General features: G+C 39.7%; 3 protein-coding genes across 4 annotated transcripts in view; 2 read left to right on the top strand and 1 right to left on the bottom strand.

Moving 5' to 3' along the window:
* Positions 1-25,533: 25,533 nt before the first annotated feature.
* Positions 25,534-54,899, bottom strand: abcc12 (ATP-binding cassette, sub-family C (CFTR/MRP), member 12). The gene is made up of 33 exons (XM_082161114.1): positions 54,498-54,899; positions 54,123-54,180; positions 42,248-42,477; positions 42,052-42,119; positions 41,731-41,897; positions 41,351-41,497; positions 40,980-41,127; positions 40,591-40,827; positions 40,211-40,384; positions 39,951-40,098; positions 39,693-39,841; positions 38,909-39,016; positions 37,925-38,131; positions 37,745-37,816; positions 37,537-37,661; positions 36,318-36,390; positions 35,907-36,110; positions 34,207-34,341; positions 33,968-34,064; positions 33,101-33,166; positions 32,896-32,985; positions 32,698-32,801; positions 32,302-32,490; positions 31,282-31,508; positions 31,012-31,149; positions 30,167-30,356; positions 29,999-30,088; positions 29,685-29,874; positions 29,248-29,407; positions 28,844-28,922; positions 28,109-28,222; positions 27,863-28,027; positions 25,534-27,478 (listed from the first exon to the last, which is right to left on the bottom strand). Exons 3-33 carry the CDS (start codon positions 42,303-42,305, stop codon positions 27,386-27,388), a joined length of 4,212 nt encoding a protein of 1,403 aa, XP_082017240.1. The 5' UTR covers positions 42,306-42,477; positions 54,123-54,180; positions 54,498-54,899; the 3' UTR covers positions 25,534-27,385.
* Positions 54,900-66,262: 11,363 nt separating this feature from the next.
* On the top strand, positions 66,263-68,256 carry LOC309488748 (arylamine N-acetyltransferase, pineal gland isozyme NAT-10). The gene is made up of 2 exons (XM_082157082.1): positions 66,263-66,505; positions 67,151-68,256. Exon 2 carries the CDS (start codon positions 67,158-67,160, stop codon positions 68,022-68,024), a length of 867 nt encoding a protein of 288 aa, XP_082013208.1. The 5' UTR covers positions 66,263-66,505; positions 67,151-67,157; the 3' UTR covers positions 68,025-68,256.
* Positions 68,257-70,042: 1,786 nt separating this feature from the next.
* Positions 70,043-72,089, top strand: part of cnep1r1 (CTD nuclear envelope phosphatase 1 regulatory subunit 1) — a 2,623-nt gene continuing 576 nt past the window's right edge. The window contains exons 1-7 of one of the 2 annotated variants that reach the window (XM_082161788.1): positions 70,106-70,175; positions 70,811-70,889; positions 71,162-71,233; positions 71,427-71,500; positions 71,595-71,704; positions 71,832-71,886; positions 72,007-72,089. The exon at positions 72,007-72,089 is cut by the window's right edge and continues 576 nt beyond it. In XM_082161788.1, the coding sequence (XP_082017914.1) occupies positions 70,838-70,889; positions 71,162-71,233; positions 71,427-71,500; positions 71,595-71,704; positions 71,832-71,886; positions 72,007-72,048 (405 nt within the window). In that variant the 5' untranslated portion in view covers positions 70,106-70,175; positions 70,811-70,837 and the 3' untranslated portion in view covers positions 72,049-72,089. Of the gene's footprint in view, positions 70,176-70,810; positions 70,890-71,161; positions 71,234-71,426; positions 71,501-71,594; positions 71,705-71,831; positions 71,887-72,006 lie in introns of both variants that reach the window. The other variant, XM_082161789.1, reaches the window with a different exon arrangement.

Below are 72,089 nucleotides of genomic sequence, written 5' to 3'. Positions count from 1 at the left end.
GATCGTCAGTTGGGGAGAGAGCTGTTTTTCCGACTGCCTGTCTACGGTCCAGCCGCTTACTCTACGAAGCATTCAAGAACACCCTGATGAAACCGTGTTGAAATGCCTGCCCTCCATGTACCATGACTTGGCAGAAGCCTTCAGCAAAGCAAAAGCCACGAAGTTACCACCTCATCGCTCTTACGACTGCGCCATCGACTTCTTACCTGATGCCACACCGCCTAAGGGGCGTGTCTTTCCCCTGTCCCAGCCTGAGACTGAAGCCATGCGGAAATATATCGAGGAAGAACTCGCCAAAGGTTTCATCCGTCCTTCCACGTCTCCTGCATCCGCCGGCTTCTTTTTCGTCCAGAAGAAGGATGGAGGACTCCGTCCATGCATTGACTACAGAGCGCTCAACGATTGTACCGTCAAGTTTCGCTATCCACTACCCCTGGTACCAGCTGCCCTGGAACTGCTCCGCAAAGCCAGATATTACACCAAGCTGGATCTGCGAAGTGCGTACAATCTGGTCCGTATCCGCAAAGGGGATGAGTGGAAGACTGCCTTTCCTACGTGTACTGGGCACTACGAATATCTGGTCATGCCCTTCGGGCTTTCCAACAGTCCAGCAGTGTTTCAGTCATTCATTAATGATGTGTTCCGTGACATGCTCCATCGCCACGTCATCGTTTACATTGACGACATCCTGATCTACTCTGATACCCTAGAAGACCATGTCCAGCACGTCCGAGCGGTGCTCCAGAGGCTCCTCCAATACCAGCTCTACGCAAAGATCGAGAAGTGTGACTTTCACCAGACCTCTACCTCGTTCTTGGGCTACCTCATTAGTCCGGGAGGCGTGACTATGGATGAGGGCAAGGTAAAGGCAGTGGTGGAGTGGTCCAGACCTACTACGCTGAAAGAACTGCAGCGCTTCCTTGGGTTCGCGAACTTTTACCGCCGCTTCATCAGAGGATTCAGTACGGTGGCGGCACCCCTGACGGCTCTGGTTCGCAAAGGCACATCTCGTCTTCCCTGGAGTGAAGAGGCCACTAAAGCCTTCAGCCGTCTCAAGCAGGCTTTTACTTCAGCTCCCATCTTGCGTCATCCAGATCCAGAGTTACCTTTTGTCGTCGAAGTGGATGCTTCTAGTACCGGCCTGGGTGCAGTACTGTCTCAACGCCAAGGATCACCTCCCAAGTTGTACCCCTGAGCGTATTATTCTAGGAAGCTCAGTTCTGCGGAGAGGAATTATGATGTGGGTGATCGTGAATTACTGGCCATGAAGGCAGCTTTCGAGGAATGGAGGCATTGGCTAGAAGGTTCCACACATCCTTTCATCGTCCTTACAGATCACAAGAACTTAGAGTACCTTCGCACGGCAAAGAGACTGAACCCCCGTCAGGCCAGGTGGTCCTTGTTCTTCTCACGCTTCCAGTTCACAATTACCTTTCGCCCAGGCTCCAAGAATACCAAGGCGGATTCCTTGTCTCGTCAGTTTGATTCAGAAGATACCATCAATAATCCAGAAACCATCCTCAGCCCAGATTTAGTCATCGGGCCCGTACAGTGGGATATTGAAACCGAACTCGAACTGACCAACGTTGACACAGAGGTCCCTCTGGAATGTCCCCCTGGAAAACTCTATGTACCTGAGGCCCTCCGTGAAAAGGTGCTACAGCATGTTCATACCCTGCCCAGCTCTGGACATCCAGGTATTACTGCTACTATCCATTATCTTCAGAATCGCTTCTGGTGGTCCACTCTGTCCCAGGATGCCAGCCGGTTCGTTCAGCAGTGCCAAACCTGCAATATTCAGAAACCTTCCCGTCTCTTGCCCGCCGGTTTGCTTCAGCCACTGCCCTTGCCACAGCGACCCTGGTCTCATATCGCCATTGATTTTATTACAGATCTGCCACCATCAGACGGACACACTACTATCCTCACTGTCATCGACCGCTTCTCCAAGGCCTGCCGCCTCATACCCCTCAGTAAACTTCCCACGGCCCTACAGACCGCTGAACATCTTTGTAATCTTGTGTTCCGATTTTATGGTTTGCCCGAAGACATCGTCTCGGACAGAGGTCCTCAGTTCACGTCCCGTGTCTGGACTGCCTTCTTTCAGATGCTCCAAGTCAACGTGAGTCTCACCTCCGGCTACCATCCTCAGGCCAATGGACAGGTTGAACGTCTCAACCAGGAGATTTCCTGTTTCCTCCGGTCCTATTGTCAACTCCATCAGAAGGACTGGAGTCGGTACCTGATGTGGGCTGAATACGCACAAAATTCCATCCGGAAGCAATCCACGGGCTTGACTCCATTCCAGTGTGTCCTCGGTTTTCAGCCACCCCTGTTTCCTTGGTCCGGTGAGCATACCAACGTCCCCGCCGTGAATGATTGGCTTAATCGAAGCGAGGCGACTTGGAATCTAGCACACACACACCTCCAACGAGCTGTTAATCGTGGCAAAAGGTTGGCTGACCGTTATCGCCGTCCCAACCCAGAATATCAGCCAGGCCAATGGGTATGGTTATCCACTCGCAATCTCCGTCTCCACCTCCCTTGCAAAAAACTCAGTCCAAGATTCATGGGTCCCTACAAGATCTTACGTCAGATAACTCCTGTGTCCTTCCGTCTTGCGCTGCCCAGGCATCTACGCATATCTCCCACGTTCCACGTCTCGCTGCTCAAGCCTGCCGTGCCGCCCTCTGAGGAGAGGAGGGGAAATTCTTCTGAATCTTCATCTCAAGCCATCATTGTGGAGGGTGAAGAAGCCTACCGTGTTCATCAACTGCTGGATTCAAGACGCCGAAGGGGTCAACTGCAGTATCTGGTTGACTGGGAGGGTTTCAGTGCAGAGGAACGGTCTTGGGTCAACTCTAGGGACATTCTAGATCCTCTGCTCACTCAAGAGTTTCACTGTAATCACCCTGACAAGCCTGCACCCCGTGCTCGTGGCAGACCACGCCGCCGTCAGCATCCTCGCGCCGGGAGTCGCTCGCAGGGGGGGGGCTCTGTTATGGAGTCCAGTCTCCCTGGTTTCCCCATCCCTCAGTCACGAGCGCCCTCTCCCGAGTTCTAGCGCAGTGCATACTTCCCCATTAGTATGCATCATTTGTGCAGTTATTGCCTTCACCTGTTCTGCATCAGTGCTCATTGGCTCAGCCTTTATATGCCTTGTTCATGGAGTGTTCCTTGCGAAGTATTGCCTCTAATCGTGTGCATGTCCGAGCAGTTTGAGTTCCTTGTCTTCCTGTGTTACTGACCCTCGCTAATACCCCTTTATCTGATTGTCTGCAGCCTGCCTCTCGACCCAGTGCCTGATCCTGACCTCGGTTCTCAGCCGCCTGCCTCGACCTCTTGCCTGTCCCTGGATTCTGTTTGCTTGCTGCCTGCCCTCGACTTCCAGCCTGTTCTCACTTTCCTCTCGGCGTGTCCCACTCAAGAATTCCTAGAGTTTCTCTTTACCTGCCCTTGTAATAAAGTTGTTGCATATGGATCTGCCTACTGACTCGTCACAGATGCGACTTTAATCTAGTTTTAAACTGGGAGAGCGAGTCTGAGCAACGAACAGTATCAGGAAGACTATTCCAGAGTTTTGGAGCCAAATGTGAAAATGCTCTCCCTCCTTTGGTGGTTCTGGATATCCTAGGTATGACCAAAATCCTTGAATTTAGTGATCTTAAAGAGCGCGATGGATTATAGGGCGATAGAAGATCCGTTAAATAGACTGGAGCTAAGCCGTTTAGGGCTTTATAAGTCAGTAGCAATACCTTGTAATTAATACGGAACTTTATAGGTAACCAATGCAGTGAAGATAAAATCGGTGTTATATGATCATATTTTCTTGATCTCGTAAGAACTCTAGCGGCGGCATTTTGGACTAACTGTAGCTTGTTTATTGAGGATGCAGGACAACCAGCTAATAAGGCATTACAGTAATCCAGTCTCGAGGTCATGAATGCATGAACTAACTTTTCTGCATCAGAAACTGATAGCATATTACGTAGCTTAGCAATGTTTCTAAGGTGGAAAAAGGCTGTTTTTATAACATATGAAATATGATTTTCAAAAGACAGGTTGCAATCGAGTATAACACCCAGGTCTTTTACTGTAGAGGATAAAGTAACAGGACATCCTATGATGTTAAAGTTGTATTGTGCGAGGTTTTGTGGGCGGTTTTTTTGAACCGATAAGTATTACCTCTGTCTTGTCTGGATTTAATAAAAGAAAATTACGCGTCATCCAATCTTTTATATCTTTAACACACTTTAACACACGTTTTCATCCGGCCTTGATGAAATATATATTTGAGTGTCATCAGCATAACAATGGAAACTAATTCCATGTTTCCTTATAATATTTCCAAGTGGCATCATATATATTATATATATATATTAAAGTAATATATAAAAGTTAAATTAATTTCCCAGAACTCTTTACTGCCAAGTTGCCAACTCAGGCTCTTCTTCACTGTGGTGGACACCTCCAGAAAAACACGCAGACAGACATAAATGACAATAAAATACAAAGTCTAGTAACTTTAAAATCAACTTTCTCATCACAGTCTTTCTTTTCACTCTTACATCCACTATTTCATCAGATTAGAAGAGGTATTAGATATTGCAGCATTCTTGCAATATCTTACTCTCAAGCTTTATGCTGTAGAATATGCTCCATACTCCAGTCTTTCATGTTCTTGTGAACTCTTTCTATACTATTAATCCATGACACACAGGCCAGAAGAAAAATGAAAGACACAATTGACTTCCGCACATCCCACAAACTCTCCTCAGTGTTACATAATAAAATAAAATAAAAACTCCATCGTCAGTGTAGCACAGGAATGCAAAGGTGGGAAGGCAAAGTAAAAATAGAAAAGAGAGATAAAAAGAGTCAAGGGAGGAATAGTAAAGATAGGATTAAAACTGAATGAGGAATCAAAAAATAATTGGAGAGGGCAGTAAAAAAAAAGTCAAAAAGCGAGAAAGGGAGTCAACGAGAAATGAAAACATTTCAGTTCTCCTACAGGAAGACAGAAAAATTGTTCATGGATTTGTGCTTCCAGGAGATGACTAAACGCAGACAGTGGGATATAATCCAAACAAGCCTTTTCCCCTGCTCTGGGCCATCTCTCCGAGAGCACACAGAGCAGGAGGGTGCTGTAATGTGCCACAGAAACTCCAGAAACTAAACAAATCCTGTCACTGTATGCATAACACACCATTTACACCCACAGTAAGAGCATTATATGTTGATCTTTTCTTTCAAGGCTCGATGATAGGGTTTGAGGCACTGTTAGGGTCAATTTGAGGCAGGGTTAACCCTTGAGTCAGGCTTAGGGATGGAGACAGTGGGAAGATTAAGGTTAGGGAGGAGTCTGAGGTTATGTTAGGGTTAAAGATAAAGGGTTTAAAAGGAGAAACATAAAGTTGCATTTGCAGCAACATGCAGCATTGCATCAAGCATTAGCTTTAAACTTAGTTTTAAAGTTGCGTTTGGTCGGAAATAAAAGATAATATATTTTTTTAAGACAATATCTCTGTGCCTGTTATTGTGGTTTGTCTAAGATTTAACATTCTGTCATGATCAACTCTTTAGCACAGAATGGTCATAAAAATACACCACACACAGGTCTTGCATATATCTGGTAACATAGCCAAGGTTGAATTGTCTTTGTCTGTGAGGACAGTTTTTCAGCAGGAACAGAACATTTCACTCGTTCTTCCATTCTTGAAGGGATAGTTTGTTCAAATTGATAATTTGCCCACCCTTGTGTTGCTTCAAGCCCATGATTCATCTGCTGTGAAACAAAAAAGGAGACATTTTCAAACTGGTGACTAATGCATTATATATAAGCCATATGATAAGTTAGTGTGAGGAACAAACCATGCTGTTATTAACTAAAACTCAGAATCAGAATTAAAAAATATATTAATTGAAACAAAGCTGAAATAAAATGTATACATAAGAGATGAAAAACTTAAACTTAAAAAGTGAAAAAAAATAGTTTAAGCTGAAGTATTAAAATTACTAAAACTAAAACTGATATAAAATTTCAGTTAGTCCATATCTGACCCAAACATGCACTGTAAAATAATTATATGAGTATATTATATTATAAATTATGACAACATATGTTTTAACTCATCAAAAGCTATTTTCAATTTTTTTCATAAGTTAAGATCTTACCAGATTCAACTCCTTATTTTTAAGTCAGTTAAATGTAATTTAAGTTGAAATGACTTAAACATTCAAGTTGATTGTACTTAACATTTAAGGCAGCAACTTTTTTTTTACAGTGTGGGTTGAAACAATCCAGCATTTTTTAGAGTGTGGGTGAACTTAGTTAAAAAAAAAAAAAGATATATATATATATATATATATATATATATATATATATATATATATATTCACATTTGATATATGAATCAAAAATTGCAGCATTTTATTAAGTTTTGGACTGAAACAGAGTATTAATGTAACAAGTTGTCCTGCATGCGTGATCTGCACATCTCATCTCTAGCCAACTGTATTTCAGTTTACTTGCACACTTCTCTGAAACTGTCCTTTGTGAGTGTTTCCATAGCAAGAGTCCCAGAGTGAGCAAACTTTATTCTGAATTATTTTCCACCAGAGCCTCGTTTAGGATAATTTAGCACAGAAATCAAGACATTTAGAGAATTCCCTCAGTCTGAACTCACCAACAAGATTAAAATTAGACATCTTTTTTCACTTTAACACTGAATTGCACACACAGTTGCATTAGAAAAAAAACCCGCAACCAACTTGTTCAGATGATTTAGAATGATATTTAGTGCTTAACTGGAAGGTGTTTAAATATGAGATAATATAATATTGTGAAATTTAGAACAGCATTCCCAAACTTCCAAACATCTCATAATTTAAGAGGGCTAACTACTTCAGGGTGAAGCATTCACACAGTGGAATATGCATGGCCTTAAACACACTGGAAACTTTTAACACTTTCTGTCTTGTCTTTTTTTTCTTTCTTTTTTTTTACAGACTACTGAGCTACTGGAGTTTTTAATACTCAAAGCTGGACATCATCTCTTAGTCAAAACTTTATCAAAAGTAGCTTACTTTGGGGCTTTCCGCTGACTTAAATAATTGTTCTTTTCAGCTAAAAAGAGATATTAAAATGACTTATAGCCACTCAGACTGAGCCATTCAACCACATTTTGACAGAGATGTCCTCGCCCTACATCTTCTGAAGATTTAAGATGCCAGGAAGCTAAATTCACGCTGCAGCATTGCTGTCATATCTGATTGCTTACATAATTTAGGAGTTGCCTTTCTAACAAAGCAAGTTATTTTACAGAGAGTTCCTACAGAGCATCCTGGGGTTAAGTGCCTTGTTTGATGGCACTAGTGATAGCGTTCTTGCCACTTAACTTAACATTAACACAATCCAGACAGAAACAACCAGCACTGAATGAAGGATTGCAGTGGTTAAGTGAACATGGAAAAAGAGGGTGAACATACATTAAGATGTGAACACCTCAGTCCTGACCTATTACTCTCAGTTTTTTTCTTTATTGGACATGATGTTAAACAGCTACAGTTTATTCACCACATCTGTAAAAATTGTGATTTATAATGTTTCAGTCCACAAATCAATTTAAACAATGACAAATGCTCTCATTCGCTTTTATAGTGCCACTGTTGTTTATTATATTTAATTAATACTTGTGAGATTGTCTAATCAGGATTTTTTTTCATTTCCAAAACTTTGGAGTCAGTCAGGTTTTAAAAAAAATATATTTTGAAAGAAGTCATTGCCTTTATTTGATTTAAAATTCAGTAAAAACAGTAATATTGTGAAATATTAGTACAATTCAAAGTAATTGTTTTCTTTTTGAATATATTTTAAAATGTCATTTTTACCTGTGATGCGAATCTGTATTTTCAGCATCATTACTCCAGTCTCCTTCAGAAATCATATGCTGATTTGCTGCTCAAGAAACATTTCTTATTATTATCAATGTTGAAAAATGTTCTGCTGCTTAATATTTTTGTGAAAACTGTGATCCATTTTCCCACATTCTTTGATGAATATAGAAAGTACATAAGAATGGAAATAGAAATCTTTTGAAACAGTAAAATCTTGTAATGTAAGAAAAATTCTTACTGACCCCCACCGCTCCCACTTTATATTAGGTGTCTTGAACTACTATGAACTAACATTTAAATGAATTATTTGATACAATGCACTTATTTTGTACATATAGTACATGTTTTTTATTTTGTACTTTTATTTTTTTATATATAAAAAATGCAAGTATTTGTATATTATTATAAATACTTGTGTGTAATTACATCTGGAATTAATTTCTGGAATTACATCTTTAATTACACTGTTGACCCTTCCCTCAACCCTTAACTCACCCTTAAACCTACCCATTCCACCAAACCTGTACCTAACCTTATCCGTATCCCACCGCAATAGCAGCACAAGTGTTTTGCAATAAAATATGAACACAATAAGTACATTGTACCTATTTTTTATGTAAGTACATAAGGGCACCTAATACAAGGTGTTTTATTTAGTGTGATATCTCAAATATTCTGGTATGTGGGTCCCCAGGACTGTAGTTGAGAACGCCTCAGTTACGACTGTACCCTCGGTTCCCTGAAGAGGGAACGAGACGCTGCGTCGAGATTGGCGCTATGGGGACGCAATCACATTCCCATATAGCGTCAATCTCGACACAGCGCGAGTTACCTTGAAAGGGAAACACTGTTCTAGAGGACAGTCACTAGCATGGATAAGGAAAAAAATAGATGCAGCGCAGATCCCTGAGGGAAGTTTCCAAGGCATTGCACAGTAGAGAGTATGTGAGCCCAGGATTTACAGTGTCTGGCACTCAATCTGTGGCCTTTACAGCTGCCTTATCTGTCTCCAGCACTGAGAGACTGCTGGGGTTAGTTCAGGACAGACACAGGCACTCGTGCACGCATATGACAGAACACACTTTCACATACGTACATACATACGCACTTGGTATAATGACAACACATTCATTCCAAAAGTCTGGAACTGCTAATAATGACAATCCATCTGTTTTGCTTTTTTCTCATTTAATAGATTTATTTATATACCTACATGAACTTCAGAATGTCTTTACTGTACGTTCACACCGCCGCCGACTTGAGCTGCAAAGAAGCTCTGGCCGCCCTGTCAAGGACGCTTGTCAAAAAAGTACGGGGAAGCTTGTTGACGCTTTGGCCGCTCTGAAGTCTGTGTCACACCATGAAATGTAAACAGAAAAAAAAAACAAGCAATACATTGACACTAGGAACCTTTTATAATGACAGCATTTTTATAACCGTTTTGGTCACATTTGGTCGTGAAAAAAAATATTTTGATTAATATGCGCGAGGGAGAGAGAGCAAGACGTATTGTTTGAAGACGGTGAAGGTGAGTGCGCGTGCGCGGCCGGGGCTCTCTCTCTTTTGTAACTGGTCCCTATATGAAAATAACGTCATATCATAAATGATAGGAAACCCAGCAACAGCGATGATCAGTTTCTCCTCCATTTTCTCGGAACTAATGTTTTGGTAGGAACGAAAGTTTACATCGTATGTTTCTCCGGAATCAGCCAGCGCGAAGGACGTCTATATTCCGATTGGTTGCTGGCGTTTGCCGCTGCTTGCCGCTGAACCGCGTCATAGCTCATTACCATAAATTTGAGATACTTTCAACTTTCTGATTGACGCTCAAAACGCCCAAAAAGCGACGCCGATGGATTTGACGCTCCTTGCAGCTGAGAGAAGCCAGCTTCCATTGAAAATGAATGACTTCCGGTAACTTTGGAAGCTCAAGTCGGCGGCGGTGTGAACGTACAGTTAGTTTATTTCTCTTTAATGACAGCAGCACACAAGCTGCATAAACCTAATGATCATGTGATTCGGCATGATCTGAGATCAGCGAAAGTGCAACTTGTGTCCTTCAGTGAAGGCAACTGACCTTTTGTACAAACATTTAACATGGTCAATGACACAGATTTGCTTATTAGATTACTGTTCTAAAAATAGTATGTTTTACGTCAAAAACGTTCCTGTTTTAAAAATGTCAAATTCTAAAGTATTGGTATAATATTTCTGTTTTGTTTATACTGTGAAAAGTTTTAGGCACTTGTGTAAAAATGCTGTAAAGTGAGGATGCTTTCAAAAATAATGTCATAAATAGATTTTATTTATCAATTAACTTCTATTAACTAAATCACATCAATATTTGGTGTGGCGACCCTTTGTGTTAAAACAGCCGTTTTCCTGGAACACTAGCGCATAGTTTTTCATGTAGCTTTCCAGGAAGGTTTCTTCAAGCGTCTTGGAGATGTTGCCAGTTCTTCTGAATTTAGTACCAGAGGTGTCAAAAGTATTCACATTCTTTACTCAGGTAGAAGTATAGATAGGGTTTAAAATAAGTAACGAGGCTATTTTTAAATTGTAAGGAGTAGAAAGTACAGATAATTGCTTGAAAATGTAAGGAGTAGAAGTAAAAAGTCGGCTGAAAAAGAATTCCTCCAGTAAAGTATAGATACCCAACATTTCTTCGTAGGCTAAGTACAAAGTATTTACTTCGTTTCTTGACACCTTTGGGGGGCACTAACATAGACTTTTACTTTTACACAGTACTGTATATAAATAATTTATTAAATTAATAAAATATGAATATTATCAAGATGATAATAATGTATATTGGGGTTCACATAAACATGGTTACTGAAGAGATAGGGTGGGATTCCGAGTTAGGATGTTTCTGTAATGCAGCTCCAGAACCCACTGTATGTAAATCTTGTTTAGAAAACATTATGACCTCTGCAATCCACACTTGTACTTACTTATTTGATTCTTATGGCTTGACTAAACAAACTCCAGGGCCTCATCACATACAGTTTTTGTTGCTTTTAAGTTAAGTTATTAAACGTAATTTCTGGAGGAGCATGCCCATCTAATCTTCTAATTAATATAAAAACAGCCTGCACTTTTTTGCAGGTCTTCAGTGTGGTTACTAAGGGGTTTAGCAGCTATGCCAAATTTTTTTAGCATAAGTAAAAGACAGAATTGCTTTACTAATCAACAAAAAAAAATGTCTTGTCTTTGTCATTGTCTTTCACCTGTCACAGTGATCTACTGAGTTTCCCTTGGTTTCATCTGCGGCCTCATGCTGTCCTGTTACACACATGGCACACCCACCGTCCTCTGACAGCTCATTCATCAGTTTTGAAACTTCTTTAGTGATTTGGGACACAATCTAAAGGCCAGAAATTAATAACTTCCAGTGTGTTTGCTGAAAGAGAACACAGAAGGAAAATATACAGAAATCAACCATTCACAAATTAATGTTTTGATAAATTTTTTTAGAGACGGGGGTCTTCAGTGAACCTTGTTGCAACTTGCAACACAGTGAAAGGCTATTACCTTTGGTCCAATTTGGTGTCAGTTTGTGAGTTTTTGCATGTGCATGGTCATCATCAGCAATGTAGAATGCATGAATAATCTCAACAAACATATGGTATTGTTAAATGTATTTTGACACTGGAAACTTCAGTTATTCTTTATAAACGACAGTTGTTATAGATAGAAGCATCTGTTAAGACAGCAAAATTATCCCATTTGAGTCCTGCTCCAGATTCCTAAAGATTTAGGATCTTGATATGGAACAGCAGGTAAACCCAAAACTGATCACAATGTGACCAACAGCGCTGGACTATTACTTCACAGCACCACACTGAGATAAAAAGAAAGTTAAATTTACACAATTATTTGATGGAAGAGATTGGGTCTGACTTTTCTGTTTGACCTCTCGAAAATACCTCAAAACAAATTGTGAAAGGTCAGACAGTACAGCATGCACCTCATGACATGACCAGACAGCCGTAGATCTGCAGCCTTATGTGTGACGTTTACAAGGACACACCTCAGAGGAAGTGTTTTACATTGGTTAGTGTAAATGTGGGTCGTCTGGGTTGTCTGATTCTGAGTAAAGTCTTTATGCTGTCAGGTGTCTATGACACCTTATTAAAGCAAGTTGATAAGCTAAGAGGCTTAGTTCCATTCACTTTATCTGAATTGCTTTATCTACATCATGGTGATTGAGGACTTTTATGAGTCTTAATGGCTAATCTGCCATCTGATGACACGGTTTCATACTATATTGCTTTCAATCACAAGGTTTCTTTGTGTCATTTCAGCTGGTCCAGAAAGCTTTGTGACATATTGTCAATATTTTTTGCATCAACACCTTTCAGCTTCACCACAGGCTCTGAAAAAGCCATTGATAAACAACACATGAGCAATGAGCAGAGGAGCAGCAAGTATCTATCTTTATTATATATATAATAAAGTCTCTCATCTTGCTGTTTATGTATATGCACACACGACTGTTCAAAAGTTCAGGGTCAGTAAAATATTTTGATGTTTTTGAAAGAAGTCTCTTATGCTCACCAGAGGTGCATGATCTAAAATACATCAAAAATATGATATAAAATAAAATATTAATAGTAAATAGTAAATATTATTACAATTTAAAATAACTGTTTTGTATTTTAATATATTTAAAAATGTAATTTATTCCTGTGAGGGCAAAGCAGAATATTCAGCAGCCATTACTCCAGTTTTATACTTTATGTAGATAAAAAAAAACTACAGTTTAAAGATACAATAATGACTAAATTACTAAATTGTATTGCACAGAGAGGTTTGATGGACTGCCCTGTGCCAAAAAGTTATGAAAAACTTAACATGAAAGGTACCCACACTGCACTTTCTTAAAAATAAAAAGTACACTATCCGTTCTTTTCACACACATGATCATTTAATGGCATCTTTCACATATTTTAACCATAATTACCTTGTATGCACTCTCAGACCTGTAAAGAACAAGGTTACTAGAATGACTGCCATGACAATCTTTGAGTAGTGTTGAACATTTCAGATTTCATGTGGAGCCTGCAGAGATCTTACCAAAGTGACAGTTTTATGATGATTCAACACACACACACACACACACACACACACACACACACACACACACACACACACACACACACACACACACACACACACACACACACACACACACACACACACACACATGGCTCCTGAATTTCCCTGCACAACACATTTATGTTCCTCAAAGGATGAATGAATTTCCATGCTGGAAGAAGAGTTCCAATGTATTCTGTGGAGTTTTAGGTTTAAGACTTAGCCAAACTTATCTTTGAATAATCCAAATTCAACATAAAGTATGGTATCCCAGTAGGTTTAATTTTATATTTCAAAACTAGTTCTACTGATAGACCTGCTGAACCCACTGAATAACTACAACTCTTGCCCTACATAACTGTTAACCATGTGTGATGGTCATTTCTTACACTGTTACAGAACTGACCATTACTCATCAGACCTTTATCTCTAATGGGACTCGGCTTGGCCGTCAAGCCAGCAGTTCCTAGAAGCCTGTGCCATGATGCCACCGCCTGGCCTATCTTGCCAAGCCCCTCCCTTGTCCCCCAGAGGCTTTTAGGGACTGACCTTAAGGTCATATGTACTCTGGCTCAACTACTGAACCATCATGCAAAAAAAGCTACAGTATGCGTGTTTGTGTGCCTTCTTTTTTTATGTGCTCCTATAACGCAACAGAACCGATGTTGCATAACACGCAAATAAGACCCCTGATAGTCATTATTCTAGACCTCACTCTCCTGATATGACACAAAATGTTTAAATATCATTGGCAGTTCTTGTGGTTGGGTGCTGTTATTGTGCAATGGCTCAGTCCCTTGATAGGGAACCGCTGATAGTGGGCTCAGAACACAGATATTGTGAGGCAGAAAGAGAGGTGGGCTCTAAAAAAAAAATGCATATTGAGTCCAGGTGCAGCTCATACCGTTGTCATGGTATTGAGTTTGATCAAACAGAGTGAATGAAGATCAAAGTCCATACGGTTTGGTCAGCAAACAGCTTATCATAAACTGCATATTTTGTCTGAGGACAGACGACCAATTCAGTCTCACAAAAAAGAATTAATTTAGTCTCTAATAAAGATTCTGATATAGGACACGTTAACATTTTAGTTTGATCCATTTGCTTACATCTTTGACATCCAAGGCAACTTTGCCACCCATACAAACGACTTTTAAAGTTGTCGGATTGTTGTAGCCTTTCATACTACACAACTTCACGCTAGAGGATTTGGATCACAGACAGGTCAAGATATTTAATCTGCTAAATATCTTTTGGGCGTGGCTCTGTCATGGTACAGAAGGGAACAGACAGGTGAATTAAAGAAAACAGGTTTCATTATAGGCAGAGACCAGACACACCAGAGTGCAGGTGCAGCGAGTCAATAGTCAGGTGATTGGGTGATGATTGGTGTTGTGATGGTGTGGCTGACTCTGTGACAGGCTGATGCATAAAGGGGCGTCATGCATTTAGGGGACACCATTGGGGTGAGGAGGCGTGGCCAGTGATTGCCACACATTTTTATTAAAAATTTCCATGGTAACGCCTGTTGCTTGTCACGTGACAACGCAGTATGACAAATGTATTAGCTTTTTATTAGAAACATTCCCAAATTTGTTAACTTTTTCGTGAAATAGCCTATCTGATATTCCAATTCACAAATACATGTAAGTAAAAATAAATCTTGTCCTTTAAAGACCTAGTTGATCTATAACGGGCGAATTCACAATCCGAGTTGTCGGATTTACAACACGTCAATTCATCCATTCTTGCGAAAGACATGAAAGTAGGCCTAAGTGCCTGGTGAACTGGGAAAATAGTTTATAATAATAATAATAACTTTATAATTCCATTCACTATGTATCTGAAATATTTAAAACACGTCGTTAAATAATTTTTCAAGTGTAGCGTCAGTTCTGGCAGGTCACGTTAGTCAAGCTCGCATCAGCTGACTCTCAGCTGATCCACATCTACCTATAGGAATACGACGCCGATCAGTGTATACATATACAGTACCAGTCAAAAGTTTGGAAACGTTACTATTTTTAATGTTTTTGAAAGAAGTCTCTTATGGGTATGGAAGCTTGTTTCCGCCACAGAAAAAAAAAATGTAAAAAAAAATTGCGACTTTTTATCTCACAATTCTGACTTTTTTTCTCAGAATTGCGAGATATTAAGTCAGAATTGTGAGATATAAAGTCGCAATTCTGAGAAATAAAGTCGCAATTGCAAGATATAAAGTCAGAATTCGGAGAAAAAAAGTCAGAATTGCGTGATATAAAGTCAGAATTGCGAGATATAAAGTCAGAATTCTGACTTTTTTTCTCGCAATTGCGACTTTATATCACGCAATTCTGACTTTATAAAACATAATTGCGAGATATAAAGTAAAAATTAAGTGTTATAAAGTCAGAATTGCGAGATATAAAGTCAGAATTGTGTGTTATAAAGTCAGAATTGCGTGAAATAAAGTCGCAATTGCGTGTTATAAAGTCAGAATTGCGAGATATAAAGTCAGAATTCTGACTTTTTTACTCGCAATTGCGACTTTATATCACGCAATTCTGACTTTATATCTCGCAATTGGGAGATATAAAGTCAGAATTGCGTGTTATAAAGTCAGAATTGTGAGATATAAACTATTCTGAGGTAAAAAAAAAAAAAAAAACTCCGTCTTTTTTCTGACTTTATAACACGCAATTGCGACTTTATATCATGCAATTCTGACTTTATATCTCCCAATTGCGAGATATAAAGTCAGAATTGCGTGATATAAAGTCGCAATTGCGAGTAAAAAAGTCAGAATTCTGACTTTATATCTCGCAATTCTGACTTTATAACACGCAATTGCGACTTTATATCTCACAATTCTGACTTTATATCACGCAATTCTGACTTTTTTTCTCAGAATTCTGACTTTATATCTCGCAATTGCGACTTTATTTCTCAGAATTGCGACTTTATATCTCACAATTCTGACTTAATATCTCGCAATTCTGAGAAAAAAAGTCAGAATTGTGAGATAAAAAGTCGCAATTTTATTTTTTAATTTTTTTTCAGTGGCGGAAACAAGCTTCCATACTTATGCTCATCAAGCCTGCAGTTAAAAAAAACAAAAACAAAAAAACCCCAGTAATATTATGAAATATTATTACAATTTAAAATAATGGTGTCATATGATCCTTCAGAAATCATTCTAATATGCTGATTTATGATCAATGTTGGAAACAGTTGTGCTGCTTAATATTTTTTTTATAACCTGAGATACTTTTTTCAGGATTATTTGATGAATAAAAAGTTAAAAAGAACTGTATTTATTTAGAATAGAAATCTTTTGTAACAATATACACTACCGTTCAAAAGTTTGGGAACAATAACTTTTTTACGAAATTAGTACTTTAATTCAACAAGGATGCGTTAAATTGATAAAAGGTGATGGTAACGATTTATATTGTTAGAAATGTTTTTATTTTGAATAAATGCTGTTTTAATGAATAAATGCTGTTAACGTTTTACTCATCAATGAATCCTGAAAAAAGTATTCCAAAAAAATATATTAAACAGCACAACTGTTTCCATCATTGATAATAACTGAGTATCAAATCATCATATTAGAATGATTTCTGAAGGATCATAAGACACCAAAGACTGGAGTACTTGCTGATGAAAATTCAGCTTTGCATCACAAAAATAAATTACATTTTAAAATATATTAAAAAAGAGAACCATTATTTTAAATTGTAATAATATTTCATAATATTACTGGTTTTTTTTGTTTTTGTTTTTTAACTGCAGGCTTGATGAGCATAAGAGACTTTTTTCAAAAACATTAAAAATAGTAATGTTTCCAAACTTTTGACTGGTACTGTATAAGCTCTTTCAGTATTATCAGCAGCTATCGGGTTTAATAACCCTCCTCCATCCCCAGCTCTACAATAATCTACTGAAATGAATAATCAATTTTGTATGTTTCTCTTTGGTTATCCGTTTTATATTCTGCAGGAATACATTCGGACACCAATGAACTTTTCAACTTACAAATAAGTCACATTTGCCTACACAATGTGCAATTTTTTTTTATAAAAATACATTATAAATGACACATAATACGAATCGCACATATTGTTTTTTTTTATTATTATTATGTGGTTTTATAAATCTATCCCAAAAAGTGCACTAATTTTGCAAAATGGCACAAGAGATGAGATCTGGTTCCAGGCAGAGAATATAATGCAGGTATAGCTCCACTTGTAGGGCCTTCACCTAACAGAAAGGTTGCTTGGGAGCTTGAGATGAGTATACATCTGCATTCACTCAAGGGTGATTTACACAGCTTATCTGTTCAAATGGAGGGTCTCAGTAGGGAAAAGGTTATTGCATTGTAGCCAATCACTTCACACTGTTAATGGGACCAATATGTCATCAAATGTTGCAATTTAAAAGGCTTGGGTAGGTGAAAGGATCTCATCAGACTCTCGATTACATATGCTATGTCCGAAATCTTTGCAGGCCATATTTTTTGCATAAAGGCGACTTGTAAGTAACTGTTTTCAGACAGACTTCCAAGGCACCATATCTTCATGTCTAATGGCCTATAGAATAAATTTGAGTAAGCTTTAGACCAAACAAATACTTAGTGATTACAATCCAAATTTCTTGGTTGAGTCAAAGTTAAGAAAAATGGACATTTATGAATAAAATGACTCTTTTAATTGAATCAAACATTAGATTTATTTGTGCTTGGATGCCTTTTTATGTCTGAATACTATGGTATGGATAACTTTAAAGTAAAAGACTTGATGACACTTTTATGGTGTTTTGCATCCTTTTTTGGATCTAAAAAGCTTCAGCCCCCATTGTAATTGTATGGAAAAGAGTGATCAATAGTCATCAGAATTTCTCCTTTCATGTTCTATCATATTTGGATGGTGATGAAATAATGACAAAAATTTCATTTCTTTGGGTGAGCTAATCCATTAAGGGAACCTGGGACAGCTTGTGCATAAGATCAGCCTCACAGAAGGCGAGATGCTGTGCTGGATTTATGGCAGCAGTGACGGCATTAACTTCAGGTGCACTTCCACACTTGCTGCCAGCAGGATTGCGCTTTCAAATGGCGGTGGTGCAAAAACATGCTTGTGTTTTTGTACCTTTGCCATTTAGATACTAAAGATCCAGCTAAATCCAGGAAGGCCAGTCTGTTTGACAGCAGAAGAATATCAGTGCGTTTGCTTTATCAGACACATACTCAGCATAATAGCTGGTGATATATTATCACTATCAAACTTTGAGTTTGAGACTCAGGAACGAACCACGGGAAAGAAGAGATAAAGACGGGGTAAAAGAATGTCCTTTGTGTATAAAGTCCACAGAACAATCTCAGTCCCTGTTAGGTTCAATGGGCCAGTTTTACAGCTCACTGACTACCATATCTTATCCAGAGAGAGCAAAAATGAGAGCGAGGTTGGGTTTGAGTTAGGTGTTCTTGGAAACATTTGTGAGGATTAACAGGTGTAGATCATACATAGCTGAATGTGGTGGCAAGACCTCTTAAAAATGCTTTATTTGGTCACGGTCTTGAAACCTCTCAAAATGTTGTTAAAAAAATATGGAACATGTAAATCTGATATCCGGTGTTTAAATATGTCCCTGATGTAGCAGGTAAACAGCCGGGTTCCAGATATACCTGATTTTGCTGACTCAGATTGGGAATTCTTTCTGTGTTCTTTCGAGGGTGAGACAGGAAATGCCGTGTTACCACAAGTACATTCTGCTGCTGTAGAGTCATGACACTGAATTTGATTTCATACTTTTAATCCACCTTAATATATTCCACACATACCACACCCAGTTTAGCTCTGTGCATATTCAAATGGCTGAAAGGTAATTTAAACCAGGGCTGGTGATTTATGAGCATAAATCGCAATTTGGGACTTTTTTCCTGTGAAACCACGTGTCATTATCGCCTACACAACTAGTTGACAGAGATGGGAGAGATGTGCCTTTTAGGCTGTTATTGTGTCCATGTTAGAGTCACCATGAAATCATTCAAAATGAACCATTCCAATTTTATTTTTTTGCTGTATTTATTATGATTTATCCGTGCACATCGTGATTTTTTTTTTTATTCATGTGCACTCATCTTTCATAAAATGTATTTCCCCTGCCTCATGCAACAACATTTCTTCTCTTCTCTGATTACCTATGTGTTTTTCAGTGGGACAATCTGTCACTGACATGAAATAGCACACTGTGATCACACTCACACAGCAATAGATCCATCCAAAGATCCAATCCATACTATAGCAACTTCCGTTTCAGGCCGACTCTAATGTGCCTGTGCCTGTGCCTGTGCCTGTGCCTGTGAGAGAGAGAGAGAGAGAGAGAGAGAGAGAGAGAGAGAGCTTATTTTGGGCTTATTTTGAAAGGAGACAGTTTGAGGGTGTTTATGAGAAGAGAAGTAAAACCACGCTGAAGTAAAACTCAACTGAGCTAAACAAAATGTCTGCTCCCATTTAAACAGATTTTAAATGCTTGATAATTCTTGATGTGTGCTATTTGTCATTATCCTATTCTTTTGAACAGTCATGAACAAATAAGCCTGGACATGTGGATGTGTGTTTATTTGTGTATTATTGTGCACTGCGTATGTCTGTGATCTAACTTGAATATTTTATTCTTGGTTTTTAGAAGAAATTTAGTAACAACAGCAACCCTGATTATCACAAATCTAGCTGCACAACATTTGTTTAATGTGAATAACTGAGCAGAGACAAACTGAATGTGTTCAGGTTTTGGATTCTGCAGTGTGATTAGCTGACTTTATTTAGTGCAAGTAAACACTTAAGTAAGTAGTGATTTTACAACACTTTGTTGCATATAATTATGATCAGTAAGACCATGTGTTTAGTTGATTATTTATTGTAACTTGAAAAAGAGTAATTTTTTAATTAGAGGAAGAAGTAAGAGATGACTGTACATTATCCAGTCTTTTACACAGCTATACTCACACACTCACTAGTGGAATAAATAAATACTTGAACATGAAATGTTCATTTGAGTTAAAATAATTTTGTAAGTTTACCTGTAGATTTTCTTAAAGGTATACTTCAGGATTTAGCATTAAGCTTTGTATTAGTAGAAAACCTGTAGTATTTTCGAATTACCGTGCTTTCCACCCTCATATCCCCCTGAGACAAGAGATTTCAATAAAACTTGGCTGCCTATACAGTAGAAAGTCAAGTCACCTTTATTTATATAGTGCTTTATACAATGCAGAATGTTTAAACGCAGCTTTACAGTGATAACAGGAAAATGATTAAATGATGCAAACAGAGTTCTGAGTTCTGGCTGTACAGCAGCTCTAAAAGAAAATGGTGTCATTATTCAGCTGAAGTCAGTTCAGTGTTGATTCAGTTCCGTTGTAAAGATCATCAGTTATTCAATTAGTACATTTTACAATAGTTGTACATGTTACAATAAATAATAAACTAAACGCATGGAATGTGTTGGTGCAGAATCCAAAAACCGAACACATTCAGTTGACTTAAAAAGTGCACTCTTGTCAGCTGTGTCCCAATTCAAAGGCTGCATCATTCGAAGGCCGGACAGGGTGTTGTTTAATAAACCACTTTTATGATTTATTTTCACACAAAATCTTTTGCTCCATAAATGCTCAATACAAACATATATCTTTTCTGCAATCATACACTATGGGAGGAATGAAAAGCACATTTTTTCTTTAGGTGTGCCTTTAGCCCCGTTGTACCCAATAAACTATAAAATCACATCTTGGTAAGATATGTCAGCATTTAAACTGCTTTATATTTAGTTTTTACATTTGTATAGATTAGATTATTCAAGCAAGTAGAACCCAATACTTACATTTAAAAGTGTGATCCGACAATTTCAAACAAAAAATCCTGTAGTCACCACCGGCCTTTCGAAGAATGCAGCCTCTGAATAGGGACGCAGAATTGGGATTTTGTTTTGACACATCTGAAATTTAAAAATGGCGCCACTGGAAATAGTTCAGGGCCAGACATGCACAGTAGCATTCCAACGCATTTGTTATTGTTTACATCTTTGAAATGGTCTATAGTGCAACAGTAAGCTAACTAAATCAATCAATCAGCTGTTCAACAGATTTTAGTGCTTGCCTAAAAAACTGTCCTTATACAATCATCAGTCTCAATTCTCTAGTTTAAAATACACTTGATTCCAGAGTTCAGCTGAGCCCAAAACGTTTCATTACATTTTAAATCATGCCAAAACTGACAGATCACAGTAAGACTTCACAAACAGACTGAGAGGTGTAATGATTCTTCTTCTTTTTTCCTATTGAGGAATAGCTTCATCGCTGAGTGATTGAAGACTTCCTTTACTAACATCATATGGCAAACTCTCCAAAAAGGAAAATACAATTAATAATCGTTCTGCATGTGCAAAGCTTTGGGGACTATTACAGGCACATCTGGCCTCACTGAGCATGTCTGCTTACTGTCTTTATCATCTTCAATTAAGCCTTGGCCTGATCAAAAGATCCCTTTCATTGATCAGAAACAATGCGTTCAGCTTTGTCCAACAGTGTTAGGAAATAACTAGTTAGTGCCAACTGTAATACAAGGCTAAGAATAGAGTTCACATTTGTCAATGATTTATTGTTCTTGCAAACTACTAACCGGATGAGAGAGAGAGAGAGAGAGAGAGAGAGAGAGAGAGAGAGAGAGAGAGAGAGAGAGAGAGAGAGAGGGAAATGGGGCCTTGATGAAACCAACAAACGTTTGTAAAACAACTGCAGATCTTTACATCATTAGTAAGTCTTGGCATTCAGGCTGATGATCATATTTCCACTCAGCTGGATCGCTTAACACCAAATAACCACTTCTCTTATGCAGACTAAGGTACAGATTTATATGATTCTCCCAGCTTGCTTGTACGTACAGTATCTACAATGGATCTAGATATATTAGAACACTGAGTCACAATTAAAATATCAAAATAAGCGGCATCTGCAAACTATTAACTATGGACATGTTCCACTAAGTTTGAAAACATGAAAGTGTTGAAATGTTTTTTTGTTTTTTTTTACTGTAGCCTATATCAATTATTTTATAATTTAAAAGTAAACAAAAAGTATCTTGAAAAGTAGGCCTATCTTTCTCTAAAAGACAAATGGCTCTTTCCCTGTTTGAACTGTTATAGGCGGTGCTATTAGGCTACGTTCACACTGCAGGCTGAAACGACCCAATTCCGATTTTTTTGCCCCTATGCGACCTGTATCTGATCTTTTCATGACAGTCTGAACGACACAGATCCGATCTTTTCAAATGCGACCCAGGCCACTTGGGTATGTGGTCCCAAATCCGATACATATCCGATCTTTTCAAATGCGACTTCAGTCTGAACGGCCAGGTCGCATGTATCCGACCCGCACGTCACTGATACGCGAAAAACGTCATAATCCTGCGTTGAAGTAGTCGTCGGTTTGAAAACGGACTGCATATTCGTCGAGCTGAGGTAAATCTGCCGAACGGGTCGACCTCGACGAGCCCGTTAATAAAATATCTGATATTAGATAGGTCAGCGGCTGCTGTCTGGCTCTTGTGTAACGGTCGCTGCGCGCGCTCGTGTGTGTGTGTGTGTGTGTGTGTGTGTGTGTGTGTGTGTGTGTGAGAGAATCACAGTTAAAGTTTAGCTACTTCCGCAAACAACAAGTGACGTCGTTGACTGTTGAGTACTCTTCTGCGCATGCGGGTCACTTCTGGGTCATTTCACGTTCACACAGGAGATCACAAAAGGTCGCATTTAATTGGAAATGTGAACGGCCTTGCAAAAAAATCGAATTTTTTCAAAAAATCGGAATTGAGCATTAAGCCCTGCAGTGTGAACGTAGGGTGTTTGGTGTTTTAAGCCCCCAACGGCGCCTTCCAGGCAGCGAGGCTGCACGATTAATCGTATTTTAATCGCGATAACGATATCTGCCTTTCTCGATTAATTTAAAAAAATCGCCGCGATATTTGCCCGCTTGTTTTTAATCCTGAAAACGCTTTTTTATTAGACATTTGCATTATCTTGCATTGTAAACAAGTCCCCACTAGCGCTGATGTTTGTGGTTGCCAGATCTGAATATCTTAAATCTCCCAAATTACCCAAACAGAGCTTTTCTCTTACATTTTATGCTCCGTGTTTTACTTAGTTGGTGCAATCTGGCAACCCTGCGCGCGCGCTCTACACTGTGGTAAAAGCACTGATCTCCACAGCGATATTCTGTTTACATGAAATTGTTATACAGCCAGTCTGTTTCTTCACAAGCCACTTGTGCTGTTTGTGTGACTAAAACTGTTTCTAAATGAGTTTCACTGTTCTATTTTTTGAAGTTTAAGTTTTTACCAGTTTTCATGATGTGTCGTGAATCAGTTGAAAACGACAGCCACTGCCCGTTTTTAACGTTATCAACAAGTAAGTTAGACTATTTTTCTTTGCAGTACGAATTTTCTGAGCGATCTGGATCTGTACTTAGTCTCATTTTCAACCGAAATGTGTTGCTTAGAAGATCTAATGTGAAGACACATCACAAAGCGCTCATCTAACGTTAAATCATGCCATTTGTAACGTTATTGACCTGCTGTCTGAGGAAGTTGTAGTTGGTTAAATGAAGTCTGATGGTTTGAAATTAACACCCGCCAAGCCGCCAAATGCGCTAAAAATTTACTTTGGCGGGTATCGCTGTCAAATCACTGGCCAATTTGGCATGCTATTATGTTTACTCACTTGCTGTGGAAATTCGTTTAAACCAAATCTGCTCGGATTTTGCGCAAATACTCGTGCAAAACCGTTAACTGTCTCTTCTCTTTCTCTGTAGTTTCTCAAATGAGAATAATCGTGATTAATTATCGCGATTATAATTTTGAGCAAAATAATCGTGATTATCATTTTAGCCATTATCGTGCAGCCCTAAGATGACGTATGTAGAGCGACAGAAATTCGACGAGGAAGAAGACGAAATAAACTTGCGTTCTAAACTACTTAGAACACTATCTAAGGCTGCATCAAAAGGTAACTTTGCGTCGGATGCCATGATGGATCCATAGATATAAACAAACTGATTCGGTGTGTCGCATAGACGTTGTCATCGTCTTGCTGCTCCCTCCCCGTTCTGTGATTGGTTCCCTTTTTGAGGGGAAAATCTGGTCCATGGTGTCCAGGCTGCCTAGCAGCGTGAATAAAATCACGCTGCGCGCAAGGCAGCATGGGGGAAACCCAGGCTACAGTGCTATGACATATCCCCTGAAAGAGTACTGGTGCGTTCAAGTCATCTGTATAGATCGTATTTACGAGTTGAACACACATGAACGCCACTACAATGTCGTAAATACCAGTGGGGAGCTCGGGATTTTCTCTAAGCCCCGATCTTTGTTGGGGGCGAGTTGGGGGCGTGTCACTGAGAAACATGGCGGAATACCAGAATACTTAAAGGTATTTAGCAGTGATATTGTCAGGCTTTTCTATTTAGGCTACAGCGCAGTAAGCTAATTGCCTGCACATAATATGATGGCATTATAATATAACAATGCAACATGTAACGATAAAGTTGGCAGTGGCTTCATAAATTAATTTAAAAACATAAAAAAAAACAAAGTACACCTGATGCACATTTCTTTGTTCTTCATTTTCAAGAACAAGAGTTTAAGAACCTTACTGTATTATTGTGTAATTAATTAAGAGAAAGTAGCCTACTCCGCCATCTTACTCCGAGGAAAGTGACTTGAACGCACCAGCCGTCGTAAACACGACTTCCAACCTAGTAAATACGAACTTCCCAGGAGGACTTGAACGCACCATGAATCTCCAGATCAAATCACAGCCGAAGAAGCAGAAACAAGCGATAGGATGTATCATATGCATAAAATAATACGATCATCAATATTAAACTACATATCAATCAAAACTGCCTGTTTCTGAATGAAATGTCAAGCCAGGACGAGCTAGGACTGTGAAGCTTTGGGGGTGTTGATTGCCTCGATCTTTTTTCAGCTTTTTGCTCAAAATGTTTGATCAAATTATTATTATTTTTAAGCATTTGATAAAATGCATGTTCAGATATTCATACAACAAAATATTCTGGATTCTAGGTTTAAGAGATTAAGACTCCGACATCACGTAAAGGAATATTTTTGATCTGATGACTAATACGATAGGCTACTGATTGACAGGTTGTGGCATTGAATGAACGACACTGTATTGGTGTGCATGTTTCCATGTTCTTAGAGTAGGCTACAGTTTGTTCATTGGTGAGTAACCTGCGGCTAAAGTTTAAATCGTGACTAATGCTGTAGATAAACAGAATCTGCTAATGACGGGAAAAGACTGTGACAGGAAGTCAAGGGGGTAGGTTCATTCTCACACCTGATGACAGACTGACAGAGCACGATGACATTACAATAAAAAACAAGAAGTGCCATGCGTGCGTGTGTGTGTGTGTTATAAGGTACTGGCCTAAATAAGTGTTTAGATAAGATGTTGCACTGCTTAAAATTATAAAAAATAAAAAATTAAACTTTTTAAAATACAAGCGTCTTTAAAAGAAAGTCTCTGTATTTTCAAAATGATGCATCTTTTGGGTGAATAAGCGTCACTGTATAAGTTGAAGGACACAAGCAGTAAAAATTCACTGATATCTGATTAATGTCTTTCACGCTGTCTCTTTACTGAGTTAAAATAATTCCCTCAATCCCTCATCAGTCTGAGATGCACGCTGATGCTGAAATTTCAACACATTTCATCAGTTAGTGTCTCCACTGATGCAACCGTGGCCCAATAAACTCTGGTACTGGAGGAGGAGAGAGACACCTAGCGTCCAAGATGAGAAACACACACTGACTCACCTAGAAAGTTCTTAGAAGCATCCTTTAAATGTAGGCTACTATATAAGTCTTATGCTACAAAGCGTACAAGACAGAAACAAGACTTTATTTGTGCATATGTGCTTTGATATTATATCTGTTTCACACATAATAATCAAAATAAATATTTTAAATACATCTGATTAATCTATGAAAACTGAGAACATTTAAAGCTACAATATGTAAGATGTTTGTAATAAAATATCCAAAAATCACTTGCACAGTGTGATATAGTTCCTGCAGTTGTGTACTTACAATATCCCCAAAATTCCCAAAGATTTTTAATTTCAGAGACTCTTTTAAATAATGGCTCATCCCTGTCATCCTGTCAATGACGTGATATCCGCGTTATCCCTGGTTTCCGCTCGTACTGCCACAGTAACCATGGCGACAGACGTGGACAACTGCATTACGTCTAGCGGCACGCTCACACTGTTGTTGTTTCGTTTAAACATTATGGACTATGGCAAGCAGACTTTGGGACAAAAGGAGAACTAAAACGAGGATCAATATCAGCGTGGCGTTTTCGAGATGAGAGCTCCACGTCCGTGACAAACGTCGACTTGACAGAGACGCACAAATGTAGAGGTGAGCAAATGTACATAAAACTAATCAATGTTATATAGCTCAACATGGTTAAATGTTAGAATATGATCAGTATGTTATTCTAATGTTGATCTAGCTTACTGCTAGTTTTATTAAAATAAACTAACACATAGAATAACATTATAACACACTCAAATGCAGTTTAGTGTGATAGTGTAGACCAAGTGAAACAGCGCTACGTTACCTCACAAGTTTCATTCGTCTAATAAACTGACCCATATGCGTAATAATTCAGCACTTGCGGGTAGTTCAGTAGAATTAAATGTCCTTATTCCTTTATATCCGCGGGACTCGCGTGTGGTGCTGATATCTGTCTGTCATTAGCAATCGTGCCCTGCTTTATACCACAGTCATGTTAAAAACATCAATGTATTCACTCATCCATAAACATTATTAGATCCTTCGGCATGACGGCAAGTTCCATAATTCTGCTTATGCGTCATCAATATACGCCTTTGTTATTATAAGAGGTTAGAGACCCCTAGCGGTGAAAAAAATACATATTGTAGCTTTAATGCTTAGTCTCTGTAACTGCTGTGTCTAAATAACAAAATATGAAGATAGATATTTAACGCACATGAACAAAAATGTGCAGAGCCCTCTGAATCTTTAAAAGAAAAATGACAAAACCTATGAGCCTAAGTGCAAAGAAAAAACAAACAAAAAACAAGTTGACTGGAAGAAAAAAAAGTGCAAATCCACGTGCTTTTACCCATAAATGTAATGTTGAAAAGAAGTGTGGCAGCGTGCTATGGTGTATTCTTCATTTTAGTGATAGCTTATATGTAAAGGTTGATGTATAAGGTCACACACATATTCTGCAAGAGTCATGTACGTCTTCCTATAAATATCTGTCAAATTCTGCAACAACATGCAGTGTGAGAACGTTTCAGAGTGCTTCACGAGTTCACTTGATTAGCTGCTGCTAGAAGAGAGGCAAATAGAGAGTTCGGCCTCTGTATCAGGTCCTGCGGCGGATCAAACTCAACCACCTGGGAGAAAACATAAAAGAGGGCTTATATTCACCTTACTCTTATTGTGTCAAGGCTTCCGTTCTCATACACTTCCATTTATTTTAGCTACTGTACAAAAACTGCCCGTTATGCTGCTTGATATTGCAAACTGATATTTGTTATCATATTATTTTAATTTATAATCGTAATAATTTTTTCCATTTACAGCATTCTTTTATTCTTCCGGTTATTTACCGGTACCTATAGCGGCAAATGAATCGGAAGTGCCCACAAAATCACAGAAAATAGCTTATGTGTTGCTACATAAGGGGAATAGAGTACTTCAATAATGCTATCAGACAGTAATGTACTGTATTTAGTTTAATGTAATGTCAATTTATATATTAAAAAGTAGTGGATTACCTTGCCCTGATCCATGACGAGTATGCGGTCACTCTCCAACACAGTGTTAATCCTGTGGGCGATTGTGAGCATTGTGCAGTGCTGGAAACCATCTCTGATGGTGTGCTGGATCATGCTGTCAGTTTCGGAGTCTATAGACGCCGTCGCCTCATCCAGTAGAATGATCTATGAACACAACTTTATCAGACCCTGTAAAGAGCAAGGAATTTTTTTGAGGGGATTCTGGTGTGTGTTTTGTATTCTTACTTTGGAATTACGGAGCAGTGCTCTGGCCATACACATGAGCTGCCGCTCTCCAACTGAGAAATTCTCTCCATTCTCCACTACTGGAGCGTGTAACTTCCCTGGCAGCTTAGCAATCTGCAGGAAAGAGAAAGAGAAGTGTGGATGACTTAACACCTGAATGCTTGAGTGTTTATTTTAAATTCTATGACTATTATATTCGATTGCTGTTTCTCCTTTCTTTTTTATGTTACCGTGGACCAAAGTGTGAAAGGAATTTAAGCAGATGTTACGTCTATGTTTCATCACTATAGTGCAGCTCACAGTAACATGCCCACTCTTATATTGTTTTATTTTTTGCTCTCTCAATAAATTATATCCTCACATAAAAGGCTAGATTAACTTAATGATGTTTGAGCTGCTCCTAGTAGAAACCATGACTGTTGAAATAACAATGAAATCATGGCACCCCACTGATCACCTGAAAAGCAAACTTTATCATATACAGTGAAAGAAGTAGAAGTGCATAAACACAATGCAAGTTTGATCAAATATAGACTACTTAAACAGGTAATGTTTATCAAGTTTGAAACCTGTAGCTGAAAAGTGTGAGCATTCAGGCTGTGTTCTACTATTTGAAAAATGAGGAACATATTTGGAGAACCCCTCTGACACAAGATCTAGAAAAGTATGTACTTGAAACATAATCAAAACTATATCCAGTATTGCTTGCGGGCCTTGTATAGAGTAAGTCTTTACCGTGTCCTTCATGTAGGTCTTTTCTAATGCAAGCCAGAGCTCCTCATCTTTGTAGTTGTTAAACGGGTCCAGGTTATATCTACACACAGTAATCATACAAACAAACACATTAAAGTCACCATTCCTCAATCTGCACATTACAACATGTACAAGAATACAATACACAAAAATGTACACAGATTAAGGTTATCAAGTATCGAGGATGGCATTTTATTTTTTGATATCACACAATGAATGTTGCCTTATTTAAGTTCAGGTAATTTTCTGACAAAAACAATTCAATGAATAAGACAAGGTGATTCACTGCTAGAATAAGTACTTATTGTGAATAAAATAGGAATAAAGTAAATTTAATCATCATGACGTAATGAATAGAAGTGTAGAGTTGGTAGGTGAGAGGTCACCTGACGGTGCCGATGAAGAGTACAGGATCCTGTGGGATGATGGAGAGTTGGCTGCGAAGATCTTTCAGCCCCAGCTTGCAGATGTCCACATCATCTATCAAAATAGTGCCCTCAGCCGGCTCTGCCAAACGGAACAATGCCACACCCAGAGAGGACTTCCCTGAATCAGAAAGAGGGCGGCAATGAACAAAACCATGAGAAACAGAGACAGAAAATCCTCATTTATATTACATGACTTTACTGAAATGCACTAGCTACTTTATGCATTTTTATGATGGCAGCCACATTTAACAAGACGCCTTTAACAGATTCCATTTCCTAATTTAACCCATTATGCACTACGTCAATCTGAACTTATAACAATAAGAGGAAATGAATCTTAACATTTAAGAACATAAAATTAAGCTTTGAATATAACATTATATGTTCTCTCTCACCAGAACCAGTGCGTCCCACAATGCCAAGTTTTTCCCCAGGTTTAATATTTATGTGGAGATTACTGAGGACTACAGGCATGTTGTCCCTGTATCTCATACTGTAGTTTTTAAAGGTAATGGCGCCCTCCTGTGGCCAGCCGGCGGGGATGTGAGCACCCTTGACACTTCGTGGACCCTCTGATACACAACTCTGCAACACACAATTAAGCAGTGATAAATTAAAACTATATTCAATCTGCTATTTTCATGATTGTCTGAACTGGCTAAACTGAATGCATGATAACCCGAAAGTTAACCTAATGTTTGTCTCTTACCGTAATATACTCCAGCAGTCTCTCTACACTGGTGAACTTCGCCTCCAGCTCAGTGGACAATCTCACCACAAACTGAAGGATTCCAGTCAACTGAAATGGCATAAACACAAAGTGCTCAGATATCTTTCAGTTGTTAACCTACTGTTTTAGTCTAGCTGTGAGAGTTACCTGTATCGTGTAAGATAAGGTCAGGCCCTTTAGAGAAGGGTTTATGGCCTCATTGGGGCTGAGCACTACGAACAGTGCCACCATTAGAGTAACAGTAGCAGACAGGAAGTCTAACCAAAATGACAGCCAGCGAGTCCCACAATTAAACAGCATGAAGTGGTTTGAGTTGATGTCACTCAGCATCTTAAACCTGTTATTGGAAACACAAACAATATGAGGCTTTGAATTCATTGGATGTTTGCTACATTTATGGGGGCAACATAGGCTCTGAGCTATTAGTGTTGGCTTTGCGTGAAGATTATTTTTATTTTTATTTTTTTACTTTTAGTACTGAGTTCTCTTTAAAAGCCACACTTCGAATGGCCTAAATTTAATTTAAAACGATACAACAGTTAGTTCTGATCCTTGACTGGCAGTATATGGTCAAACAGCACTGGTACTCTTTTTGCAGGTAACAACATTACACCAGAACTGATTCTTTCAAAAATAGTTTCATTCAGGAACAAAATCCTTCACAACAGTTCATTCTGTTTTGGCTTCATTTGTGGAGGAAAACAAAGAATTGTGTTTTATTTTGTTGCAATTCAATTTCAATATTAACTTTTTATTAGACCGTTGCATAGAAGCAATATCACACTCGTAATTGTATTGTTGGTCTAAATATTAACACTTTTGCTTGTGTGTCATAGCTTAGGTATGCTGGATAATTACTGGGGTATGATTCATGAGGGTCACTCATTTCAAGTAACACAGCATGTTGCCCTGCACTGTATGTCTTTCTTAAATATTTTAGAATATAAAATGATATTGTCATAGATCCAACTATATTGTCAGTAATATCTTACCGTTCAATGTACTGCTTTCTTTTGTCATAGGCATGGATGGTGCTGAGTCCCTGTATGGTAGAGGTGGTGAGAGAGATCCAGGGAGAACGACTCACATTCTCCATCCTCTTCATCTGACGAATGCTCCTTTGGAAAACACTAGGGCAAAAGAAAACGGATGGTTTGTACATTTCATGGCATTAAAACATGAATATGTGATTGTAATCTTTATATTCTACTTCTGAATAAAAACACATCTTATGATATTAAGGTGCAATGTTTGTGTCTTACTATAGGATTGTGGCAAAGATGACTGCGAGAACTACCACGGCGATCAGGAGGTATGGGAATACTATGCAGATGATGAGAATGGTGAAAGTAACGATCAGACAGAACTGCAAAAAGTTCTCCATGTTGAACGGCAAAACTGCATCAACCTCATCTTGGTCTTTACTGAAGCGGTTCACCAGGCGGCCAGTTGGAGTTGTGTCAAAAAAACTCATTGGGCTGCCAAGGATCTGATGAAAAATATAGTCAAATGGTAATTCAAAATTCTTCTCAAATAGTTTTCATTTTACTGAACAAATAGTAGCACAATGCTTACATTCCATTACTAAACAAACTTTGTCCTATTAAACTTGTTCACTTACATTAAAAAAAGGAGTTTGTGTGCTATGGGGAGGGTTTAGATCAACCAAGAGGCTGCAGGATGACTAAAAAGTATTTAAATTAATAAATTATTATTAATATAGTAAAACAATCTATCATAAAATTAAGATAACTATTGTTTTTATTAAAGAACAGTTCAGTTTTTGAAACTTCTGGAATCACAAAATGAATCATGGTTAATCTAATATATCACTAATATATTATTATTAATAATAATAATAATAATACACTCACTCCTAGTTTCTGTTAAAAAACAAGCAGCTTTGTCATAATTACATGTATATGTATGTATGTCAATACATCAAATGATTAAAAAAAGATTATTTAATCACACATTTTTCTGTAATTAATCGAGATTAATCGTACCTAACATTACAGTTTTTAACATATTTTTATATTGTAATACTTTCACATTGAATCTCCAAAATAATGTAGAAAAAACATAAAGATGGTTTATTTTAAATATTTGTTTTAATGGCATCTTTTTACTATGCACTATGAATGATTACTGATCAGTACTGATACTAATGTCTATTAAATTGATTTTTGTTCTTATTTTAGACATTGCCTTCGAATCAAAAGGGTTGTGAATAATATGATCTAAAACCCAAAATTCAAGAAGTGTAAATCTGTTAATCTTACCCGTTTGAACATTGTGTCATGGAGTTTGGAAGAGGCACGCAGAGTGACTTTAGTGAAGGTGTAGCCCTTGACAATACTCAGCAGTACCATGGCAACAATAATAATGCCATAAATCATTTGGTAGAATGGCAGGTCTGGATTCTCTGAGATATTACCGCTGTTTGCTGTTAGATTAGAACTGGAACTGTTCTACAAGAACACACAGAGAGAAAACAGTTTGAAAAGTGATGGTAAGGTCTTGATTAGTCAGGTGTGTGTGTGTGTGTGTGTGTGTGTGTGTGTGTGTGTGTGTGTGTGTGTGTGTGTGTGTGTGTGTGTGTGTGTGTGTGTGTGTGTGTGTGTGTGTGTGTGTGTGTGTGTGTGTGTGTGTGTGTGTGTGTGTGTGTGTGTGTTTACCCCTGATCCCTGTTCTAACCAGTGACTGAGCCACCAATTGCTGAAAGCAGTCGATCCCACAAGAAGAGTGAAGACAAGCAAAACAACTGCCAGCAGTATATACCCTACAGAGATATAAATGTTACAGCATTTATAATGTACAGACAGAGAGACCAAGATGGAGAGAGAAGAAAAAGGTTTACAACAAAGAACAAAAACCTCCAGCAGCTTTGCAGTATTGGTGGTAAGTCCTCCGCGTAACTGAACCTTCAAGGGACACTTCCTGTGTTACCAACTGATCCTTTTTCCCTGAATCACACATACACACCATTCTATAAATCAGATTAAACTGAATATACTGTGTGAACATAATGGACTTATTCATAATAATAATAATATATTGTGAAGATGTTTATACATCTACCTTTTGTTTCTGTGGAGTCTTGGGGTAATTCATTTGTTACATGTTTCTCATCAGACATTTCAAAAGCTAGAAGATAAAAGAAAGAGAGATGTCTGTTAGCAGATGTTTGTCTCACCAAAAGTGCACAATTAAGAGGATAAATTGCTTATGAAGGCATGATCATTACATTTAATGATATTTAGAAGATGTAGGGATTGTATATTTAAACTGTAATTCCTCCAAAGGCTATCAAGTTATGTGAAAACAAATTTGGCTCACATGTATAACACAAAAATCCTTAATGATGTACTTAAAATGTTCATGCTAAACGTAAAGGCGTTTATAGAACTTCTATGGAAGCCATCATGCTTTGCTTTGATAAACCTTTCTTTTATAATTCAATTATTATTAATTATGTTCAGCTATTATTTAATTATATTAAATAATTGTGATATTTCTTATATAAATAAATGTATAAATAAATTCGATATTTGCATAGCAAAGAATTTCTTTCTTTTTAAATTTATTACAAAATAAAATTATGTCAGGAAAAAATCAAAAGAGTCACTACAGTTAATAATGAAAACATCATTTTTTTAAATCATTTTAAATAAAAATTTTACATTTGAAAAATAATCATTTATTTAAAAGGACTGCTTGAAAATGTTTACACTTGGTCAGTGTTTTCTTTTTCTTTCTTTTTTGGAAGGGGGAGGTCTGTTTTCTTTTTCTTTCTTTTTTGGAAGGGGGAGGTCTGTTTTCTTTTTCTTTCTTTTTTGGAAGGGGGGAGGTCTCCTAAAGAGATCCAAAATGAAAGAAACGTAGATTCTAAGATTCTAGAGTCTTGGTGCAAAAATGCACCATGAGATAACATATTCATCCACTAACCTGGGTTATCTATGCCGTTGACTTTGGGCTCATCTGCATTGGTCTGTTTAGAGTCATTGTGTTCAGTATGTGTTTTGGAATCAGCTTCTATATTTTCCTATATGATCCAAAAGTGAAAATTAAGAGGAAATGTTTGTTTCATTTAGTTTAGTATTGGAAGCCAATACATGTCAACAGAGTAAATAAGTTGTGGTATTTTAATGGCTCATTTCATGTGTAAAGTAATTGAGATTGGTTACGTTGCTCTGTTCCATCTGGACGTTGTTAATAAGATGAGTGTAGCGGCCTTTAGCTTTCATCAAATCACTGTGAGTGCCTGCCTCCTTTATCTCCCCATTATCCAACAACAACACCTCATCACAAAACTCCAAATACTGCAAACACAACAGAGCGGAGCAAATGAGGACATCAGTTGAGCTGAGCACACAAAAATACTGTGAATCATTGGCGAAAAGCTACAATTTTAAGATCCTTATGTAAAGTTACGCATTAAAAGACAACTGTTCTGCTGAGTCACACTGACTGACACAGACGTGCTGTGTGACAAGGTTTGTGTGTGGTTTCTCTGATGGAGAATTTTGTAAATGCACGCAATGTGCATTATATGTTCCTGCCATTACATAATAGTGAGTCAGGCTTAGATTACCCTTTTCCCAACCTGAGGAGGTTATTCATTAAATGCGTTACACAAATACAAATTAATCATTACTGATAGTTCATGAAACTGTCAACATCAAGTTTATGTACATTTACATGCAAGTTTTATATCTTCCTCCAAGACACTGTTATATATTAACTTCACGTACAACTGTGATCCCTTAATATTGGATAGAAACATCTGTTGACAAAAAGCGTATAAATCTTATAAATCAGCAATCCCTCCAGAGTTAAGCTATTTATCTTAAAGGATCAGTTCACTTAAAAATGAAAATTCTGTCATCATTTACTCTCAAGTTGTTTCAAGAGTTTTTTTCTTTTTTCTTTTACTGAACACAAAGGAAGATATTTTAAAGAATGTCGGAAACAAAACAGTTGATGTACCCCATTGACTTCCATAGTATTTTGTGTTCAGCAGAAGAAAGAAATTCATACAGGTTTGAAACAACTTGAGGGTGAGTATGACAGAATTTTCCTTTTGAAGTGAACTATTCCTTTAAGTCATTTTTCGTGCAGCTTTCACAAGAGCAATATCTTCGTTTTTTTTTTTTTTAAACATTTAAAATATAAATCAGAACTAGAATAATCGATATCATTATAGAAACTGGCCTGACTTTTGCATTACTTTTTTTTATTGATGTCCATGACTTTTTACAAACACCATTTCCGAGCTCTGAATGTGGACCAAACCCAGAGTACACCCCCTGTCTCCCTGGCTGGGATAGGAACAGATAAGAGTGAGGAGTTGGGATGGAGGAGGGATGCAGGAAAACTGTCATGGGACTGAGGTGAGTCGGCTATTTTTATATCGGCCTCCTCTCGCTGACTGGGTAGATTATCTGAATGTGCTCCTTCCGAACTTTGTTATTAACATCATTTAAAATGACCTGATATTTGAAGAGTTCAGATGCAAAAGTCTCTAAGTGCCATTTGAAATTTTCTTCTAAAATGATCATTTTTATCAAGCTCGTATATTTAAGTTCAATAATTTCACTTAAATGACAATTAATAGGTAATCTTCATTGCCATTTAAGTGAAATTACTGAACTTAAATATACAAGCTTGATAAAAATGATCATTCTAGAAGAAAATTTCAAATGGCACTTAGAGGCTTTTGCATCTGAACTCTTCATTTTTAGTTTTTCAGAAACTACTGAGAAACACATATCTATAGATGTTATCTGGTATGAGCAAATATTTATTCCACTAACTCAAACAGAAAATAAGCCTGCAAAGCAAATAAACAATTGACATTATGGATTATGTTGTTAGAGTGAATTACCTGCAGCTGATGAGTGACCAGAATGACTGATTTGCCCTTCAGCTCTTTCTTGATGCATTCCTCAAAAATGTGCTTCCCAACATGTGCATCGACAGCAGACAGAGGATCATCCAAAAGGAAAATGTCTCTGTTAGAATACACTGCCCTGGCTAAACTGACTCTCTGCTTCTGACCACCTGAAAGATTAATACCTCGCTCTCCAATCTTGACACACACACACACACACACAGACACACACACACACACACACACACACACACACATATACATAAGCAATATTAGTATCCTCATACATGGTATGTATTCCTTTCAACTGTACTTCCTTAGTATTATAAACATTTAATGGTTCAATAATAAATAAATCAAATATTAGTATCTAATCAGAGTGTTGGTGAACATGTGGAAACAGACCTCTGTTTGGTCTCCATATGGAAGTATTGCTAGATCAGGTTTCAGACAGCAGGCATGAATAACACTGTCATATCTAAAACACAGCAAGCACATAAGCGCTTTTTTTTTAGGATGCAGCAGTTCATCTCAGTACAAAGGATCAATGTTCAATAACAATTTTACAGATTATAAAGCAGCTGAGACTGTGACCAGAGACAGAAATGTACCCCATCCAATAAAAGCCATTACAAGCTATAAAAATCCACACCATAAAGTGGTTTACTGTCTTCATGGCTATAAAACAGGATCTGGTAGATTATGTGTTTGAAAGGTGAGGGGCAGCTTCCTATGAGCATGGTAGGACTGACACTGAGGTCAATTAAAACTTGCAATTTCAAGACGAATGGGTTAGTGGTGTATAAATTGTTTAGACACCACTAGTCCTTGCCCACTAAATTCACCCTTACCATGGGGAAATAATGTCAAGTTTCATACAAAACTACTCTTTTACACTCTAATATGATATTGATCTGCTTAATATTTAGATCATATTTACATCTATTAGAGAGGCTAAAGGATCGGTCACATACAGTTGTTTGACAAATTTTTTGCAGGTCATTTCAGATTTCGCCACATTGACCAACAAAAAGCTTGACTTCTGTATGAAGCACAGCTCACACATCACTACACTGTTGACAATAGACCATGGAATTTTTTTTAATGTGACCACATTAACTGTGAGAAACATTTATTCATCCGCTACATTTGTGTTACACATATGAGATTTTATTCTTTTTTTATTTTTAAATTTCATCTTCATGAAAGTTTTCCTTTTACCTTTTTACGTACGTCAGGCTGAAAAAGATTTATCAAGATCTATTGTAGCTAAAAAAAAAAGGTCATGTGTAATTGCATTGATTGCTTTAGGACATGACTGTACGTTTTCTTCTTCATTCAGTTTAGTGCTGTTTATCACTCTAAATCATCCACTGTTCTCCATTAAGCTCTCCTCTTTTGGCCAATAAAGATGATAATATGATAGACTTTGTGTTGGCATTAGGCCTCCAGTAAAATGTCATACTGTAACTTCAAATGTGGGTTTATAAGTAAAACTCTGGCAACCGCACTGCCTGTTTTTGATTATACATTTTGGTAATCATTTTGCTGTGCAGAAGTGAACTCTCCTGACACTTTTCAAAAAATGTTGACCAGTTTTGTTTTTGGTGTTCTCTAGCTTTACCTGGTTTGGTCAAATGGTTCTCCCATGAGGATATTGTCCCTTACAGTCCCGTGGAATATCCAGGCTTGCTGGGAAACATATGCAAATGTTCCATTAGCTGATACAGACCCACTCACAAGATGCATCTGCAGGAATAAATGATTATACTGTCAGTCACACCTCATCACATCATGTGTCTTGGACGTAGAAAAGGCAGGTGGTGCCACACCTGCTCAAGAATGCTTGATATCAAAGAGGTTTTTCCACTTCCAACATTGCCACACACCCCAAGCAGACTTCCCTATAATTGAAAAGAGATTCATTAGTCTCTTGTAGTGTCAGAACACATCCTGTCTATCGACTACTGGAATGTTATAGTGCCTCACATTATAATATATTCATATCACACCTTTGAAAGGGTGAAGCTGATGCTTCTGATTGAAGGTCGGGAGTCTGACTGGTGTGTGGCGCTTTGAGAGGGATCTTGTGTTTTTTCAGTGGCGTTCATGTCATCTGGCAGGCTCCAAGAGAATGAGGCCTTTTCCATGACCAGCGCCAAATCCATATTTTTATCCTGGGTAAGATAACCTTTGGGGTTCTGTACCAACATAAGTTTCTGTAGGGATGCAATCATTAAATATTCTGTTATTTGCATCATACTGAGGAAAATCAGGAATTCAATGTAAAAGACGTGACTGACGCATTTTAGAGTATCAAGTTACAGCATGTGTAAAATATATTTTCCACACACTTATCTTTTAGTTACACATGTGTTATGTTATGAAAAATATTTACATCTATCTCAATATGTCCTTAACCAAACTAATTAGACTAGGGTGACCATACGTCCTGTTTAACCAGGACATATCTGGCCAGGATTTCGAGATCGCCCAAAATGCCCGGGATTCGGCTTTTGCTTTCTACAGTCACCATTCATTATGTTTACATTATTACGTTATTTGACACTGACACGTACGTGCCAGCTTTGCAGGTCATGCATTCTGATTCACACGGATCCCGATCGAGACGAAAACACATGAATTTTCTTAGCAATGCTAGAACGCACATCAACCGATCACTTGTTTAATGTTCATGTAAACACTACATTCAGATTAACCAATCGGAAGTAATTCAGTCCTACTGAATCAAAAGGTGTACATGTAAACAAAATGAATGGCGACGAGAAAGCAAAAGCCGAATCGCGGATATTTTGGGCGATCTCGAAATCCCGGCCGGACATGACCTGGAATATGGTCACCCTAAATTAGAGCAGATCATGGGGCCAAAGGTAAAAATTCATAGGGAAAAGGAGGAACTCTTTTTGACAATAAGGTATAAATGAGAGAAAATTCTCTTTGATTTTGATTGAAAGAAACCCGTGAATCAGTCCAACCTTGAGTCTCGCAAGAGCCACTTTAGCCTCAGCAATGGCTTTAACAGAGAATGGCAACAAGCCCATAGACATCCTCATGCAGTTAAATACAGCGATGATAGTGTACGCCTGTGAGGAAATAATCAGATGGTTAGAGAAAACTCATCTCTAACTTTATCAAAGTTTCAAGTACATCAGAGTCATTTGCCAGTTTACGTGATTTAGGGAATTACAACAGTTAAGACAGAACAGTGTTTTAAACAGAATTAGTCAAATACAAAATAAAAACAATAAATCGATCAATCAATGTATAAGTAATGAGGTTTTACACATTTACACTACCATTCAAATGTTTTGGGTTAGTAAGATTTTTAATGGTTTTGAAAGAAGTCACTTATGCTAACAAGGGCTGCATTTATTTGATAAAAAAAAAAAAAAAAACAGTAAAACAATAATATTGTGAAATATCATTACAATTTAAAATAGCTGTTTTTTATTTTAATATATTTTAAAATGTAATTTATTGCTATGATGGCAAAGCAGGTTCAGATATCATTCTAATGTGCTGATTTGGTGCTCAAGAAACATTTCTTATTATCATCAATGTTGAAAACAGTTATACTGCTTAATATTTTTGTAGAAACTGTGATGCACATTGATGAATAGAAAGTTCCAAAGAAGAGCATTTATTTGAAAAAGAAAAGAAGTAATAAAAGTATTAATTTCTTTTTGATCCCTAACTTTTGAATAGTAGTGTAAACTTATCCATTTAGCAAATTATAAGCCTTTTTTTTTTTGCACTTACAGTAGAAGGTTGAAGAGGCAGTTTCAGTGCAGTGTGGACAATGAAGGTGAGGATGGTTGCTAGTGTGGGGACTATCGTTGTTAAGGAAGAGTTTAAACTCTGAACATAACCAGCCTTTTGTAATAGCAACTTCTCATTTTTCCTAATATCTATATCCCCAAAAAATAAGGAAAGAATGGGTGAGAGAAAGGAGAGAAAACACAGCATTTCACAGAGTCATGAGTAAAATACAATAGGATGGATGGATGGATAGGCAACCTGTGATAGTTTTCTCAAAAGACTCCTCCCACGCATACATCTTAATGAGCTTGATGCAGGTCAGAACCTCATTCATTGTGCGAACACGTCTGTCTGTCACAGATATAGCCCGCCTTCTGAACACACTAATCAGCCTGGCAATTGAGAACTATAGCGCGCACATACAAACAGACAGGGAAAATACAAAATATTACTGAGACGGGTAAATATTAAATGTAGATCTCAAAATGTTTTATACAAAACAGAAAAGACCATCACACCTGTATTGGTAGGAACACCAGGTAGACCAAAATTCCAATTAGTGCCGTGTATCCCAGAATAAAGCAGGCATATATGATACATATGATAAGCAGTAAAGGAACACACAGCAGAAACGTTCCAAACAGGACCGCCTCAAACATCCGATAACCATCACTCGTCAACACGTTTATAGTCTACACCATAGAGAAACAAAAGATAGAAATAATGCACACAACAGTTTATGACAAACACTATTTGTATTATATTTAATTTAAGTAATTAAAAAGTGGTTGGAATTCTAGAGTAAATAAATACAAATTCCTTATCAAGAACCAATAAATAGATTCTACAGACAGTAAAGTGGCAGTATTCACTGTCGAATCAACAGTCAATAGTTTACCTCTCCAACACTGATGCTGGTAAGATTCCTGAGAGAGATGATTTTCTTGAAAGCAAGCATGTTGAAGGCTCCCTTCACTCTCACAGCGGTACGCAAATTCAGAGCCCACATGAGCGATGCAAAAAATGCCTTGCTGAATTCAGTTGTGAACAGAGCCACGCACACACCAACGCCATGCAACAGTGTGGATGTCTCAGGATGTTCGACGTAGTTCAGGATTTCATACACTAGAATTGACTAGAAGACGGACCAAATGTTAAAAAAAAAATTACATAAATTTGTTTTTTGTACATTGACAATATAAATTATTTAACTAAGGAAATAACATGCCTTTATAATATCATGCTTAATATTTTTCTTATTTTGTACTGCTAAGTCATTTTACATACCGGCCCAATAAATACAGCAAAAGTAAAGAGGACTGAAGCCAAGAATGACACTATTAATCTTGTCTTCTGAAAACGAATGACCACAGCAGGAAGAGATGCCTTCTCTAAGCCCACACGGGCAACTTCATCGTCCCACAGTCTCTGAAACCTGAACACAACAGAAATCACAACCTGTTTAAATTTTTTACCCACAAATACTGTGCATTCTCCAAGACTCATCCTGGATTCAGAAAAACATTCTTAGACCTCAGACAACGAGTTAACGTGTGAAATAACGTTTTTTGTTCGCCAAGTGCTACACTGCAGCTACTCATTCTGTCGAGACTTCTTGAACTAAGCTAAGATTTAAATGAAAAGATTATGAAGAATACCTCTCTCCATTGATGTGGGCTCCATCATGATGTGAGAGAGAGGGAAAGTCCTCATTTAACCGATTCCTAAAGAGCCTCCACATCATGGGTGTCATCCATGCAAATGATGTGAAGGAGAAGAAACCAGCATCATCAACTGGGTGTGAGCTGTGCAGAGTTAGAAAATGTACATTTGACATTACATTATGAATTTATCAGACATTTGGAGATTCAGAAATGTCACGTGAATGACAGACTTGTTGAAAAAAAACGGAGCATTAACAATCATGAAAACAAAGGTTCTTTTGTTTTTTCTCAGATCTCTTGATGAAATGGACAGATCACTTTCATTACTGAAATCAAAAATATATGCTTATAATATGCGGAGAAATCTGTCTTACTGTGAGCCAAAACGTAATGGAATGAGGGTTTTCAAGCTTTGCTGGTACTTGTGCTTCTTAGGAGGAGGTTCTGGTTCCCTGTAATCTAGAACTGGAGGACCTTCAGGAAAGGCACTCATGACTGAAGATGATACTGGTGTCCCCATATAACTGTCTCTTCTTTGTTTCTGCACAATGAGATAGATATGGAAAAACAAAGCAATGAATATCATAAAATAAAAGGAACTGTGACACAATAGAAAATTAGTCATAAAATATCTCATAACAGGACAAATGTTGTGACAGAAGAAAAGTAAAATATGCAGTCAGCATCTCACTTACGAAAGAAACTACTTTCACATTCTGTTTTTCTGTGGAGGATGACAAGTTCCTCATTTTTTCAGCAGTTCCTGTAAGTTATTAAGAAAGATCTTAACATGAACATGAATTATTAAATATAACATTTAAAATAAATAAATAAAAATCAGTAGCCTTCAGATTGTAAATGGTAACAATAGTGAGATGTTAAGTGCCTTACCGTCTACCAGTTGTCTTTGTCTCTTGTCTCTGGTCAGTGTTGTTGTCAGACTAACCATGAAAGCCTTAATACAGCAACTTAATAGCAGCAATGTGCTTCAAAATCCTGACGTTGAGTTACATCACTATTTTACCAGGCTCAAAGGTTACCAAAAGCAGAGGTCTTTGAAACTCCTCCTCTGTCTCTCTCCCTGTCACCACCTGTTGGATGCTGCAAATCTTTTGTTCAACCTGTGAAATAAACCAACTTTATAACAGCTGAGGAAACTGAGTTTCTGAGGTTCTGGGTGAAAAGGCAAAGGCGCAAATAGGTTATTTCACCTCTGATACTACTGTTCATGTAGATGTTATGTTGAGCACTGAGTGTCAGTCACCATATTATGAGTTCACATTTAAGTCAAAATGAGTTAGTTTCAACAAATGCAAATTTTAACATCAAGTTGCCAGACTTTTATTTCTCTCAGTAACAAAAAGATCACAAGGGCAAATAATTTTCCAGGGCAATCATTTAATAACAGAAAAAGCAGGCATTAGTTGCTGTAAAATATATTTCTATAGCAACCTTTCCAACTTAATGAACTTTAAAGTTTTTTTTAATCAGTTAGAGACTTCTCAATGCTGTGAGGTCTGTCCTGTTTGTCTATATATATTAACCATCATAACTTCTCAGTAGGTGATGGGGCACCTGACTTCAGTCAGGTCAATGCTGCTTTAAAGCTCTTCTGACCTATGAACACATTTCTGATGAGTCAGTTTTGTTGACATGACAGTTAGCAAAGTTTACCATCCTGTTAACTTGACCATGCTCTATGTCGTTAAGTTACAATTATGATTTACACACTGTAAATAAAATACTATAAAAACTTTTGAACATGAAGAATAATGTCCACATTTTTCTTATTTTGTTTAAATATGATTTATTTATTATTACTTCCCTTCAGAAGCAACAGAAGATAACTTGCATGTTTCCCAGAAGACAAAATTAAGTACAATTTGCCAAGTTTTAACCCCCAGCTCCTTTCCTTCTGGAGCATCAGTGCATGTTTGAACCATTTTTAGTGGTTGTGTTTGAGTCCCTCAATTGTCCTCAGTGTGAAAAGATGGATCTCAAAATCATACAGTCACTGCTGGAAAGGGTTCAAATATATGCGAAAGATGCTGGAAAACCGAATTTGCAGGACCTGAAGGATTCTTCTGAAGAACATTGTGAAGTTTAACTCCTCAGAACAAACAAGGGACTCAACAACCATCAAAAAAAAAAAAAAAATCCAGGTAACAACACACAGTATCAAGAATCAAGGGTATGTAAACTGTCACATGCTAGTTGTCATGTTTAGAGAAGACTCAAACAGGTGAGTAAATATAAACAATGTTTATTGAGAACAGAAGCACGGAACCAGCAGATGTAATGGTGAGTAGGTCATGCAAACTTGAGATGAAGATAGATTTTAGCTGAATAGTAATATGAATGTCTTTGCAGGTGGAGTGGAAACCAGAGTGGAGAACGGATGAAGATGATCAACGGAGAAAGAAGGCAGACTGGAATAAAGACTGAAGATGAGCATCTCAGGTTGGTAGATCAGGTAACGAGTGGGCGGAGTGTGCAGATCTGGTGGATCCCTGACAGTCCAGGTTGGTATTGAGGGGTTGAGGTGCGACGACGGTCGGCTTGGATCTTGTGCCTCCGCACTGCCTGCTGGAGATGCACGTGAGCCGAGTCCCATACCCTCTCGCTCTGCTCGAACCAGTGGTTGACAGCGGGAACCTCTGAGGGCTCACCCAACCAGGGAAACAGAGGTGGTTGATATCCCAGGATGCACTGGAAAGGGGTGAGCCCTGTGGTGGATTGGCGGAGTGAATTCTGTGTGTATTCAGCCCAGGGAAGGAATTGGCTCCAGCTGTCCTGGTTCTGGTGGCAATATGCCCTCAGGTATCTCCCGATCTCTTGGATCTTCCGCTCAGTCTGGCCGTTAGTTTGTGGGTGATAACCGGAGGAAAGGCTTACGGACACTCCTAGGAGTTTAAAGAAAGCCTGCCATACTCTGGATATAAACTGGGGTCCACGGTCAGACATTATGTCTTCAGGGATGCCGAAGTTGCGAAACATGTTCTGAAAGAAAGCCTCTGCAGCTTCGAAGGCAGTGGGTAGTCCTGGAAGAGGTATCAGCTTGCAGGCTTTGGAGAACCGGTCAACAACGACAAAGATGCAGGTATGATTTTGTGATTTAGGTAGATCCATCATGAAGTCAATTCCGATGTGAGACCATGGTCGACGTGGAATAGGGAGTGGAACGAGCTTGACTTCAGGGAGTTTCCTCGGGGTGTTGGTAACGGCACAGACTGAGCAACCTTTGACGAATCGGGAGACATCCTGAGGCATGGAGGGCCACCAGTAGCGTTGACGTAGGAGCGAGAGGGTACGCTTGCTACCTGGGTGTCCAGAGCCCGGAGAAGTGTGAGCCGAGTCCAGACGGAGAGGAGGGAATATTCCCCACGATCAACGTCAATGCTTTCATGTTTGCGCAAATCATTTCACCAGACTGCTTTATAAACGAGAACATTGAAAAAGGTATTAGCTCCTGTCTGAGTATGTGTTGTTTATGTGCCTAATAACTGTCATAGTCTCACAGACTGGTTATTTTTTAAACAGATCAGTAAAATTTTAGTGCTTCAGCCCTGACAGTTGTACCTAACACTGCATAGATAATGTTACGCATCACGGACAAGCCTAAATTTACCGGAAAAACTTTTTTCATGACCATTAGCTGTAACATCAATCTGTCAATGAACTAACGTATACATCAGTAAACACATAGCGTTTGTATCTCACTACTCTACCCTGCCAGTACATACAAAGATAGATCAAAGTGACATTACGCTAACCAACCATTCAGAAACGTCCTGTTTTCCGACTCTGGTTCAAATGGATACATACGGTTGCACAGTGTCCTCAGAGACTCCCGCTGCCATTCTTCAAAATATACCCTCAACTGTTGTCAAGGCAACACTCCACGTGTGTTGTTGTGGCAAAACGCCCACAGAACAGAGGGGCGGGGTGAGCAAAGCACATTATCATTTAAAGACACATGCACTTAAACGGCGTGCTGAAAACAGAGCTGTTTTTGACCAGGTAAAATGAGTGTTTTCTTACAATACTAATGAGAATTTTTAATTAAAGTATATTACAAACTTTTAATTTAGACCCTAAAGAATCATATTAGCTTGTACAAAAATGGCATTTTATGACCCCTTTAAGGGGTTTTATGCAACACTTATTGTTTTTTAAGAGATTACTTCAGGGAAATTCTTAGGGTCTATGACGTTTCAACTAAAGAAACCCTTAAGGGTAATTTTTTGCAACACCCATAAGTTTAAGGGGAACCTAAGGGCGTTCTTAATGGAAAATTACACTTAAGGTGCTTTATGCAACCAGGCACTGGAGTCTAGAGACCAATTCATATTACAGGTTTTACAATGGTTGTAGCTAACCTTCGCTGGTAGCTCCCATTGGTCATTTAGGATGAGCATGGAGTAGAACCTTCCCGGTTATGGGCAAGGTCCTCCGCTCCCTGTAATGAGCTCGTTCTGACTTCAGCATCATTCCGCTATAGACAGTGACATTGAGTGGTATGGTTCTCTGTGAGCCTCCTTGGTGGAATGGTCTTTAAGGTGGAGTGTTGTTAGGCCTCCTCTAGACAGTCATCCTGCTGAGGCCTCCGTTTCCCAGAGCTCCCATAGCAGTATCAAGTTGTCAGGCTTCTGTGAGCCTCCTTCATAAGCAGTCCTTAGTGTTGAGCGTAGTTAAGTTTCCTCTCGCTATAGAGGGTTGTTATTGCTGAAGCCCCCACTCTGAGAGCTCCGTGGAGGCAGTGGACTGGGCTGTAGGCTCTTTTTTAGCCTCCCTGGTTAACTGTCTTCAAGGTGGGTATTCCTAGGTCTCCCCTCGCTTTAGAGAGTCATCCTGCTGAGGCCTCCGTTTCCCAGAGCTCCACCTGGATAGCAGTATCGAGTGGTCAGGTTCCTTTGTAAACTCCTTGGTAAGCAGTCCTCGGTGTAGAACGTAGCTAGGCCTTCTCTCGTTTCACAGAACATTTTAATAACTTGGGGTTGGCCTCTGTTGACTTGGGGCAGTGTACTGTTACCATAAAAACTCTATAGCAACTCCATAGTAACCATCTATGACACTTAACAACACCCTAGCAACTGCCTAGCTACCACCCAGAACACCCCAGCAACTGTGTAGCAATCACCCAGATTACCCTAGCAAACTGCATAGCAACCACCCAGAACACCTTAGCAACAGCCTAGTAACCATCCAGAGTACCCTAGCAACCACATAACTACTACCAAGAAACCACCCAGAAATACCCTAGCAACACCTGAGCAATCACACAGAGTACCCTAGCAACTGTCTAGCAACCACCCCGAGTACCCTAGAAACAGCATAGCAACTTCCTAGCAACCATCCAGAACACCTGAGCAACCATCTAGAGTTCTCTAGTGATTGCATAGCAACTGCCAACCCTTACGAAAAAGAAGTTTATTCAAGTGTTCTATTAGTAAACTTCTTTTAAACTAAAAATAAGAAAGTAAACTTTCAGTCTACATTTTATATGTATTTATATTATAGAGAAAAGTCCAAGTATATTTGGCCTGTACTTGTACTCAATCTTTTGATCGAGATATACTTAAAAGTATAATTAAGTATTCAAAGTATACTTGGCTTGTAGTTGTGTTAACTCTTTTGATCGAGTAGCCTATTAAATATACTTTTTTTACATAGTTTTTAATATACAGTCTTATGAAACTTACATTGTTTGAAAATATTGATTAGAATCTTGACATAAAACAGATATGTTTCTAATTCTGCATATCTGAATTTTTGTGTAGGCTAGTCCACTGGTAGTGTATAGGAATTTACTCTAATTCTACTTTTCCCCACCATTGACTGAATTTTCCAGCTATCCACGTTTTCATGTTTTCGCTATATGACATCTTCTAGTACAGAATCTCTGGATCAAAACTCAGGAGAAGAAGAAGCTGAAACAAGTGATAGAAGATTGCTCATTCAAATGTAAAATAACGTGATCATCAAACATTAAACAGCGTGTAAATCAAAACTGCTTAATATTACCCAAATGAAATGAAGCGTAACCCATGAAGAGAAAACAACTGTGAAGCTTTGGGGGTGTTGGACTCGATCTAATCCATCTGTGTTTTGATCATCGTTCTCAATCTGATCAAGGCATAGTCTTTGACAAAAATGGGATTTTCTCAACTTTTTTGTTTAAAATGTTGCCTTTCTTTATGAAACTTACCGACATTCAAGTGTTGATTAAAAAAGGATGCATGAAGCTAATAAAATGTTTTTACAATTAAAGTAGGCTACAGTTAAAGGTATTTTTCAAGTATAAAAAATAATATCTACATTTGAACATAGTAGTTGTCACGGATGCATCAGCGTCAGCACCAGACCTCTACTCTCCGCCCACTCGTTCAGCATCCCCGGAGTTCTGATCACCTGCACCTGTCATCATCACCTGTCGCCAATTTCCTGTCACTTCACTCACTGTTTAAATACACCACCAGTTCCCTCACTCAGTTGTCAGGTCTCGTTGATTCTACATCGATATTCTGACTCACTCTACCTGAGACGAAGACTTAACCACTTACCTGCTTCGTATACTCACCTACATCTTCGGATTACTCAGCCTGTCCTCCGAATCTTCAGTCTTCATCTGCTTGCCTTCCCCAGCCCGTCTGCCTTCTACTGTCCATCATTCATCTACCATCCTGAAACAGATAAGAGACTTCGTCAGATCTAATTCATCCATTGACTCATCTACATATATCTCTCTTCGTTTACTTACCTGCCGTGACTGTTCCTCAGTGCTTAATAAACACCATTGCAAACTTTACCTGTTTGTGTTGTTCTGATTCCTGACAGAAGACCTGACCAACATGCACGAACCAACAGTTCACGGCGAAGCAACAGTTCCCGATCCCGATCGCCGATGCCTCTCACGCCACTCCACCACCCGCCATCAATCTTTCTTCATCTGCCTCTGTCAGTCCCATGGCCCGGCCAGCACCCTTCTCTGGTGAGGAGGGGGAGTGCAGCGGATTTCTCCTGCAATTCGAGCTATACATGGAGATGAATACTTCGCAGTTTGCCTCAGAGAGAGCGAAGGTCGCTTTCTTCATCTCCCTTCTCACAGGACGAGCCCTGCTCTGGGCGCGGGCGCTTTGGGATGCAAAAGGTATTGTAACTCAAACTCTCGACAATTTCATCGGTCACTTCCGTGAAGTGTTTTCTCCAGTCTCAAATTCACTGTCTATCCATGACCAACTATTTCGTTTACGACAAGGCAAAACATTGGTTTCCTCGTATGCATTACAATTTCGCACCCTGGCAGCTTCCAGCGGATGGAATGAGCCGGCTCTAATTACTGCTTACCATCAAGGTTTAGAGCCCGAGATTCGTTTGCAGCTTACCATTCACGATGACATCATTGGCTTAGAAAATCTCATCCAACGTTCCATCCGTGTGGACCAACGCCGCACCGCTTGTCAGCTCGATCATCCTGCACTGCCTCCTCCTCGTCCTTCAATCACTGTCAGCCCTTCAGCACCAGAACCCATGGATATCAACTCAACGCATATATCTTCCATTGAACGCCAACGTCGCCTTCACAACAACTTGTGTCTCTACTGTGGATCCGCTGGTCACCTGCTCATCTCCTGTCCAGTCTGTCCTCCACGACCGGCGGTGAGTACAGTACGTCTTCATTCACCTATTTCCCAAATGAAATACACTACTGTTCAGATCACTTACCTCCAACGATCTCTTTCAGCGCAAGCGTTAATTGACTCTGGGTCCGCTGGTAATTTTATCGCTCTCGCCACACTTCAAAAACTACAAACCCGCCGTAGACCCATTCCACAGACTCTTCAGGTTCAATCCATTCTCTGTAAGCCGCTCGGTCGTGGGAAGATCTGTCACAGCAGTCCCACCATAACCATGAGGATCGGTTGTCTTCATCAAGAGAAGTTGTCGTTTCTGGTGCTGGAGGGTTCTACGGCAGATATCATGGAACTGCACTTCCCGAACCTCTGCTAGTCCACGGGGGAGGTTTGTCAATGGGGAAATGATTGTTTTTCACACTGTCTGTCTCAGGTCAAGAAAATGCCTCCCTCTTCTTCATTCCCAGTCCGGGAAGTTCCTGTGTACTCAACCTCCGTCAAAAGTCCAGCCACTGACAAACACCATGAAATCCCTACCATCTACCGGGCGTTCCAGGATGTCTTCAATAAACAGCTGGCCACCAAACTTCCACCACACCGGACATGGGACTGTGCGATCGACCTGCTGCCTGGGGCGGTTCTACCGCATGGTAAGATATATCCACTGTCCATCCCGGAACAGAAGGCCATGGAGGAGTATATTGAGGAGGCTCTCCGTCAAGACTACATCCGTCCATCTACGTCCCCTGCCGCTTCCAATTTCTTTTTCGTAGGCAAAAAGGACGGAGGTTTGCGCCCCTGTATCGACTATCGGATCCTCAATAACTCAACAGTGAAATATCGGTATCCCCTTCCTCTGGTTCCAGCCGCCCTGGAGCAACTCCGTGGTGCTCAGATCTTCACAAAATTGGATCTCCGCAGTGCGTACAATTTGGTAAGGATCAGAAAAGGAGACGAGTGGAAGACTGGCTTCATCACCCCGGCAGGCCACTACGAATATAGGGTCATGCCCTTCGGGTTGTCCAACGCTCCTGCAGTATTCCAGGGGTTCATGAACGAGATCTTCAGAGACTTCCTGCACCAATTTCTCATCTATATAGACGATATTCTCATATACTCTACCAACCTGTCTGAGCACCACCATCATGTCCAGTCTGTCCTTCAACGTCTGCGTGAACACCAGCTGTATCTAAAACTGGAGAACTGTGAGTTTCATCAGAAGAAGACTATCCACTTCCTGGGGTATGTGATCACTCCTCACGGTATCACCATGGACCAGAGGAAGGTGGATGCCGTCACCAACTGGCCACTACCCTCCAACATAAAAGAACTTCAACGCTTCTTGGGCTTCGCGAATTTCTACCGAAGATTCATTCAAGGTTACAGTCAGATCAGCGCCCCCATCACCTCACTTCTGAAAAAAGGAGCCAAGTCTCTGTCCTGGACCACCGAAGCCATCCACACGTTTGAGAAACTGAAACTCTCTTTTGGCTCCGCTCCTACCCTCGTCCATCCCAACCCTGATCTTCCATTTCTCGTCGAGGTGTGGGGAGAGGTATCCTGTACTGGGGTAGGAGCGGTCCTATCACAGCGGCAGGGGAAGCCTCCTCGACTCCATCCATGTGCCTTCTTCTCCAAGAAGATGTCCCCGGCGGAGCAGAATTATGACATCGGCAACCAGGAACTTCTAGTGATCAAACTCGCTCTTGAGGAATGGAGACACTGGCTGGAGGGAGCTAAACACCCTTTTGATGTCATTACCGATCACCGCAATCTGGAATACCTCCGTGACGCCAAAAGACTCAACACTCGTCAAGCCCGCTGGTCACTCTTCTTCACAAGATTCAATTTCAAAGTCACTTATCGTCCTGGGGACAAGAATGTCAAAACCGACTCCCTGTCTCGTCTGTACCAACCTGATACCATCACCTCCACTCCGGAATCCATACTCCCTCCAGCCGTGATTGTCCTATCCAGTGGAGTATCGACGATCACATTACCGATGCCACCCGGACAGAACCTGCTCCGCCGGGAGGTCCTGAGGGACGGACTTACGTGCCCACTCGTCTGCGTCTGTCCCTCATGGACTCCATCCATACATCTCCGGGCTCTGGACACCCAGGCAGCCAACAGACCGTCTCGCTCATACAACAACGGCACTGGTGGCCCAATATGACCCAGGATGTCTCCCGGTACGTGAAGAGCTGCTCAGTCTGCGCCATGGCCAAAGTCCCTCGACGCCTCCCAGAAAGTAAACAGGTACCTCTGCCCATACCTACCAGGCCATGGTCCCATCTGGGAGTAGATTTTATCACGGACCTTCCTCCCTCTGACTCCCACACGTGTGTTCTGGTCGTCGTTGATCGCTTTTCTAAAGCATGCAAGCTCATTCCTCTACCAGGTCTGCCTACAGCCTTCGAGACAGCTGAAGCTCTATTCACTCAGATATTTCGACATTTCGGAATACCAGAAGATATTGTATCTGACCGGGGTACTCAATTCATCTCTAGGGTATGGAAAGCATTCTTCAACCTTCTGGGAGTCTCAGTCAGCCTAACGTCTGGATATCACCCCCAGTCCAACGGCCAGACTGAGCGAAAGATACAAGAGATCGGGAGATACCTGCGGTCATATTGCCACGACCATCAAGACTGCTGGAGCCGGTATCTACCCTGGGCCGAGTATGCACAAAACTCCCTTCAACAGTCCACCACGGGTCTCACGCCTTTTCAGTGCATACTCGGCTTCCAACCGCCCCTGTTTCCCTGGTCAGGTGAGCCTTCCGATGTTCCAGCAGTCCATCATTGGTTCCAGGGGAGCGAGAGGGTCTGGGACTCAGCACACGTCCACCTGCAAAGGGCTGTTCGGAGACATAAGAGCCAGGCCGACGCAAGAAGATCTGCTACCCCGTTATACCAACCTGGGCAAAAGGTCTGGCTCTCAACCAGGGATATCCGTCTCCGACAGTCCTGCCGCAAGCTGAGTCCCAAGTACATCGGTCCGTTCGCGATACAGAGGCAGATCAACGAAGTCACCTACCGGTTATCACTCCCCTCACATTACTGCATCTCACCTTCATTCCATGTCTCCCTGCTCAAACCATACACTGATCCTCTCTTTCCTCCTTCCACAGGGTCTGGTGCTGGTGCCGTACCTCCTCCTCCTGTGGATCCTGCAGACGAGAACATCTATCGTGTCCAGGACATTCTCGACTCCCGGCGACGGGGCGGCCGCCAACTAGAATATCTTGTGGACTGGGAAGGTTTTGGCCCCAAGGAGAGATGCTGGGTTCACCGTGATGACATACTCGACCCTACACTCTTACAGGACTTTCACTCAGCTCATCCCAGTCGTCCGGCGCCTAGAGGTCGAGGTCGTGGTCGTCCCCGTCGTCGGTCATTTCCGCCCTCAGGAGCTGGCCGTGGAGGAGGGGGTACTGTCACGGATGCATCAGCGTCAGCACCAGACCTCTACTCTCCGCCCACTCGTTCAGCATCCCCGGAGTTCTGATCACCTGCACCTGTCATCATCACCTGTCGCCAATTTCCTGTCACTTCACTCACTGTTTAAATACACCACCAGTTCCCTCACTCAGTTGTCAGGTCTCGTTGATTCTACATCGACATTCTGACTCACTCTACCTGAGATGAAGACTTAACCACTTACCTGCTTCGTATACTCACCTACATCTTCGGATTACTTAGCCTGTCCTCCGAATCTTCAGTCTTCATCTGCTTGCCTTCCCCAGCCCGTCTGCCTTCTACTGTCCATCATTCATCTACCATCCTGAAACAGATAAGAGACTTCGTCAGATCTAATTCATCCATTGACTCATCTACATATATCTCTCTTCGTTTACTTACCTGCCGTGACTGTTCCTCAGTGCTTAATAAATACCATTGCAAACTTTACCTGTTTGTGTTGTTCTGATTCCTGACAGTAGTATACTGCAAGAGCAAAAATAATATAGAAATAGTAAACTATAAGTATAATGTTATGTTCACTTAAAGAAAACTTACAAGTATACTTGCAGTATAAACTACTAAACTTGTAGTTTACTGAGAGTACACTTCAGTGTTCACTTTCATAAACTAAAAAAATTACTACTTGTATTAAAATAGTAAACTACTAGTATACTTATAAGTTCACTTGTAGTACAGATGCATTACAAATGAGAAACCTAATTGTGTACTTAAAGTTTACTACTGTTACACTTATAGTACACTTAAACGTATACTTTTATATACTAAAAGTGGGCCAATTTAGTCCCAAGCAGTATTGAAATAGTACACTTACAAGTTTACTACAAGTACACATTGATATTAGTATACTTACTACATAAGTATACTTAAAAATATACTTGAACATTACTTAAGTATACTTCATAAAATGAACTTGAAGTATACTTCTTTTTCGTAAGGGAAGCAAAACCTTAGCGGCCACTTAACAACCATGAATGAGGTATCAAATTGTACCCAGAGTTTAGCTCTTTTGATCTGGTCAAACATCTAGTTCTAGTCTATTAGTATCACCATGGTAACTGTCTAGCTGCACATTAGCAACCATTCAGAGGACCCGGCTAGCAACCATGTGGCAGCATGAATAAGCCATATTTCAGCACTAGAACATTGTAAATTTATGAGGGTTGGCTCTATTGATGAGGGTGGGCAACCAGTCTATGAGTTTAAACCTGATGAGTCCTTAGCTCACCATAGCAACCATCCATATAACCCTAGCAACCGTATAGGAACATGCAATGTAATTTCTTAGCACCAGAACATTGTAGTAACTAGTGTACTGATACCATAGAAAATCCCTAGCAACTGACACCTATCAACCACATAGCAATGCCATAGCAACCACACAAACACCTAGCAACTGCCTAGCAACTATCAATCAACACCATAGTAACCATCCAGAATACCGTAGCAACACCCTAGCAACCACCCAAAAAAGTTTCTACTTTCAAAAAATTAAAACTGTTTCAGCTTTTTTTTTTTTACTTTCAGGATTTCTCAAGCCAACATCAAAGTTGGTCTTGACTAACTTTTGTATCTAGTTTCTAAATGGATTTCATGGTGACGTTTATCAACACATTCACAAGTTCTGGATAATTTTGTGTAGCTGATTACCTTCGTATTGAACTGGAGCACAACAGGGAGCATCTCTGTCCAGACTGAACATGGGAAACTGTGTAGCAGAAGCAAAATAAAAACAAATTCAGTTTAAGTATTCAGACCATTAAGCTCTGGCAAGTATAGTACATAACTTGGTATCAATAATCACCAACATTCACTCAAGTAGATAAGTGATGCTTTAGCAGCATGCTTAATACCAATAGCCTTTATATAGCCTATAAAGTAGCATATCAATATTTTTTTTATAATTTTCTTATTTTAATTATAAATGATTGGTCATGTTTTTTTTTTTAATTATTGAACTTCTGTTGTTTATTATTGCACTACAAAAACAAATTATGTTGTGCATGTTTGTTCATCACTGATTACCTTTTCTCTTATACGATTCGCCAACAAATCTTCCTGCGCAAGCGTTGTCGGCATCATCATGTCATTCGTTTTTGCCATGTTATTCATTTTCAGTTCATTCGAGATCGGTAGAGTTTGATTCAGAGAGCTCTTAATTATTTAATTTAACTCAACTAATTCTCCTTCAAACGGAAAATCTAAAGGTTGGTTCGGTTGCTTCTGCGAATACGTTCAAAAGATTCACTAAAGCACCGATTCAAAATAACAGCATCCGCGAATCAGATAGGATTAAATGACCGTGACCAAATGAAAGTTATATAAAAAGTTGACTGAACCTTTAACTAAACTAAGAACCTAGAAGTGCAAATTGGAATGCATATTTTCCAAAATGAGGAACTGTTACAACTTAGCAGTACATAAATGGAAAAAAAAGTGGGAAACAAAACAGCATAGGCTCCGGTAGACATCAAAGCACGTCCACAATAATCCCATACAGTATTTGCGTAACATCCTGTCTCCTTGACATCCTGTCTAAAATGTCTTTATTTTATCGTTTTGAGGCATCCTTCACTGCCTAAGTAAATTATTTTTTATAAATGTCCAGAAAAAAGCATGGTGGCCAAATTTGCTTGTTTATGACTAAAAGTCACAATTTGTTCTAAATCATTAGACAACATTTTATACCATGGGGGCCTGTCTGAAACCAGTTTCCTTATGAGGCGCTTTCATTCAAAGATGCTGTTTGACTGGGCAGTCCATAGCATAGGTGTGAGAATGTGTGTGTGTGTGTGTGTGTGTGTGTGTGTGTGTGTGTGTGTGTGTGTGTGTGTGTGTGTGTGTGTGTGTATATTATAGGCATACATTTAAGGCTTCATATAAACAGAAAAAAAATTGTCTTAAGTCTTCTGAATATTAAAATGTAAATATTAATACAGGGTACTATACATGTACTTTAAACCTCCAAAACAAATTATTAAAGATTATTATTATAGCATCGTCAAATTGATATAAAGTTAAACAAAATAGTTTTTTAAAGCCAAGAACAGACCATATTTCAAAGAGAAAAAATTAAACAGAAAATACCTTGCATGACTTAAAACTTCTCATTTTGCTATGCAACGAACACAGGAAAAAGGAATTTCCTCCTTACTTTTGTGGCTAACTCACAAAATACAATACAGCATGTTTGTCTCCTGATTCTTGAAACAAGTGTTTCAGATACACAAGCTTTGGAGTTTGCTCAGTGATGCATACTTTTCCACAACAACAGCTCTGTGTCTACTGACCAAACCATGTGAAACTCTCACTCGCTCTTTCTGTTTTTCTTCAGCCGGAAATCATATGACAGAACATGATAAATCAGTCTCAAAATAAAAACTGCCCTCTGAGTTCTAGTGTCAAGAACTGTCTCTCACCTCCTTTCCACTCCATACTTTGATTAGTGCTTGATTAGCTTTCAGACAGCCATTATCAATCCAAAGAAGAAGCCAAAATAATTAAAACTGCTGTACATGGTGTGTAAATAAATGTGTACTACTGTAGCCTACATCATATAAATATATTTAAATTCAAGTAGTTTATTTTGTTACGCTGGGCATTGAAATTCTTATGACAAGGCTGCAGGTCACAGAATGCAAAAATAGTGCAGGACAAGATACAAACAGACAACAATAACGTACAGATGGGCCGGGCATATATGAAATGCAGACAAAGTGATCTAGAAATAGAGTAGAATATAGCCTACTTTTCAATATTGTAGGAGCTAAATCTAATACTTCAAGCTACTGAGTAGTTTGGTCCCGGAGTAATTAAGTTGACTCACTTTCTTGCGTTTTGGTGTTACATTGTTTACTTCCTTCATAAGAAAAGAGGAGACCATTCTTCCGTTGCATCACCATACACTTTTATTAACTCCACAACACCACCGTGCATAATGTCCAATTTTGCTTTTTCCTTGTATTAGTTTACATTCGTTCACCGCTTTCGCTATTGCGGTCAAAACCTTTTTGCCTTTCTGGGTCAAGTTAACACACCTATCTACAACATAAGGAAGGCTACCTATATACACTGATATCACAGCGCCACTCTCAATGGTAAAAAATGAGAACAACACATAACCCTTATAAACACATTTTGGCTCCTACAAATATAATACTGTATTAAAGTGTAAATTGCAGGTTAAATTTTTCACGAAGATAATGCAATGTGTTTATTAAACAAAAAGATAAGAACCGCCCACCATTGTTTTTTATACCAAAATGCTGAATATAATATGAAAAGTTGGCACTTTTAACAGTGGTTTTAACCGCTCCCGCTCCCTTCCACTAGATGGGGCGTGACGTCATAAGAGGAACTCACCAGTAGAGTTACCGGCATAGTCATAGCTATATATGCCTTACATAACTACAGAAAAGTTGGTTGTATGTTTTATTTGATAAAAAAATTATGGATAAAATAACTCAACTGTAAACATACTCGTGTGTGCTGACTTCAAGGGGACCGTGATCCTGCCTGAAATGAGAATAAGCTATTCGCAAAACAAACGGGTTCAGGCACGTCAGATCACCCGATCGCAGGCCGAGCTGTTCCACTAAACTCCAAAAAGAGTTCACCTCACAGCAGCACATACTCTCCACTGCTGATTCAATTGGGTGGCATAGCCCACACAAACACAGTGATGGGGACATCGATCTCTCTTTTTCTTTTCTGACAATAAACATCGCTAATTAAATCGTGAGAAATAGCGTGGATTGAGGAAGGGTATTACATGACGTTTGAGGCGTCGATGAGACTAGCGATTGGTGCCTGTGCAGTGTGTGCATCTCTACAGCACTGATTTGGACTGACACCATGTAAGTAAATAATGTCTTCAGTCATTGTCCCTCCTTGCTATTCTACATGACGGCAAACTTTTGAAAAGACTGGCTTGTTCCCTTATATTATCCGGGTTAAGTTTGCACCAGGCAAGCCTAGACTAGCTCTAACGTAGCTACTCACCAGGACACCTGGCCAACCCTCCACTCATTCTCCTCACACCAAGCATTAATAACTCTTTGAGTGCCATGGGTCCTGGCAATTTCCTCCCCTCTCTCACGCCTGACCGGTTAAAAATTGTAGGGCTGTGGTCCATAAAGAATTTGATGGTTTCCCACATTCTCAGTCGTTCTCCAAATAGCCATAATACAGTAAGAATCTAGCAGAGTATGGGTTGCGAGTTCCTCTTATGACGTCATCACCAGTTACTGAAAAAACAGGCTACCTTTGAAGAAACCCCAATAAATGTTATTTTAACGCATTTTAAGACAGAAATAATTAAATATATACATATAGAGCACTTTCATTTACACATTAATTGGCTGTGGTGGTTAACCTGCAACTTACACTTTAACTGATGTGGGATTTTACAGTCGCTATTTCCTTGTTCCAAAGAAGGACGGTGGCACCAGGCCCAATTTAGATCTCAGACACCTGAACAAAGCCCTCATGAGACGGCCGTTCAGAATGCTAACTACCAAACAAATCCTCATGCAAGTTCGCCCGGGGGATTGGTTTTTCACAGTGGATCTGAAAGATGCGTATTTTCATTACCTCGCCACAGGCCATTCTTGAGATTCGCCTTCGAGGGGCAGGCATATCAATACACGGTCCTACCGTTCGGCCTGTCTCTAGCACCCCGTACTTTTACGAAGTGCATGGACGCAGCGCTCTCTCCCCTGAGACAACGGGGAGTACACGTGCTGAACTATCTCGACAATAGGCTCATTCTAGCTCAGTCGAAGACAGAGTTATTGACTCACAGGTCCTGGATTCTGAGCCATTTGGAACGTCTAGGGCTCAGGATCAATATCTCCAAAAGCAAACTGTCACCCAGCCAGAACGTCACCTTTCTGGGTACAGTTATCGATTCAACACGGATGAGAGCTCGGCTCACGCCTGAGCGTCTGCTCTCTATCCAGCGGCTGGTAGCATCTTTCAGGGCGGGTGTTCACTCGCCCCTCAGGAAATTTCAGAGAGCTTTGGGCCTCATGGCTGCAGCATCATCAGCTCTCCAATTAGGCTTGCTATATATGCGCACATTACAACATTGGCTCAAGCGCCGTGTGCCAGCCCATGCATAGCGCTCAGGGCGCCTGCTCATCAAAGTGAACCACGGCTGCATAAGAGCCCTGGCTCCTTGGAAGGCTCCGAATTGGTACCAGTCCGGCGTAACCATGGGCGTGGCCCCCAGGAGGAAGGTGATATTCACGGATACTTCCAACCTAGGTTGGGGAGCACTGTACGAGAGCAAGCCTGTCTCCGGCCTCTGATCGGGCCCGGAGAAGGAGTTGCACATCAACTGCCTCGAAATGAGAGTGGTCTGGCCAGACCTGAGAGGGCACCACCCCTTAGTTCGAACAGACAACTTGTCAGTGGTATCCAACATAAATCGCCAGGGTGGCCTCAGGTCAGGCAACCTGTATGGCATGGCCAGAAACTTCGGACACATGCCAACCTGCTCTCTCTGAGAGCTGCCCATGTTCCGGGCATCCAAAATCTGGGGGCGGACATGCTATCCAGCCCTCAGACGTTCTGTCTGATCTGGAGTGTGTTCGGGAGGGCGGAGGTCGACCTCTTCGCCTCAGAGAACAACACTCACTGCCCAATGTTCTTCTCGAAGAACAGGGATGCGCTGGCTCATTCCTGGCCCAGCCAGAACCTTCGCTTTATGTGTTCCTTGGCCTTGGCCTTGGCCTTGGCCTTGGCCAAACCTTGGCCTTCGCTTTATGCGTTTCCTCCAGTCTCGATGTTACACAGGTCATCGAGCAGATCAGAACGAGCAGATGCTCGGTCCTTCTGGTAGCCCCCCTCTGGAAGAGCCAGGTCTGGTTCCCAGAGCTGGCACAGATGGTGGACTCAGCCCCATGGCCTGTACCGATGAGGAGGGACCTCCTCATGCAGGCGAACGGGGCGATTTGGCACCCTGACCCAGACCTGTGTGCCCTCCATGTGTGGCCCCTCAACGGGTGTCCAGGGACCTCCCAGAGAGAGTCCTAGATACTATTACTGAGGCCAGAGCGCCCTCCACAAGGCGCCTCTATGCCCTGAAATGGTCTGTGTTCTCCAGCTGGTGTGCAGCTAAGAACCTTGAACCCCATTCATGTGAAGTACCAGTCGGCTGGCCAATCGCTAGGGAAAAGCAACCTTGTCGTTCGCTTTCTCAAAGGGGCTAGGAGGATGAACCCCTCTCGCCCCCCTTCTGTGCCAGCTTGGGACCTCTCCAAGGTCCTTGGAGCCCTGAAGGGTCCTCCATTCGAGCCACTTCAGTCGGCTGACCTAAAGCCTCTTTCGCTGAAAATCGCCTTTCTGTTGGCCTTGGCATCAGTTAAGCGAGTAGGCGATTTGCAGGCGCTCTCCATGAGCCCTACCTGCCTGGAGTTTGGGATTGGTGACTCCAGAGTAACTCTCAAGCCGAGACACGGCTATGTACCTAAAGTGCTCTCAACACCTTTCAGAGTGCAGGTTATCACACTGTATGCGCTTCCCCCCCTTGGTAAACGACGGGGAGGTGTCATAACGTGTCCCGTGGAGATCAAGGGGAGGTGGTAGATAGGCTCAGGACTCAGACATCATCCAAATAAGATTTTTATTAAATGCCAGTGGAGAAGTAGGAGTGAATATATTCACAGTGATTTGTCAAAGAACAAAAATTACAAAATTAAACCAAAATAAATATACACTTGACTCAGTGCAAACTTTGATGTATTAACAAACAAAGGAAAACAAATTGCTACAGGCAGCAAACTCTTCATGAATACTTCAGCAATATAACCCCATCTTTTACCTCCCAAGGTTCAGTTTAGACTGTCTTATATAGCCTAGGCAAGGCTCATTACACTCAAGACCGTATCAACTGCAGGGGCATCAATACCAAAAACCTTTGTAGCCTAAACATATGACCATTTAACCATTTAACTTCCAAAAATAATTAAACTAAACTCATTCAGCAACTTAAACTAAATCTAAACACCATAAGACATTTCTCCATGCCTACATTACCAAGGGTTAAGTTCCCTTCCCTATTAATAGAATTGGTTTAACCCGACACAAGAAAAAGGGAAGCTGTGGTCCCGCCCCCTCCTTTGAGGAGTCACAGGGACAGGAAATGGTGAGTAGACAGCATGTGGGGTCACTGTTTGCAATGTGGGGATAAATACAGATTTGAAATAATAAATAACAAAAATGCATAACTACAACTTGTCTCTGTGTGGTTAATGAGAACAAACAAAGGAAAACTATAGTAGACATAACTTGTGTGATGACCGCTGATATGTGTACCTATCTGCAACCAACTCAAACAGCATGTCTTAAACTTATTATAAATGAATGTTATAGAATAATTAACCTAAGGGACTGCACCATAGTCAAAAGAAACACAAAACCATAAATAACAAATATAAAGAAACATAAGCCCATAAACAGTTTGTAAAGACTTCGGCAGTGACGACGTCATCTTAGCACCCGTCATCACAGGAGGTTCATTTAATCTGTCCAGTCAGAGCTCTCAAAATCTACTTGGAGCGTTCTGCACCTTTCAGGCAGTCAGAACAGCTCTTTGTGTGCTTCGGTGGCCGCACCAACTTGTTATTCTCCCACTCGCATATTGTATCATAAGGCCCCGATTCATTTCTGGTCCCCATTGTGTTTTCCCTTCTAAAGTTTTTGATTAGTGGCTCATGTTGTACTGTGACTCTCTGGCTTATGCCTTAGGCTCCAGTTCACAGCAGAGTCAGTTGCCATAGTGCAGTGCTTTACATTGTGTCCCCACTGCGTATAGCTACACAATACGAAGTGACCGTTCTCGCAAGGGAACATACTCGGTTACTGACGTAACCTCGGTTCCCTGAGAGTAGGGAACGAGTATTGCGTAGCCTGCCGCACTATTGCAATCTGTTAGGTGTTTGCTTCAGTTGATTTGACCTGATTTTATGGCGAAATGATGGGCTTTTATAGCTATAAGCCACGCCCATTCTGGCGGGTTCTGACGCGCTCGCGTCAGACCCGCTTCGCCATAGGATGTGCAGTTGCTGCAGCACAGCCAATCAGTGAGCTAGCTGCTCTTATGGTACTTTCTGTGCAGCTGCACTGCGTTTTAAATATAGGCTTCAATAGGAGTTTCCCCACTGCGTATACGCAATGCTCATTCCCGGCTCTCAGGGAACCGAGGTTACGTTAGTACTCTTCCCTGAGAGTACGTTTTTACTAGGTGAAATTCAATTGTTGATATCAAGAATTAGCATTTTAACTAGTGAAAATAGTATTACAGATATCTATATATCTGGGGGGGGGGGGGGGGTGCTACCACAGAAACCGAAAATTCTCGGGCCAGCAGCATTTGTCCAAATTTCAATCTTAACCGTTGAATTTCATCAGAAACGATCTGAAAACAGGGCTTTAAGTGTAAAATACCGAACTTGTCCTTTAAAAACATGAGGAAAAATGTGCTGCTTGAATGGTCTTTTTTAATGAGGATTTATTAAAAGAAAAACAGCACAGTAGTCCTTAGGTGCAAATGTTTGTCAATTTTAATAATTTTCCATTTCAAATTACATTTCAGTAGGCTACTAAAAAGGAATACTGTAATCCTGGAAAAATATACCAGGCAGCGGTTCAACAAGTGCGGATTTTCTTTTTGAAATCCGGCGGGCAAAGTTTGCACAGATATGTAATATTTTTCCCATCCTCACCGACCTTGTCATAAAACTCGTTTAAATGATCATACGACGCCTCCTTGCTGCTTTGCTGCGATGTCGCCTACCTGCTGCTTTTTGTTTTGATTACGCATGCGGCGGTGCGACATTGGTGGCTGGTGTTGCCAGATTGGGTGTTTTTTCCGCTACATTTTAAGTCCTGTTTACGGTGTGTTTTAGGCGGGTTTTCGCCTGGAAGTCTCCACAGAAATCTGGATTTCCCATACTCCTCTTTTAGCGCCAGTATAGGCCAAAAATGGAGGAAGAACATCCAGTCAGAGAAACGCCTCCTTGTTTATTTATTAATTTGTTTGTTTTTGTTTTGTCAGTTTCCACAAATCCCTTCACTCGATTGGGATGTTCCCTTTTATTCTGGATGGCAAGGGCAGTGACTGTAACGTATTTTGCAGTATTAAACACGTATTTATACCGATTTCATCAGGCTCTGAAAATTCTTCAAAAATAACACAAAGAATGGCCTTCTCCGCTGCCATAGTTGCAACAGGGTGTTCATCGCACCACCGTTTCCGTTCAAAATACGTTTTGAAACTTTTTGTCGGGGCTGAATGTAGCCCAGGTCAGATCATTTGTGTTCTCATTTTTGTCTTCGAAGCGCAAATTTTTGTTTTCTTCACACTTTGTTCTAATGCATCAAATGAAAACACAATACAACCAAAACGAAAAATAAAACATTTTTGTAAACATTAGCTACCATTTGTACAGTTGAGTTTTCAAACTTACCCCCAAAGGCTTTTAACATCCTTCCTACCCCCTCTCTGCAGTCACACCTTTTTCAGTATGGGGCAATATTTTATCGATACCCCCTTAAATCGATTTCTCCAGTGCATTTTTTACCATTACAAATTCCTTTATAATATAAATAATGCTTTAAATAAAATAAAATAAAATGTTCAATTCATGGGTTTCATCAGGTCCCTTTCCACAGGTGTATAAAATCAAGCACCTAGATTATGAATGCAGACTGCATTGTGCTTGATTAATACACCTGTGGAAAGGGACCTGATGAAACCCATGAATAGAGAAATATGCAATGATGGTAAAAAACGAAGTGATGCTTTTAAATATTAAATTAAAACCACCCTTAGGTGGCGGCAAGTCATCGAGTCATTCATTCAGTTATTAATAAATCATTGAAGCATTGACTCACGATTTGTTCAAAGCCGCAGATTCATTCACAAACACTCCTGTGTGCTGCTGTTCTGCTGTGGCTTTCGTGGAGCTATTATTTTGTTGAAAAAAATATATACTGACAATACTGTGTTTAAAATTAACATTACTTAATATTAATACCTTTTCGTTTGTTGAACTGTTGTATAAAATCAATGTCACATTTGCAATCGTGTGGATATTCGATTAATGTGATCAACATTAAACACAGGAACTCATACAGGGTATGTTTTTGTATCGAAGAGAGTTTAAATCTTAAATCAATCTCTATGCACAGTCTGTGTCTATTTTTGTTCTTCATGCTAGTAAGTGCTAAATCCCCAATTTTACAAAGGTAGACTACATGGTCGAGAACGGCAGTAGGCTATAGCATGATTAGCCAAGGCAGCATTGTTGAGTGAAGGCAGTCAGTTTTGACAGCAAAAGATGAGATAATTTGATCAGATGTCATGTATTTACAGTATTTTACCTGCTAGAAATACATGCTCAGTTTTACCCTCAGTTTCACAGACAAGGCTTAAGCTAGTCCCAGACTAACATGCATGTTTGAGCTGTTTTAACTGGAAGCAACTTGCATTCATATATCTGAAAATATGTCAGTGCCGTTGTTTTGTCTCAAGATGCACACCAGTATTGTTTTTTTCTAAAGCAATTTTATAAAAGCTACTTAAATGTCCTAATTGAACTAAGGCCTAATCCTGGCTTAATCTAAGCCCTGTCTGTGAAACCGGGCCTTTATGTTATTTTAAGGTGGGGTAGAATTAAATGAACGTAAAACTTAGCATTTTGTTCGAGTACCCCTTTGTCACCTCACGTACCCCCAGGGACAGGGGAGAGCGGGGCACAACCTAACGCGGGGCTAGTTGTAACACCCTTGTTTTAAATACTTCCACACATGCTAGCATGACGAGACTTAGTGTATTTACTATCAACACTCTATAGAGAAAAAAATTGCGCCAAAATTCAAATCTTTGGAAGACACCGCCGTCTCCGGAAAGGACACCACCGTCTCCAGAAAGGACACCACCATCTCCGGCACGGACACCAGCACGGACACCAAAGTCTCCGGAACAGACACCAACAACTCCGGCACGGACACCACTGTCTCCGGCCAGGCACGGACACCAACGTCTCCGGTACGGACATCGACATAGACACCACAGTCTCCGGCATGGACACCAATGTCTCCAGAACAGACTCCAACTTCTCCGGCACGGACACCGGCACAGACACCACCGTCTCCGGCACGCACACCACCGTCTCCGGAAAGGACACCAATGTCTCCGGAAAGGACACCACCGTCTCCGGCACGGACACCAATGTCTCTAGAACAGACACCAACGTCTCCGGCACGGACACCGCCACGGACACCACCGTCTCCTGCACGTACACCACCGTCTACTGCACGTACACCACCGTCTCCGGAAAGGACACCAATGTCTCCGGCACGGACACCACCATCTCCGGAAAGGACACCACCGTCTCCGGCACGGACACCAGCACGGACAACGACGTCTCCAGAGCAGATACCAACGACTCCGGCACGGACACCAACATCTCCGGAATTGACACCACCGTCTCCGGAATGGACACCAACTTCTTCGGAACAGACACCGGCACGGACACCACCATCTCCGGCACGGACACCACCATCTCCGGCATGGACACCATCGAATTATGAAAATCGAATTATTGATATAAAAAATTAACATTGTTACTAGAATCAATTCAATTGTTGATATCAAGAATAGACATTTCAACTAGTGACAATTGAATTCTTGATATCGAAAATAAAGGATTTACTAGTAATTGTATTTCTGATAAGTGAAATTGGAATTTCAACTAGTAAGAAATCAATTGCTGATGTCAACAATTGAATTTGAATGGCAGCCTATGGTGACATTTCACTAGTGGATTAAAGGTACAACTTTTACAACTTTTTTTTTCTGTATGCACCCAGACAATCTGAAAAACACACATTATGTTGCACAATCAGTAGTCTGCATGTGATTAAATTGCAGTGTCCCACAAGCAGGAGTATCTCTCTGTTAGAAACAGAGAAATTTAGATAAATAAAAGCACAATTTGTTTTTAGCAAATAAAACTGATTCTGAATCTAAAACATTAGATTGATTTTACCACTTGAGGACGCTGTTAAACTTTTTTTCTTTTTTTTTTTTAAGGCTCCTGATTTGAGCTTTATTATAATTGTCCTGTTTACACGACACCGTTTTCAACTAAAAACGTAAACGCGTTTCAAAGTGCAAGTTTTTGAAAACGGTCTCCGTGTAAACAACAAAAGCGCGAATCTCTGAAGACGACAGAGATGTGTTCATGTGTTAAGGGTTTCATCGCCATCTAACGGCCTGGCAGGAGAATACAGCGTTTTTTAGTCGTTTACACAGATCTGTGTAAATGGGGATCGTTTTGGACAATGTAGCCTAAGCGGAAAACTAGAAGGAAAAACTCAGTTTTAATCATATCGTTGTCATGTAAACGTACCCTGGCCTTATACACTTTGTAAGTGTGCGTAAGTGCCTTAATTAAGTTTATAATTTAGGTATCATGAGTTTGCATGTTATTATGTTTCACAATACGACAAAATTTGAAGTAACCATATTCCTCACAGATTGTTATCTGATTAATTTAATGTCTGGAACATTATGGCATATAAGCCTGTTAAGAGAGCAGTTGAAACACCCTTACGATGTATTCTCAGTCAGTTCTAGCAGAGACATTTACACAGTAGGGCTCAAACTGTATCTGCCTACTAATTTTAGCAACAGTCACAAGACAAGAAGCATGTCAGCAACTGAACAAATTTTGTTTCGATTTCCATCACGTGCTATTCTGTGAAACACTAGTTTTGTGATCTGTCACACATGATAGTTTGAAATGCAGTAGTAATGAATGCTGTGTTGAGTCGTTCAGAAACGTTAGCTTTGTGGATTTTGCCCTGTGCTTATCATTCATAGTTAATTTATTACAACAACTAGGCCTAATGACACAACTGCAGTTCAAAGGTTCTTATGTTATTCAATCACCAGTCCTTCATTTTGCACTCATTCTCTGAGTATTACTTATCCGTCAACTCTCACTGGATTCATCTTAAAGGTAGGATTTTTTTATAATATGAAAAGAATAACTTTTACAGTTCTTTTCCTGATTGTTGTAAATTAGAGGAATTTGTAATCATGTTATTTTATGTATGTTATGTCTTAACAGAGAACCTGAAATAAAATCTCTCCTCTTATTCATGTGGCAAAAACAAATATTTTCATATTTATTTTTTAATGTATTTAAAAATATACAAAAATGTCAAAACTGATTATATAATTTTTTCTTTAAATAGCCTATATTTTCAATACATTGCACAATATTTATGCAGTTATCATTCATGTATTTTAAGATTATAAATATATTCTATTGCTCCTTGAAGTATATTTTGGCACTTGAAAGATATATGACACAAATCATTTCCTACTTTTTTTGCCATATGGGTATCTTCCTCTGTGCATAGGTTTCATCTTCTCCCACATTCTGATTTTCCTAAATCTTTCTTTTTTGTTCTCCATTGCTGCAATTTTGATATAAACTTATGTGATTCTTTATCATTTGAGTTCCATATAATGATAAAATGGTTCATATGTTTCATCACATGAAATTTGAAGTCCTGAAATTGTTTATTCTTATACATTATAACATTGTAAAATGGCTACACAAATTCTGTTAAAATTGTTTGTGCATTGTTTCTCGTAGTGATATAATGGATCTGAGAGAGTATTTAAACAGGATTGGATTTACTGGCCAATATGACAAACCCAGCCTGGAGAGTTTGTTCGCCATCCACAAGCTGCATGTCATGAATATTCCATTTGAGAATCTCAGCGTCCACAGTGGGGAGAAGAACACTATGGATCTTCACATCATCTATGATAAAATAGTGAAGAGCAATCGAGGAGGCTGGTGTTGTGAAAACAACCTCTTGTTCTCGTGGGTTCTGAGGGAGATGGGATACAAATTCACCATACTGGGCGCCAAAGTGTTTAACTCGCTCGATAAGGAGTTCTTCCCCCAGGACTGTCATCTCATCAATCTGGTGGAGATTGATGGGAAGCCGTACATTGCTGATGTGAGTTTTGGAGTGTCGTACCAAATGTGGCATCCCTTAGAGTTGATCTCACGTAAAGACCAGCCACAGCCTCCAGGTGTGTTCCGCCTCATAAATGACGGGGTGAAGTGGGTTCTCGAGAAGACTGGAAGGAAGCAAGTGGTCCAAGATAAGGCCTTTGCTAATTCTAGCCTCATTGACAAAAGGCTCACCAAAACAATGTACTCCTTTACATTAACACCCTGTGATGCAGATCATTTCCTGGAGACATCAGAGTTCCTGCAGACTAATCCAGAATCTCTGTTCATGCTCAAATCCATTTGCTCCCTTCAGACGCACACAGGCTTCAGAGCTCTGATTGGTTGGACGTACAGTGAAGTCACATTCAAAGAGGACGCAGACTCGGTGGACATGAAAGAAATCCCAGATAGTGAGATAGAGGCTTTACTAAAGGAAAAGTTTAACCTGGTGTTAGTTAATAAATTCACACCTAAAAACAACAAAGCTGATTATTGCATCTAGTACTCAGCTATACTCATCTAATACTTAAGTACCCAGTGTGTTTTGTTTCAATATTAAGATGAAAACTGTATCTTGTATTCTTTCTCTCTTTCATTACTTTGTCACTGGATGATTTGAAGCAATAATTTTCCATTGCATTTTCTTGGCATAATAATAGTTGATGGATTTTTACTGGTCTAAGCTTTGAGAAGGACACAATTATTCAATAAACTCTCCATATTTTTTACCATTACTTTGTCTCCTGCTTTCTGGTCTTGCCTGTATTCATCTGCCTTTCTCTTGGGCTGGTAAAAGAGTTTTAATACTTGACAAAATGTTAACTGTCACAGGGGCGGACTGGGACAAAATTTCAGGCCGGGAAATCTCACACTCATCCAGGCATACACCAACAACAAATTCTGAAACCACGGAAAACCCAGTTTTTTGTATGGCAATCACCATCACATCACGTGTGTGTGTGTGTGTGTGTGTGTGTGTGTGTGTGTGTGTGTGTGTGTGTGTGTGTGTGTGTGTGTGTGTGTGTGTGTGTGTGTGTGTGTGTGTGTGTGTGTCTGTCTGTCTGTCTGTCTGTGTTTACTTTTTGCACAAATTTTCTTGTACCTGTCAGTTTTTCATCTACATGTCTCCACCTTGTTGCAAAACAACCACCTCATTGTAATTTGTGTGTACATATAGGCCTACATTTATTTTTGTTAAATTTAAAAACATTGCGACCATGTGTTATTGTTTTATCTTAAAATGACTTAAATACTCAATTTTCTAAATTGCCTAATTGTCAAAATTAGTACAAAAATAACTACATCATGAAAATATCTTTATAGGAAAATCCTAATACTTTAACATGTTCTTGCATTATCATGAGTCAGGTTTTTTTCCCTTAGTCCAGGGTTTTTCCTGCATTGAATTCTTGTTGGAGGCCCGTTTTGTCCCGCTAAAGGGAAAGGAAGTTTTGTCCCGCCAAAGCCTTATTTGATCAGTTATTGTGATTTATTATGAGTGATGTAGATGACTGCTGCGCTTGTGATAGGCCGCATGTTAACTGAGAGAACGAGCAGAGAGCCCCTCACTCTTCAAACTAAGCAGGGCTGCGTTTCCCAATAACGTTGTGTCTTAGCGCGCTACGAAGACTCTAAAGGTATAACTTAACTAAAGGTATACAATTTCTAGGCGTGTTCCCCGAACCATAGGCTACTTTAGGAAGTTGCTTAAGAAATACCTTCTTATGTGCGACGTTACCAGGTGCTGTCCGTGGCGATGGTGCTGAATTGGTTAATATCGATGGCTCGAGAATCAATTATTCACTCATGCAGGGGCTGCTTCTCTGCGTTATGTGAGAAAGCGGTTTTGTAAAATAATTAGGCTACTTCAGAAATAGTGGAAATTGCATTTATTGGGATTAATGGGATATTATAAAAAATAATCCAAACTATAGCCTAGCCTACATATTTAAAAAAAAAAAAAAAAAAAAAAAAATCATATATTGCTGCCACAATAACCGCCCATTACAAATGACCACATCTGGTATTTAATGATGGAGAGAGGTCTAGTAAAAAGACTGGATATAACAGTATATGTGAAGTATTGTGAGCAAAGATAGCCATCAATTTTGTTGTTTGAGGACAATAATGGCCTAATTTGTATTTTGTATTCAGGGACAAATAATGGATGAATAAATAAACACTATAAGAAATTGTTTCTTAAAAACATAATTTCAGTTGCTGCCTTAGTTGCTTTTATGTCTAATTAAATTGTCTGTCGTTTCAACTCATTGACATTTTTGATGAGCTAAAAGTATGAAAGTAAACTTTAAAAGTCTTGACAGCTTTGGAATTTGATGTAGCCTAGTTAAAATTGCTTGAACAACCTGTTTGTTTTTGTTTTCAAAAAAGGGCTAGGGTGTTCTTACTTAATTTATGTAGGGGGAAATTAAAATAATAACAAAGAAAACATCTAAGCATTTAACAAATTGGCGTCTAAAAAAAATCGAACATATTTCTTTAAGATGACGCACTCCTCTCTTCTAGCCAATGAGAAGAGAGCTTCCGCGATTGGCTGGTGCCCGCTGACGGTAGTTGCGTGTGTCTGCAGGCCTGAGCTGAGCGTCCACAGCACTGGTGGGAAAAGCAATGAATTCATTAGAACAAGCCGAAGGTACTTTTCAGTAGAATATCAGTTTAGTGCACTCATCTCCGAGTGTCATATTCATATATTAGCAAAGCGTCCACGTGTTTGTTATGGCATGTTAGATGTATTATATTAACACTGGGCTGCTAGCATCTAAGCTAAGACTCTTAAGACCTTTCAGCAGTTACCACCGAGATCTCGGAAAAACTGATACCTCAACAAAGAGTGCTGCTCTTCTGTCATAGTAAAGTCCGGGTCTTGGCTTTAAACATTGTGTTGGCCTGTCATAACTCCACTATACCAGACACTGACGTATAATACATGCCAATTAGAGTACATTTTCCACTACATTTCAGTACATTTTGAAGCCATAAAGCTGTCAATGCCTTATTGATATGGCTGGTACAGCTGATATTTATGTACCTATAAACAATGTAATTTAGTCCATTCATACCAGTGTATTTGCCTATCTGTATGTTTATCTCTTGTTTATAATGCATTTTTCAGAGTGATGTGTGAAACTGCAGTATAGTGACTTAAAGGAGTAATTCGCCACTGGCAATATGCGCTTTTAATAAATAAATAAAAGTAGTAGAAAGGTAAAATGTTTTTGAAAGTGGTGTTATATGATTATAAAGATCTGTGTTGTTGAGTTTTGTCAGAAAGGTAGGGAAACTCCAACACCTATAATGCTCTGGGCTCGATCCGACTGTCTGTGGGCGGGAATGCAAAAATGCGGAAGTAAGATATGTAGTTTTAACAAACCCTGGCGCTGTCAAAAAAAGAAAAGAAAAAAAAAGCCCTTTATAGTTGACTATTTGTATACACACTACCAACATTGTAACGATACAAAGCTGGTTGAAAGCATGCAAACTTGTCCTTTAATTGGTGGTTGAATTCTTTGGAAATAAAAAACTGGGTTTCTCCCAAGAGAGAGATTGGAAAATAGATGTAAAATAGATTACCTCACTGTTGCTGTGTTGTGCTGATACAATTGTTTTCCTCATCCGTAGACCTGAAGGCATTTGAGAGGAGACTGACAGAGTATGTGTCTTGTTTGCAGCCGGCTACAGGTCGTTGGCGCAGTAAGTCAGTCCAGCTTGTCTGGTCTAATCTTTACTGAATCTGTCTCAAGCATTTTAAAACCTGGACTGTGCTCTGAGCCACAAAGTGTACACACTTACTGAGTGTTCATAACTCATAATATCCACGAGGATTGAGCTTATTGTGCAATACACTGTCTCATTTTAATTCATGAATTCTGTCTTCTTTTTGCAGTGATTTTGATCGTGGTGTCTGTGTGCACAGCCACAGGAGCGTGGAACTGGCTTATAGATCCAGACACTCAGAAAGTAAGTGAAATTAAGAGATGTTACAAATGAGGTCAGATTAGCATCTGATGTCACATTCCCCTTGTATGTATTCTTATGTCATCTCTTTCCACAGGTTTCTTTCTTCTCATCTTTATGGAATCATCCGTTTTTCACTATCAGCTGTGTGACTCTCATTGGCCTTTTCTTTGCTGGAATACATAAACGGGTTGTGGCGCCATCTATGTATCCTTCTCAATGCTGGAAATTTGCAGTGGTGTTAGGTGTGCTTAGCCATTCTCTTGAGTATTAACAATCCCAAAACTGCAGATTGTCAGAGACTACCAGATCTCTCCTTAACCACTTGTTTCAGTATTGCAGCTCGCTGCCGGACAGTACTAGCAGAATATAACATGTCCTGTGATGATGTGAGTACTTGTGTCCTTTGAATTATTGCCCTTTGTGATCTATCAATTTCACTGATTTAAAAATCCAAGGCAACTTTTATTGTGCATTCATTTGTATTTCCCCTCCCCCTCGTATGCTAGACGGGGAAACTTATCCTGAAACCGCGGCCTCATATCCAATAGCACCTTGAAGAGATGGGAGTGGAGAGCATTTCATATCAACA

The sequence above is a fragment of the Leuciscus leuciscus genome (genome assembly GCF_965113295.1).
Source record: "Leuciscus leuciscus genome assembly, chromosome: 2".
Classification (NCBI taxonomy): Eukaryota; Metazoa; Chordata; class Actinopteri; order Cypriniformes; family Leuciscidae; genus Leuciscus; species Leuciscus leuciscus.
Note: the sequence above shows the minus strand (reverse complement) of the source record. Positions and strands in the feature narration are given on the sequence as shown.

Coding starts and splice junctions, on each gene's coding strand:
- abcc12 (XM_082161114.1), bottom strand. CDS start 42,305: ATGGTTAGTCTGACAACAACACTGACCAGAGACAAGAGACAAAGACAA. Junction 36,111..36,317: donor CATATGGAGACCAAACAGAG/GTCTGTTTCCAC, acceptor GTGTGTGTCAAG/ATTGGAGAGCGAGGTATTAA. Junction 32,802..32,895: donor ATACTGCAAAGCTGCTGGAG/GTTTTTGTTCTT, acceptor ATATCTCTGTAG/GGTATATACTGCTGGCAGTT.
- LOC309488748 (XM_082157082.1), top strand. CDS start 67,158: ATGGATCTGAGAGAGTATTTAAACAGGATTGGATTTACTGGCCAATAT.